The sequence below is a fragment of the Perissodus microlepis genome, chromosome 22, assembly GCF_051167445.1.
Source record: "Perissodus microlepis isolate ML-2025 ecotype Zambia chromosome 22, ASM5116744v1, whole genome shotgun sequence".
Classification (NCBI taxonomy): Eukaryota; Metazoa; Chordata; class Actinopteri; order Cichliformes; family Cichlidae; genus Perissodus; species Perissodus microlepis.
Window position 1 is genome coordinate 24,875,204 of NC_140481.1, and position 72,089 is coordinate 24,947,292.

Here is a 72,089-nt window from a genome sequence, read left to right on the forward strand (position 1 = left end):
TCTTTTGTGTTGCTTTGCATCTTAGTCATGTTTGTCTTTGTGTCTTCATGCAGTTGTTTTGCCTTTCATTTGCATGCAACTCACCAAGGCTGGTTTTGCTTTAAAGTTATTATGGATTTATCTCTTTTTCTGTTGTTTTTTCTTATTTTTTGGAAGCTACATTATTACTTTTGAAAGTGCAGCCTATATTTATAGTTTCTTGTTGCTTTCCCCCATCATTTTGTATTTCTTTTTAAACTGGGGACTGGAGACACTCCATTTAACCTGTTTTAAAGCATTATTTGGAACATGGTTATAATAAAAGTGTGTTCGTTACATTTCCAGTAAAACAAGGAATACGTGCAGAACATGCAAGGAATGCTTTGTGACAAGAAAAAGAAAAACATGTGTGAAACGTGAACTTATACAGGAGGTATAATTAACTGAGTGTCCAAATGATGCTTTACGTTTGCAACACATTTGTTTTGTTTTCTCATATTGTAGTTTATTTTATTGAGCTACATGCTATTCACCTTATTTAAGCTGTTGTGAATTATATATATATATATTTTTTTATATATTTTTTCTTAATTAAATAATCTTATTCAATTTATTTTATTTTTTATTCTTTTGACGATGTCTTAATATATAAACAGACATCTACTGCTTTCCATGCCAAATAGTAGCGTAATACTTTTATAAATATTTTATTAAATTGTGTCTTTAATCTTTCTTCATATATTTGTGCATTTTGTGCACTTATTTAATTTTTATATATTTCATGTATTCACTGTATATATAATTTTTAGATATAGTACATTTGAATTTATTTTTTTTATATATTTATATTTTATATTCTACAGGTTTCTCTGCGTTTATGCATCGTCACAAAAAGTCTCGCGCGATCTGGACTCAGCGTTAGCGTTAGATAGCGTGAGGTCGAGCGTTAACTACCCGTGAATGTCGACAAAGCGCACTATTTAGCACAATTAACAGAGAGAGAGAGATGTCCCCGAGTAAATATGTTATGCAGTGTGAGCGTGTAGTCCGAGCGCCTTGCCTCTCGTAAAGGTACGGTGCGCCTGTTTTGTTCGCTAAGTTGGTTTCGGTGCCGCTGCTAACAGGCTAGGTGGCTAACACTCGGTCAGCGCACTAAACCAGGAAGGAGGGACCCGACGACCAGGCAGCCTGGCCTCAGAGGTTGGTCTACTTCTGCAGACATTTATTCTTAAAAAACGCCTCTCGTCCATTCGTGTGGAAACGGGAAAAAGGTAAGCGAGTTTGATTTTGTGGTTGCGCTAATAGGTGTCGTTAAATGGTGAAAAATGAGTAACGTGTTCATTAACGTTGTTGCCTGCAGGGGAAGTATCGATAGCTGCAATCGGTTTTTACTGGACTCCACGGTTGGGGTTGCACATTAAAACAAACCAATCATTAACACATCGATGTTTAATGTCATTTTGTAAAGATTTTTCTTTCTTTTTTCCATCTCTGTGACACCTGCTCTCCTAACCTCAGGCAGTCTTCTTGCTTAAAAACGCATTCTTAAATGGTAACGGTTAACAAAACTAGTGAACCGATCAAACTCGAGGTTAAAGATGAGTGCTGGTATCCACGCTGACCTTTATATAAAGTGCGCTTGTTCAAATGAAATTTGGCTTTTTTATAGAGTAGTTACAGGGCTTATTAGTGCATATTGTATAATGCAAAGAGTGACACAAATCCAACACTATTTGAAGGTAACTGAGCATAGACTTATAAAATAAATGGCTATAGGCTACGCTCAAGGGTATTTTAGTGCAATCTTACCAACTTGCATTACTCCCACAAATCCAGCCGTGTTGTGAAACCCCATTAATTCTCGCCCCTGAACAGCTAACAAGGTGAGGAGTTGACCCACAGTAACATATATTCAGGACTTACCATGAAGTCCTGTAATTTGGCTCATTTTCATGAAAGATGCCTCCCTTTTTTCCTTTCTCTATCTAAAAGCAAAGTTGAGCCACACACTGTAGCTCCTGCAACCTCAATGGTATTAATAAGCTTGTCCTCCATTTCTTACCCCAGCTTGTAGGTTTACACTATACATAATGAAATAGATTTTTTTTTTTTTTTTTTACTGAAGTTCTAATATTTTAACCCACACTAAATGCGTATTCACCTCTATTGGAGTCAGCCGTCATGTGACACCAATACAAATGACTACCAAATTTGCCTCAGTTTACATTACTGCACATACATGCATTGCATGCAACTGCATTGTCTGATAGTCTTTCAGTTGCTGCCTTATTTCTCAAAAGGTTTGGTGCAGTGGATGGATCTACATTCTGGCGTAAAAACTTGTGATTTGACACAAGTTTTTATGCCAGATGTCCTCATTCATCAGGGCTTGGAAAAAACTCTAGGAGCACACTAGCTTATGACCCTCTTGAGATTAAGGTTGGGTTTTCTCCAAGGTGTCGAACCAGGTGTTTCATGTGTAAGTGTTAACTATTATAGGTTAAAAGACAAAAAAACCCCACAGAAAACCGAGAACAGTCAGTTCGACAAAGTTTAAAATAGGGCATGCAAATATTGTACGCGTCTTTAGGATATATGTGAAACCATTAATCACATTTTGCATGCCAAATATCCTTGCACAACATACTAACCCCATGTTGCTTTTCGATGCGTCCGCTGGGGTATGAATGTGTGTGAATGTTAGCTAGAAAGCAGTTGGTAGAAAAGGCATAGAAAAAAGTGCTTCTATGAAGAAGTGAATGAGGCTAACCCTAACCCTACTCAGGTAGAGTAGAAAAGCGCTGTATAAGAACCAGTCTATTTACCATTTACTTTGTATTTAAAATTGCACAAAGTCAGATAAGTTTACTGAGTGCAGTTAAGTGGTTTATTATCCAAGTTTCTGTGCAGATGGTGATTATACATCCCTTTGGTTGTGTGGTACCGTTGGATCACTCTGACAGAGCCAAACCTACTGATCGTTTTCTTTATCATAGTACAGCATAACAGTTGGCATGGCTGCTATCATTGCCAATGAGGGAGGGAGGGGCTTAACCTGTCTGGTGTTGCGTTTGGATTGTAATATATGTGAACCAAAAGGTAACTGCTGTTTGCGAATTAATAAAATTAGAATTAGTTATTTAACAAGACTAGTGTTTCTTGTGTTGACTAGTAACGCACACATCCCTAGTTTAAAGTAATTGTGAATAAAACATGAAGTTTATTTAGTTACTTTTTATTAGAGTCAGAAAATAGGATGGTATAAGAGTTTCTCGTTGGTAAATATCCTGTCAATTACAAGTTGTTAGCCAATAGTAATGTCGTGTCTTCAGTTATACAGTCAGAGCAACCCCATGCACGTCCAGTGGGGGCGTTCAACAGCGCCAGGCTTCCTTTGCTTTAGCTTGCTTGACCCCAGTTGGAGAGAACAGGTATCACAATGGTTGTTATCAGCTTTCTTTCTGCTTCAGGCTCTGTACTTGCTCACATAAAAAAGGGTGCTTTGCGGGTCATGTGACCCTTGTTCTGAGCAAAATGATCAATGTGAGTGTCACCGCCACCAGTCAGATATGTTATCAAACGATTATTACCAATGAAATTCAACTCTGTTGCAAATAAGACAAAATTAATGCTGCTGAAAATTGTTAATCTTGAAATTTATCATATAGAGTGGTAAAATAAAGCTTTTGATTTAAGTATTTTTGTCACTGACTGCTCTCTGTGCTGCTGCTGTTGATTTCTAAGTGGTGGCTGCAACTTAGATCCCTGAAACTTAAAAAGTTGTGTGTTTTCTATGTTTTTTAGGAGCAGTAGCTGCAGCAGTGTTAAAAAAAAGAAGAAAAAAGACGTAGCAGCTAGGGCTGCCACGATTAGTCGACTAGTCACGATTACGTCGACTATCAAAATCGTCGACGACTGATTTAATAGTCAACGCGTCGTTTGAAGCTTTGTAAGATCACAAAAGACGCAGGAATAAGTAGTAGGATTTAAGAGTGTAATAACGGACTGAAACAGAAGATGGCAGCACTGCATGTACAAGGATCCCAGCTGCCGTTAAACCCCGAAGAAGTAGCTCTCTCCCAGAATTCATAGCGCAGCCCAGCTCAGTTTCCAACAAAATAAACGTTAAACATATTTTCAGGCGAGAATGTAGCTGTATAAACCTCAAATATCTGCTCGGTTTATCAAGACACCACATATTTTCAAAAGCACTCCGACGTTTTCGGAGACGTCTGTTACCCACTAGCTCGATAGCTAGCCGGGGGCAAGGTCACTAGAGCCCGTGAGAACACCGGACTCCCGGCAAATCGTTTTCAAACCCACCGCCGTCTTTCGCTACTCAGGTTAAATATATATAAGTCACTTGATAACTTAAAAATGTTATGGTTTGGCTTTTTTTTTAGTATTTTATTTGTTCCTGAGTAAATCGGTTTGGCTGAGATTAAAGTTATAGTTTTTACACAGCTGAACAAACGTCAAGCAGACAGCTCATTATCAGAAATGTGAGATGCTCCAGAATATACTCCGGTGTCCTGTTATATTTTAGATAGCAAGGAGTTTATTAAACTTCAATGAAACAATCTGCAAATTTCATTAAAATTTAATAAACTATCATCTTGTCTTTATTTTTAGTTAGCACAGACCTTAAACACTTAAAGCTGTAAGCTAATGATAGTTATATAAGAGTATGCATACATATTTTACATATGTCCATATAGACATCCCCAGTCTGAATACCAATGAAGCAATGCTAAACTGTTTAATGTTTTCTAATATATGCAGACATTTCCTGTATAATAAAATACACCAGTATCTGAAGAAGCAGCTTTATACTGACGTAGCTCAGTACTGAAATACTTAAGAGTGAAGACGCCATTTTGAAATCACCTAAATTTAACATGATTTGTTATTCTTGTTCTTCCAGTTTTCACCCACGGATATTTTCCCCTCGCAGCTTCAGTTAGTTTCATTCTTCGCTCATTGTGCTTATAACCGTCAAGCAGCACTTTTTGCTTTTCAGAGTAACCCCAAACCACTTCTACATTATTTATTGCACATTATCTGATAGTTGAGTCGGGGCATGAGAAACACTTTGACATTCAGAGATGGTGTGTGGTGAAAGCGCTGAAGTTATTTGTGCTTGTTTTCACTTCCTTTTTTTGGTCTGGGCCAGTGTGAGTGACGCTTTGGTAGCATACAGTAGGTAATGTTGTGAGAGTCACCTTGCTTTAATTATCATTCAAAACATACATAAAGTCTGCAAAGGGGGCAGACTCAGGGCTGCTGCTTCTGTGAATATAAACTCTTTATAAACTCGCAGCTTTTATAAGCTTAGATTTGCATAAACAGTTTCTTAATGAGAGACTCACTGCTTACACAGGAACCCTTTCATACAAGGAGATTGTTTTCTTTCCTTGGTATTAGACTGATTTTTTTTTTTTTTTTTTTTTTCACTGAAGGAATTTTTTGGCTGACCTGAATATTTATCTTTGTTCGAACCGTGGGGACCTCCCCTGTGGGATTTCCTTCATAGGTTTATTCAGGGGACAAAGAAGTATCTGATAATAGGTAGATTCTTCTGAGCAGCCTTGAAAACAAAGCATGCACCAATATCTGATTTGGATCGGATATTGCTCAGATTAGGGCTGGGCGATATGACCCAAAATTCATATCTCGATATTTTTTAACTAGATGGTGATATACGGTATATATCTCGATTTTTTTTTTTTAAAGCCATAAAGTAAGAACAAAAAGAGAGTTCATAGTCAAAGCTGTGTCCCAGATGTCACACAGGCACTTTTATTAACATACAGCATAGATGTACATGAAAAAAAACTACTCAAAAATAAATTATGAACATTTATTAAATAATAATGCTCCATAAATAAAAGAAAACTGTTGTTTTTGTGTATAACAAAGAGCTCACAATTGTGCAGTCAAAATGTAAACTAAAAGACGCTGAGCATAATAACATAGACAGATTTCACAGCTGCTCTGTTCCCAACTTCTACTGCGTGACTGACAGCCTGGAGTTTGAAATCCGCTTTGTAACCATAACCATATAGTAACATAGACTATATCGATATAAAGGATATTGTCACATCTTATATCTCGTATAAAAATATCGATATTTTTAAAAAACTCGATATATCGCCCAGCCCTAACTCAGATCCTGACTTGGAAAAGTAGATCAGACATCACTGTCAATATGCTGATCTTTTAATTTCCGTTCTGTGTTTACTGGCCACCAGCAGCAGGACATTGGTTACTTGTAGGAGAGCTCACAGCAGCAGTTTGGAGGTACTTTCTGCCTGCTACACGGACAGCTTTTCACATTTTTCCTAAATATGCTCATCTTTCTCTCCTCCACACTGTTTTCCACCAACAAAAACACTCCATGGGGAACGTTGAGGCGAGCGAGATGAACAAGCATTTGTTCAAGTACAGTAAAATTAAAAGCTCTGAATTAAAAGTCAAAACCAGAAGTCAGTTTTCTCTCACTTGATGATGATGATGATGATGGGTCAATCTAACCACTCCCACACACATAAATAATTTTCAAAGCAAGCAGAGGTCCAGGCATGAACCAGTATTGGTTATATGTACTGGGTAGATTCAAATAGGAATTATGTTAATTTAACACGTTAAAGAGAGGAAATGACCACCTTGATTGATGAGCGATCTCCAGTCACTTTGATTATTTGGATCATCATACATCGCTGCAAGCTGTTGATTGACTAAACTGCCACAAGCAAAAACCCAGCAACCTCGTGGTAGCCAGGGGTGAAAAACAGGGCAAATGGAAGAGTTGAAAAATGAAAGTCAGAAATGACTCATTGACTCAGTAAAGGCTTTATGGGCTTATTGCCATAGTTTAGGCCCTGAGAAATTTAACATGAGAAAAACTAAAGAGAAGAAAAAACTATAGAGTGAATGAAGAGAGAAAACAAAGTAGTGAGTCAGAGAAATAATGCACCAATAAACTTGCCCAGTCCTCCTTACAACCCTGCAGGAAATTGCTGCTTTTAACTGAGAAGCAGGCTTTGTTTCATCTGCTGTCTGTCCCACAGACAGAAAAAAAAGACTGAGACAGGCAGCCTTCAACCTGGTCACTACTTTTTATGATGGCCTGTGTAGATAAACAGCCATCTAAATAATCTTTGTTTCACAGACAAATGGAAAAATGGAAACAAAACAAATTGCAATTTGAAGGAACCCTGAAAAGGAAAAAGGCATGGGTTCTTTTGAAGTAAAATCAGCCATTGAGCATTCACAAGTTTGGGGAAAAAAAACAAGTGAGGACCTTTTGTGCCCTAGATTTGCACAAATGGAAAAAACTCAAGTGGTCTGCAGTGGTGGTCTGAAAACTTGCATGAAAAACCATTGTTTAGCAGGTAGAAAGTGGCGTCTCTTCAAACCACAACATTCGGTTAAACCCCCCCACAGTTGTCATTTCATTGCTGTCTCAAAGTGAGATCTTAAAGGCTTCAGACTTTAGAGATGACAGTTTGACGTCATTATCACCCAGGATGCTGCCTCTTAAACATCCTCCTTAGTTCCTGTTGCTGTAAACGAGTTCTCCGCGCTTTACTGCACAAAAGCAGCTCCGCCCGCTCCATGCCTGCTGCTTTCTGAGAGTTTGAAAAACACTTGAAACACCCCTGCACCCAATTTAAAGTTAGTGGAGGGTAAAAATACTTGTTACCTTATCAAAAACCGGCTTGTAGATGAGTTAATTCACAAAGTGTGGGCTGAGAGAGGTTGCCTACAAAAAATGTTTTATGTTGGTGGTTAAATTTTTGATTAAATATTTACGTCTAAAAAAATACTAATGAAAAGTCATAAAACAAAAGCCAAGCTGTTGGTTTTTTTTTTTTTAATTTACCAATAATAATCCTGCTTATTGATAGGAAAAGGGAGAGGTGGCTACCAGCAAGCAAAAAGAGCCATAAACGGGGAAAAAAAACTGAAAGAAATTCATCATAACATCACAATAAAACTGTGGCTTGTGATTAAAGTAAATTGGGACACGGCGTACTTAAGTTTAGGAATCGTTGCTGTTGATAAAGAAAGTCTCATCGTCTTATCCTGCAGTGTTGGGATAAAACACCATCTGCATCCCCCAAAGGCTTCTTTAATCCCTCACCTCCTCTGAGGTTTCTGTCAGCGTTGATTAATTAGTTATTTTTGGAGTTGAGGTTACTTAACAGGAGACGGCGTCTGTTTACTTCACTGCTGCTCTTTAACTGTCGCACAAAACAATGTTTAGTAGAAGTGGTAAGATTAAAAAAGAAAGAAGTAATTCAGCGATGAATAGTGTTGGGCAAGCTGTCTTAAAGACAAAATCTACTTGTTGAATTCAGAAGCATTAAAAACCCTTGTTATTATTGCAGTAACTATGGCAACAACCTTTAGGGGTGCTTGATTAAACTACCAATCAGTTATTTTGGTGCAGTCTCGATTACTGAACATGATTTTTCATTAACTCAACAAAAGATTAATTTTCAAAGCGGATTTTCTTGAACTTCAGCTGTAACTCGAATAAAGAAGTACTGAAGTCACAGGTTCGCAATGCCACTCCCTCAAGAGCAACCGGTCCTCTCCTGGCCTGCAGCTGCTGCACGAAAATTTTAAGAGCAGGTGGTAATCATGAATTTCCCTCTGGCTTTCGTAACCCTTTGATAGTTCAATCGTGTTTGAGATTAAAATCACCTAGCCCTATCATCACTGTGTTTAACTGTCAGTTAAAACAAATCTTTAAAGGTATGTTAAACATCTAGAAATTTGATCCTTTATTAGAAAAAGGCGATGAAGAAAAAAAAGAGCTTAAAGTTTGGAAGATCTTAAAACATTTTAAATGTCACCTGTTATTTTTCAAAATTTGTAATTTGCAGTCTTAAATAGCAGCAATATTTATATTTGTAGCTAGTAATGATTAGCATGTTAGATTTTAAAAAGGACGAGAAACTTAAATAGTGATCAGTTGATGTTGATTTACTTTCTTTGTATAATTATTATTATATAGTTATAAAAAAATAATTTTGAGTAATTTTTTTAACCCATCCATATGTCCCTTTTCTGCTGCTTATGTGGATCCAGGTGACATGATATAAAAGGAGTACTTTGTTTTGCCCTTGTTGGTTTCCCATCATATTGAAGGTGAAAAGAGAATAAATTACCTTCACTCGGATTTTAAAAGCATCTAACAGGTGAAACCCAGCAAGAACTTTTTTTTTTTCTTTAAGCAAATTTTTTGTGAGATTTTAATTTTGCGAGCTACAAAAAAATTTCTACATCTGTTAAATCACGTAAGACAGAGTCATTACTTTATCTATACTTGGCTAGTCATGTTTATGTTCTTTGTCAATACTAAGTGGTCCAATCTGAAAATGATCACACATTTGACCAAAGATATTCATGTTTATGGTCTTAACTCTTAAAACACCCAGTAACTGCCCAAATATTAGGATTTCTCCATATATCTTAAGACACATCAAGCAAAGTTGTCACAGAAGCAAAGTTCACCACAGAGCTGATTCTGTATTTCTGACTGGATTTATTTGATAAATTAGTTTTTAAAGAAACAACAAGCCTCACACATTTGGACCATGTTGTTTGTATCTTGTTGCCATCTCGGTGGCTCGACTGTGGATGTTGAAGCATGTCTGATATTTAGCCAGCTTTCGCTCCTCTTCAGCAACAGCCTGAATATCTTTTGTGCACAGAAGCTCTTCTCCTCCTGTCTCATATTGCTGCCGGCTCTTGTGTATATGTTTACACCTTGATCCAGCTGTCTGCTGCGGTCTCTAAGCTGGCCCATTGGCCTTGGTTTGTTGCCACTGAGTTGGTTGTGATTTATTTTCATGACAGTTCAAGGTCATGGGGGGCCGCAGGGTCTTGGTGATGGGTAAGAAGGTGTTGCGCACATTATTCAGTGTCTATCTGTCAGCAGGTTTTGCAGTGTTTAGCTGCGTAGTCCTGATATATGTTTGTTTCATTTGATGTTTGCCCGACATAACAACCTTTGGTACTTGTTTCATTTGCTTAGTGACGCCTGGAAAGTACATTCTGTGTTCAAGCAGCTGTGTTCTGTTTTTTTTTTTTTTTTTTTTTCAGGAAAGCAATACTTTTACTGGCCTGAGATCAAAGATGTCAAAGCCTCCAAATTCTCCTGCTCGGTCCCGCTCCAGATCGAGGTCTAGGTCCAGATCCAGGTCCTACTCCAGATCCCACTCTAGAAGCCGCTCAAGATCCAGAAAACGTCGTTACAGGTAAACATTTGACTGAACTTTGGGGTCACAAATATCAGTTTTTACATACTTTGACCTCATAATTAAATAAATAATTGATGGATGGATGGATATCAAAAACAAGGAAAGCATATATTAGGTTGAATATAAATAAATATTTCAGTATGGCTCAGCAGGGTGGCGTTTTTCTGATATGTGCTGCTTGTGCTGGATACTGACACTTATATGACTCCAAATTGACACATTAGGAGGTGCATATGCTTGCTGCCAGCTGAGTCAACTAGTAAGAGTATAATATATAAAGAGCATACTGTAAATGTAGGCTTGCCAAGAGGTCACACACATAAATTACAGTATATATTTATTTATTTATTTTTTTAAGTTGAAGTGAGATGAAATTAAAACTTATAAGATAAAAATATTGAAAATAAGACCACTCTTTCCATTCCGGTTGCCAGATAAGACCACTTTTAGGTTATCAGAGGCTAAAGAAAATAAAAGAAGAGAGATCCAACAATGAAGAAGATAATATAATTATTAAGATGAACAAAAACAAAATGGAATAATTTTAACCCATGAGAATTTAACAATACCTGTCCACAGGAAATTCATATTTGTGTTTGTTAAAGGTGTCTGATTGTTACTAAGTAGCTTCTAAAGTCAGGCCAATATTTGTCAAAGAGGTGTGGTTTCGTTTTGATGTTAAACATAACTGACAAGCGTATAAGAGGAGATTTCTTTCATTAAAAAAAAAATTGGCCTGGTGGTGTGAACATTTTACAAGTACTCCTTAAATGGCCATGATTTGTTCAAAATTCAAGTGGTTTCAGAAAGAAGAGAAGATGAGCTTTAGGGGATATCATGGTAACACGACGCATTCACAAGATACATTGTCATACTCAGACACTTGGCGAATAAACTCTCAAACGATGTGTGAATACGATCACTCGAGTGATCACTTGAGTCTTAAGATAGCTGGTATTCTTAACTTACTGGTTGTAAGTTAAGAGCTGGTTTTGTTTAGCTGGCTCTTCTCTGCTGTCGAGTAAGTCAACCAGTAAGATTGCGTGTACAGTAATTATTGTCGACAATATCGGGAATAAATAAATGTATTGTGTTAGAGCTCTGACTTAAAAGAGGAGGAAGAGGAAGAAATGGAGTTGAGTAAGAAGAGAGCGCAATGAGGAAGAAGTGCATGATAAAATATACAAACGTTAAATGGTCGAATATAATTTAAAAGGGGTGATCTTTAAATTAAAAACAAACTCATAATTGACACTTTACAGCATTTTTTTAAAAGCTATATTTCGTGTAAAGTTCATCAGATCTCATTTATCCTTCATAATTCTCGGGTATCTGGACTATCCCATTAGAAATCCATTGTGGTGTAGAGGGTTAGATGATAGAAGGCTTAGAGGGGAGTGTCTGCCCATTTCTAAAGGAGGTCAAAGCATTCATTTCCAGTAATCTTGTCTAGTTTGACAAACTAGACCTTGTTTGTTTTGGAACATATGATGTTTGGCATATGATGCAAGTAATAGTTGCTGTCATAGATTTTGGCATTTACTATCTAAGGAAAATTCAGTCAAAAATGAGTGCAAGTGGAGTGTATTTGTGTACAAAGGTCTTTGTGGCTTTGGTGTTTACTGAGTACGAAGTAACAAGGAAATGCTCGGCTCGTGTTTCACTCACTATCTGATTCGGCTCATCTTTCAGTGAAGCACTCATGCAAAGGGCTGAGCGGTTTCAGTAAAGATCGTTTCTTCCTAAATTATCTCTCACAAATACAGATGTTTTGCAGCTGCATGTATTTGTGTAGTATGCAGTATTTGCTCAGGTTCACTCTGTGGGTCCTTCATCCTTGACTCAACACAGCTCATTCTAGGTTTGATTTTGATTTGCATGATTTGTTTTTAAGCAGTTTGCATCAGCGCACCTTCACTCTAAAAATCTACCGGCGTGCCTTTCTATTTCCAGTCTGCCTGTTTTTGAAGCCAATAAACACATTCAGAGACAGTTGTTAGATTGTTTTCTTTTTTCTTCTTGCCGTATTGAATATCAATGATTTTTCAAAGCAGGAAATAGAAGATAAGAGTCACCACTCTTGGCCTTGTTGTTATCTCCCTCCCTTTCTGATGCCTCCTCCCTCTGGATCTACTCGTTTTTCCGACACATTCATTAAGGCCCTCGTGTGCGAACAAGTGTTGTTTTTTTTCCCGTCTTGTATTTGATGCAGCCGAGTCCACAACAGCTCTGTTTCAATGAAAAGGTCCAAGGGGTAAGCAGAGAAGATTTGTTTTCTTTTTTCAGGAGAGATAATCTGTGTTGCATGAGTAAAAGTTTGACTTTGATTTTATCTGGAATGTGTAGGTGAAGTTCCTTAAGTAATTTTGTTGTTAATGTAACCATTTGCTGAAATGGAACTCTTTTAATCACGGAGATCTGTAATGTCTGTTTTAGTTTACATGTGAGCAACCTGCTGCTCCTTCCAATCAGGCCACAGTGCTCAGTAACTGAGCTCCTGTGTGCACCTACATTATGGTCTGTGGACCACTAGGGTCCGTTTTGTAGCCTCAGAGATCCACGAGTGAATAAAGGTTTTGTGTGACATCCGAGTCTCAAAGGTTACCAGAGCAAAAAGACCTGTTCTTGATTTGGGCTCCATCTGCTGGTCAGGCAGCTGAGGTGTTACTCCTGTATTATGAATCAGTATAAATTTAAGCATTTAACTTGGAGGGCTTCAACTTATTGCTTTCGATGTCTATTTTCTGAGTTGGTTGTTTTTGGCTTGTAAGATGATGATTGTTGCTTAATTTGTTCAGCAGCAGCCCAAACAAAATATAAAGTTTTAAAGCAGACCAGGAAATAATCACATTAAATAATAATTTGTGCACTGATAGATTATCTAATCCTACATTTTCTGTTTTTAAATTAACAAAGCTACATTTTGGGAACCTCTCAGCTTTTGCAAACATTTGATAGTCAAGTGGACATTTATTTGATTTTAAATCGGTTGATCTGAAATATTGTCTTCCCAACTGTGCAGGACATTAAGCTGGACTTGAATCAGAAAAGAGAGACATGAATAATTTAACCTGCACCGATTGGTGCAGATGAGTGGGCAGATATCAGTGGTAAACAGTGTTTGGTCAGAACATTTGCCTGGATTTTATTTTTAAAGCTCATTGTTTGTACTCTCTCTTTCAGACTGTTTCTATATGAGAACATAATGGTTAACTGTAACAGGGAGATAATTACATACGTGAGTTATTTTAACAGATTTAGCTTGTCTACTAAAATCTAGAAAAAAAAAATTCCTGATGCTTAGCCCAGACGAGGCAGAGTTTTCCAGAGTGATTTTATGTTTGAGTGGTTCAAGTTTTTGTCTAGTTTTAGTGACAGTAGTAGAATTCAACTCTTGTCTTCTCGACAGCACAAGCTTAAAACAAAAGGACCAACAGTGACAAAAGAAGCCCATCTCGTCACAGAACTTTGGCTCAATAACACAAGTTTTCTAAGACAGTTTTTCCTGTCTTAGAATGGGACTTTGGGAATGTCTATTTACTGTGTGTGTTGGGATGATTCAGTCCTCCTTTTTTATTCCCCATTTCTCAGACCTTTAGTTTTTATTAACTGGTGAAAGACCTAAACCTCTTTGGGGCATGCCTTTTTTTTTTTTTCCACATGTGCAGGAATCAGCACACAGCTACAGCATAGATGTTTGTTTTCAAAGCTTTTTGTAGCACCCACAGACTACTAATGCACTAAGATTATAAACCTTTAGGTTTTCAGAAGTTTTCATTCAAATCTTGTATCCCCATGTCGAGTAGACCCGGTTGAAATGTGTGATACTTTCCTTAGAAGACAACAGTTTGACAGTGATCTTTTTGTATTTGGGGTTGTGTGAATTACCTGTACTGACTTGTTCTTAATGTTATGAACAGCTTTTCACATGTATCTCCTCTTCTCTCTCCCCCCTCCTCTTTTATTCAGTTCTAGGTCTCGTTCCCGTTCTCGCTCGCACTCTCCGTCCTATAGAAACTATCCTTCTCGGGACTATCAGAACAACAGAGGTGGCTTCAGAGGTTACAACAGAGGCTACCGTAGGCCCTACCACTACCGAGGTAGAGGCCGAGGCTATTACCAACGCGGCCATTACCAAAACAGAGGTGGAGGAGGTTATGGCTATAAGGGTAATTGGCAGGGTGGTGGTGGTGGAGGAGGAGGAGGCGGCGGTGGTGGTGGTGGCGGCGGCGGCGGCTGGCATGATCGGCATCATGACCAGGACCACCATTCTCACAGCCCCAGGAGGGGCCGCTCACGCTCCCGTACACCCAGGAAGCGCTCGGGCAGCCGGAGCCGCTCCCGCTACTCTGATCGTTCGTCTTCTGGACGATCCCGCCATTCTAGGCGCTCCAGCTACTCCTCTCGGTCCCGCTCCTCATCCCCACGCCACCGCAGCAGCAAGGGAAAGCCCAGCAACAAGGATGCTAAAGACAAGCCAGTTGAAAGTCAGGTTGAGAAGTCTACTCCGGAACCAGATGGCAGCGTCATCGAGAAGGCTTCTGGAGGCAAATGGATTGACTACGACGCAAGCCCCAAACCAACCAGCCCAGAGACTAAGAAAGAGGACGCTCCTTCTGGTCCTGAGGTCAAAGCGCCCACCAGTGGTGGCACTATGTGGAAAACCATCAGCAGTGCATCACCTCCAGCAAAGAGCCCCACAAAGTCTGGACAAACGGCCTCGTTCAGCGGATTTGGATTCTTCTCAAAGGATGATGTCAAAACTACAGATAAGACTGTGATCTCTGCTGCCTTCAAAAAGTATGTCCAGTACTTTATTTTAGATATTGAAATGTAATTATATTATTTTCTCTTTTTATTTTTCCTAACAAATCATGAACGTTATTTGTCTTTCAAACATGTTTAGCTTTTTTCAAAGATCCTTGGAAGAATACAGTTTAAAAAGGAATGAAACATAAGACTCCTGATTTTAAGTGAATTGAAAATGTAGCCGGCTGTTTTCTGAGAGGAAGTTGTATGAAATCCCACTTACTTAAGACGATGGTGTTGACGTGAGTATATAACCATGGAAATGTGAGTCATGGTCTGTACTGTTTGCATTGGGGATGGGCTTTTTTTTTTTCCATAAGGTTGTTTAAGTCAAATGATGACAAGCATCCTGAAATTTGAATTGGCAGGTGGTCTCCAAATTTGGTTGTAGTGCTTGTGTTTGTCTGCCATCAGTCTCTTGAGCAAAGTGAAGGGTAGTTCAAGCTTTTATTTTAAAAAACACACTAACTGGGGAATTAAATTACTGGTCCTGGTTCTTAAAAGCAAATGTAGAAGTGCCTTAAACATGTTTTAAGGCACTATTTTTCTAAATGGCCAGCAAAGGGTGATGTTTAAGGTTGCAATAGACTTCTGGTTCTATAGAAATATGTGAGAAAACGGCCTCAGCCTCCGTTATTTTGTGGTGACTTTATGATCGAGCCTCAGGCCATACTGTTTAAAATATGAAGCCAATTTGTAAATTATAATAATTTTTGAGTTAGAAAGGACAATTGTCCAGGATTTGCATGTTGGCTCACGAGTAATTAGCCCCAGGTAATTAGCAAATGAGCATGCTGTCAGATCCACCCCTTCACAAACCAGTGGGAGATGCTGCTGTCTAAAACCCTTTAAGCCATTTTTCTTCAGAAAAAGCAAGGTCTGCTGATGGGTATTTGAATATGAAGTCATGAAATTCAGTAATTATAGAGCTCTGAAGGGGCTTAGTAAACAGCCTAACTGCTAAAGTGGATCTGAAATTAGCTGCTTTAGCTCCTGTCCCTTTAATCGAGGAATTACCTTTTCATATTCTGACCTCAATGACTTTAAACTTTGGTGATGTATATTTGAGCACTGACCATTGTAAAAATAAATGGAGACAAAAATAAGGTGCTTTTATATTGTAAGCTAAAGACCCTACAAAAACACTTTGGTCATGTAAATGGAGAGTCTTTTTTTTCACACATTAAGGTTAATTATGGACTTTGACCATTTATATTTACATTATATATTCTATAGATAGATAGATAGATAGATAGATAGATAGATAGATATAGAAGGCATACATTTTCATTGCTATGCAGATGACACCCAGCTTTATCTTTTCATGAACTCACACAACTTAGCTGAACTACAGGAATGTATTAAAAACATTAAGTTTCTGTATGACCTCCAATTTCCTGCTTAGAAGCAGTACAATAACCTCTGACAACTGAGGTTATTGTATGCGACTCTAAAAATCTCTAACCAGATAGTTACTCTGGATGGCATTAGCTTGGTCCCCAGTAACACTGGGAGGGATGTTGGAGTCGTTTATTAAACAACTAAACAAATGTGTAGGATTGTTATATCTTTGGGCAGTGTATCTAAAATTAGCAATATCCTGTCTTAAAGTGATACTGACAAACTAGCTCATACATTTATTACTTCTAGTCTATTTCTGCCTATAAATACACATTCAGATTCATGATTCTGTTTTATTAAGTGTCATTAAGTGATTTTTCTTTCAGAATAAAAGGTAGTTTCAAGATTATTTGTGATACACAAGTTTAACAGAAATGAAAATGAAAACATTAAGGAAGGACAGAAGGTTGGGTAACAGGAAAATGTCTAATGTTTCAGTAAATAATCTTTTTACAACCTGGTTTTAAGCATGCCCATCCCCAGTGTGTATTGTACCTTTCACTTTCAGCTTGTTAGAACATGTTGCACTTGTGTGGTCTTGTTTTCCCTCTTGCATTATTCATCCCAGTCTGAAATTATTAATTTAAATCGTATTATTGGTTCACTTGGAGGTGCGGGTGCTAAAGTTCACTTTGAATTTCTCTGTTTCAGGTTTATGGCTGAGAACAAAAACAAAAAGCAGGCAGCTGAAAAGGAGAACAGTCGTGAAAAGGAGCAGATCACTGTAGATAGAGAACAAGAGAAAAGTGGCAAAACTGGAGAGCTCTTCAACCTCTCGTCCTTTGGTGACATCAAGGAAGACAAGACTATGCCTTTCTTTGAGGCTGGAGAAGAAGAGTTCCTCAAATCACACGGGATGAAAGAGAGGGACCTTGAGGAGGATGCTGAGGTAAAACCTGCCCTTGTAGCTCGGGACATGTTCGGGAAATGGGGGGACGAGTCAAGCTATTCAACATCTTACCCGTCCATTAAGGAGAAAGTCCGTGTAGACCCCGAAGACATAGACCCCATTGATGATGTGGAGGAGGAGTTGTACCGAAGCCGCAAACATAAGAAAGAGGAGAAGTCCAAGAAGAAGGAGAAGAAAGAAAAGGAGAAGGCCAGAAGGAGTTTGTCCCCACCAACTACTTCAAGAGAGAAAGACCGGCCTCTGTTCCCTGGAGCTTTTCCTCCTCGTGAACAATCGCCCGCACCGCGTCTGTTTGCATCAAAAGAAGACTTTGAGCTCAGAATCGCTTCTTTAGATGAACTTCCCAGGTATGTGCAACATGACGTCAAAAAGCTGTCGGCTCTCTTTTTGCAGACTAAGGCTACGTTCACACTGCAGGTCTTAATGCTCAATTCCGATTTTTTTGTCTGCTTGTTCACACTACAAATAAACTACAAATAAAATGCGACAGCAAACACGCTCTAGTGTGAACCCTCAAAGCGGCCCGCATGCGCAAAGAAGACATCACACACAACGCACTCTGTTTAGACCCAGACCAAACAATATTGTTTGACTGGTGGCCCTTAATATAAAGACTTCGGACTTTACGTTTCCCAATTTTTGCTTTAAGTTATTTTGTTATTTACATAATAATGTAAATAACCTAATAATTATCCTTATTGCTGTTTTAGAGAGGAGCGGTGCTTCAAAGGATAGTTGCAGAGTTCTGTCAGAATCTGCAGATTATACAGTACAAATAAAATGTTCACGTTGTCTTCCCAACAGTTTCACTAACATCTACACTGGATGGCCAGGAAGCGTTCGCGATGTCTTCTTGGGCGCTTCTCCGGAGCTGATAATTGGCGTCTGTCTTGTGTCAGTGACGTAAAAGACGGATTTAATGCGACATGACCGTTCAAACAGCAGTCGCTTTCTAAAACATCGGATATGTATCGGATTCAGTACAACTTACGAAAGTGACCCAGATTGGATTTGAAAATATCGGATTTGTGTTGTTCACACTGTCATACCATGATCGGATATGGGTCGCATAGGGTCAAAAAAATCAGATTTGATGCGCTTTCGCCTGCAGTGTGAACGTAGCCTAATGCTCACGGGCAGTAAAGGTGGCACCAGTAATCTTAAAGCTTAGCTGGACACTTTTCTATTTTTAAGATTTCAAACTTAAAAACCAAACCAGCAAATCTCTCAATAAGGAAAGAAAGAGATGCTTTTTATTGGTGTGACGTTTGCATTTTAAACTTCACAGCTTCTTTAAAAACAAAAAATAGCGTCTGTATTTAACACTGATCTCAAAATTTGGTGATTTTAAAAACACAATATTCCAGTGCCATTTTTGTTTTCTTTCAGACACTTGAAACATGAACAGACTTCCCTAACACTTGTTAGATGTAGTTATTTATTTACACTGTTCAGGGAAGTAGTAGACTGTCATCTGGTGGACACGCTGTGCATTGTAATTACATGGTTGAAGGGTGTTTCTCTCTTTTTTACTCTTAAGTTTTCATTTGTCAGCCATTATAAATGCAGATACCAAATAGCAAATATTTCATCATATATTTGTTCAGCATGTTTGCATTAATCTTTGCTCCTTCCTTCCTGTTTGCTCTTAGCTCCTCCCTCTCTAAAGATCGCCACCTGCCCCGGGAGCTGCTGAATACCACTAAGAAGGATCCAGAATTTCGCTCCATTTTCCAGCACATTCAGTCCACACAGCTCCGTCGCAGCCCGTCTGAGCTGTTCGCTCAGCACATAGTCTCTATTGTGCATTACATCAAAGGTACAGTGTGTTTGCAGCGTCACGTCCGTGCAAAAGTTTGGGCAAACTGATGAGCGCCGACGATTCATTACTTGCATATTAGCGAGTTAGCAGCGTTAGTCTTGTGTGTATTTTGAATAATACCTTTCTGTGGTTTGTCTGCAGCTCAACACTTCCACTCCTCAGACATGACTCTAAGTGAGCGCTTTGCCATGTACCAAAGAAAAGCTGCAGAGGCAGAAATGATGAAGCCAAGGAAGAGCCCAGAAATCCACAGGTAGCCTCCAGAAACGACTATCTGATCATTTTTGATTAATTCATCCAAGAATCTCTGTTCTGAAAACTTCCTACAATCACTAATGAGGCTTTTCCCTCGTCTTTTAGGAGAATCGATGTTTCCCCCAGTGCTTTTAAGAGGCACTCTCACCTGTTTGAGGATTTGGAGGAGACAAGCTACAAGGTGACGAGCCCTTTTGAAATTTGACGTATGTGGAACAAGCAAATCTGAGACAATCCAGAGCAGCAGTGGTTCAGCTTTGTGCTTTTCTTTCAAAGGATGCGTATTTCTAAATCAAAAGAGCCCAATTGTGTTTTATAAGTGCCAAGCAAGCCCCCCAGCCTATGAGATATGGTTATTGATTGGGTATATACGAACCCAAGCAAAGGCTTAAAGGAAGTGAATTAAGATCCCGAGTCCAAGCCTCTCAAGGGACGATTATCAGTGCCTTTACCTTGTAAGTATTTTTCCTAAAAAGAAAAAAAATCAAGCCACAAAACTGTAAAATTCAGTTTATTTAAATAAGCTACATGCATGCTGCTGGTTTCCACAGATACTTCCACAAATAGCTGTAAGATATAAACATTTTGTTATCATAGTTTTTCTACATTTGTAACAGTTGCAGATTACAGTAACATGTTTCTTGACCACCTGAGGGAACGCAGTGTTTGTATATGTTGTATACAGTGTGGTGCTCTGTGCATTCATTCAAAAATTTCCCATCAGCCCTGTGAATGGCTACTTTAACTGTTTGCTAAAATCGAATCTCTGCAGGACCCAAGTAAAAAGTTCAAAGGCGACGTGATGGACCTTCGCCTGGATATTGAAAGACGTAAGAGGTTTGCTGGGAAGGAGCGCGACTTCAAGCGTGAAGGGGCCAGGAGCCCGGGAGGCTCCCAGGGACTGAGTAGAGAGAGGTCCTCTGAGAAATCTGGGAAGCACCACAAGAAATCCAAGTACGTCCGTTTAAGCATTGTCACTGGAGGTTGAGATGAAAAGATTTCTCTTTACTGTGTATGCTTCAGCTGACTGGAGTGATTCAGTTCAGTTGAATTTGTTTTTATTTATTTGACACAGATTCATAACAGCAGTATCAGTATATCCACTGATTCATAACTTAGTTTTAATGACGCACGTCCTTTATTTTTTGTCGCCTTCCTTACAGGAAGGGTAAGAAGAAGCGGGATCGCTCTCCTTCCTCTTCTTCCTCCTCATCCTCCCAGTCCCCTTATCCTCCGCCATTCAGAGGCAAAGAATACATGGGGGAAGGGATGGAGCACCCTGAGGAGGGCTTCAGCCACACACGCTATCCACCGCGGGACTACGCTGGCCCTGGGGACCGAGGCCCTCGAGATTATGAGGGCCATGGCATGGAGAGAGGCCGAGGCCGTGGATTTGTAAGTTCCCTTCATCTTTGAATGTCTCCTTGGCTGTTTCTGTTATTGACATGTATTGACATGTCATCTTCTTGCGATTTCCTATCCTAATGGCAGTAGACAGTAGACTGCGCTTGTCTGCTCTGTTCCTTCCTCCTAATGCTACGGATCATAATGTGGATGATGACAATAAATGATGATGATGACAGTCTATCATACATATTCCATGCACTACATGGTTTTTATAAAGGTAACGTAGCGCCAGTCAGTGGAAAGTCAGCTCATCACTAAACTCTAATGCCTGTAGTCCATCAGTTTGGCCGTGTGTGTGTGTGTGTGTGTGTGTGTGTGTGTGTGTGTGTGTGTGTGTGTGTGTGTTCTTGTCTCATTGTCACAGGACCTAGTTATAATCTTCTCCTCCATCTCGTTAGATATCAAAGAGTTTGTCTCAAGACTGCGAGTTTCAGTCCTGCCTGTTGTTTTTGCTTTCAGTTCCCCAGAGTCAGAGGAAGAGGTTGGAGCAGGGGAAATTATCCCGGCAACAACAGCAATGGAAACCCTGCCAACATAAATCCTCCAGTGCGGCCGCCTGACGAGGAGTGGGACCCTGAATACACCCCCAAGAGCAGGAAGTACTACCTGGTGAGTCTCTGCAGCTGCTAATTGATTTACTGGTGTATTTGAAATGGAGGACATGCAAAGCCGACAAAGTAGTCCAGTGAACAACAGCTGTTCAGTCAGTGCAAGGCATAATCCAAAATATATACTCACTGATTTATTAGGTACACCTTTCCAGTATTCAGCTGCACATTCTTTGGCCTTGAGAGCTGCTCTGCTGGATTTTGATTTGGTGACTGGGGTCATTTGAGTACTTCTGCCGCTGCAGCCCATCTATGTGCATTCAGCGATGCTCGTTTGCACGTCTTGGTTGTAACGAGTGATTGCTTGAGTTATTGTTTTCTTCCTGTCAACTTAACTCACCAAGACCATTCTACTCTGGCATCAACATGACATTTTCATCCAGAGAACTGCAGCTCGCTGGATGTTTTCTGTTTTTCAGACCGTTCTCTGTAAAGAAAATAGTCTGTAGAGACAGTTGTGTGCAGCTTCTTAAACCACCAATAACCATTTAAATTAAAGTCACCTAAATCACTTTTATTCCTTATTCTGATGCTCAGTTTGAACTTCAACAGGTCGTTTTGACTATGTCTAAATGCCTAAGTGCATCGAGTTGCTGCAATGTGATTGGCTGACTAGATAAGTCTTAAAAAGCAGTTGAGAAGGTGTGCCTAACAGAGTGAGTGCTATTCCTCCAAAGTTGATTCTGTTGATCTGAATGTCTAATGTTTTTTATTTGTATTTCTTTTTAAGTTTCTGTTTTCAGTTCAGTTTGAGTGAGTTTGCTCGATCCTGTTCAGCTTTTATTGTTTTCAGCGGTTCAGTTGGTTTATAAATATGATGTAGAAAGTATTTGCCAGAAATTCACTGGAGTTTGTCTGAAAATGTTTTAGCTCCTTCAGAAAAGATTTCAGGTGCTTTGGACTTCTTTGATATTTAAGCGTGTGTGAATGTTGTGGGATAAATAAATCACATCTTTACCCTTTCAGCACGATGATCGCGATGGAGAGAAAACCTGGGTTGATAACCGGGGCAGAGGCCGCGGCTCCTTCCCCACTCGCCGAGGCCGCTTCGTGTACCGAAAGGGAGGCAGCAGCCCGAAGTGGACCCACGACATGTATCAGGGAGGAGAGGAGGGGGAGCTGGCAGACGACAGCCTGGAAGTCGACCATAAAGAAGCCAAGGGCGCTGGGGATGCGCCGAGCCTGAAGCAGTAAAGCTCTCGCTCCATCACCTACATGTAGAAGTCCTATCAGAGCGGTTAGAGTGCTGATGAAGGGGTTAAATTTCTGTTTTCTCCATCTTGCTTCATCTCACGTTTTAACGGTTAACATGTTCAGTGAGTTCTCTGTGTAGAAGTGAAAAGAGGAGCATAACTGTTACTGTGATTGTTTTTTTGTTTTTGTTTTGTTTAGGTGTAAAATGGTGAGTTTTGATTTGTGTTTATCGCATCAGCAAAGATTCGAAAAGGTAAAAAATGTTTCCACGGACACGGCAAAAAAGAAAAGAGATTGTGCCTTAGGAAATAATACGGTCACGTGTCCGTCTGATATGTTTGAAGGTGTAGGAGAAATCTGATTAATCTGTTTTGGGGGTTTTTGTTTTGTGTTTTTTAAATGCATGAGACATTTGATTCATACATTGCTCAACGGGACCAATCGGAGGCAGCTGCCCGGCTCGCTGATTCGCAGACGTGGCGTTCTCCCCAGGCGTTCGTCACTTCTGCTTTCTGAGCTTTAACACGCAGCTCATCAGCAGCTGCTGCGTATTCTCGTTGGTTTGTGGATGTTTCCATAGTAACACGGATGTGTTTTAGACAGAAAACGCGTGAACATTTTTCCGGCGCCGTCATATCTGTTTAGATAAGAGGCCATGTTTGTCTAGATTTTTAATTAAAATAAAATCAGTAGTGTTACATGACATAATCCATGTATAGAATTAGATCTGAAGCTTTGTAATCCTGCAGTTTTACTTATGTAAAAAAAAAAAAAAAAAAACTAACTGAAGAGAAATGTGAAGATTTGTGGGGAAAAAAACCAAACATGACGTGATGATTTTTAATGGAATCGACCTGAACTAGCAGAACTAGTTTGGCCACATCTCGCCGCGCCCTTCTCGTCCACGTTCGACTGTACATACTGCATGAATCAAACAGGACTGATTTTGTTCGGTCTGATGCTGAAATCTTTTTTACTGTTCAAGAGCTTTGAACTTACCCGTCTTTTAATTTTCAATAAATTTTTCTTTGATTCGGGGCATTTTTGTGAGTGTTTTCTCTTTAGAAAAAGAAATAAATGCAGTTTCAGGGGTATATCTTATTACATGTGGGTTACAGATCACATTGAATATACAAAAACACAAAATCTTCACATAAAGTGTATTATCCTAGAGTTATTTATCTACATCTAAAAACATGTTAAGATTTTTGCATATTTTCATGCCTCTGTGCTAATAAATTCTTGTAATTGCTGTGCATTTAATTAAAAACTATAAGTATTATTCACTTGGACACTGACCGGCTCGGTTTGGTTTTGATACCCTTAAAATTATGCAGCTAACTCTAAAAGCAGTACAGTAATCAATCTAAAAGAGACATCAATTAAAAACTGCAAAAAGTCTCAAATGACTTTATAAAGCTTCTCATTTTTCATGAACACTTTTAACCCGTCCCACCCCCGTCGTTATCTACGGTTAACTAACAGCGCTTAAGACTAAACCTCATCTGATTTTTTTTTTTTTTTTTCGTAAATATGTTTATTATAATTTTAAAATTAGGATGCAAGACTGTATTTCTGAGCTCATTGAGTGCTGTTTATTTAGCGATTTGCCTTGAAATTAGCACCACAGTATAATTTGCAGAATAAATTGTTTTCAGCAACTAAATGAGAAGAATGAGGAGATGGCGCCATCTAGTGGTGAGAGTGGGTCAGCTCCTGAAGAGTGAGGGTGAAAATATGGAATGCACCAAATAGCAAATATATTTTTTTTGTGGTGACCCTTGTGACAAGGGAGCTCTGAGTTTTATTTAAATGAGACACCTGTTCAAGGATCTAGGACAGGACCAGAAGAAAAAGACCTGACAGTAGAAATCTTGTCTTAAAAATGTTTTTCAGTAAATGGAGACGAGGGCACAAAATACATCGATTTATAAGAGAGTTATGTGTACTAAAAAGAAAGTGACGTTTGTGGCTATGATTTGATACAAGTTTTGACAAAAAAAAATAGTGTTGTGTTGCAGCTTTAACAGGTACTTTAGTAGGCTGTTTTTATAATATCTAATGAAACGGTTCCACCTTCTCTCTGCGCATCAGCCTCAGAGCAAGAAAATGTCTTTAAACTGCCATTAACACAAACATCCACAAAAAATTGCTTACTGTGTATTAGGATAAAAACCTGAAATGGATGGGAAATGCTCATAAAATCAGTAAAATACAATACAATTACAATACAATACAATTTTATTTATATAGCACATTTAAAAACCCGAAGGCACACCAAAGTGCTTCACAGTAATATGGAGAGTCAACATAAGTCAATAACAGGGTACAAATCGGGCACAAGCACAGACAGGATAGAGGCACTAACAGACCAGGAGAGTTAGATAAATACAAAATATGATAAGACAAAAACAGCAGTAAAATTAATAAAAATAATAAATTTAATAAAATCGAATAAAAGTTTAAAATTTAAAAGATTTAAAAGGGTATTAACTGGTCGGGAAAGCCAAGTCAAATAGATATGCTTTTAATCTTGATTTAAAGGACTGGATAGAGTCCAAGGCTCGAATAGAAGCAGGGAGGCTATTCCAAAGGTTGGGTGCAGCTGAAGCAAAGGCACAATCGCCTCTGGTCTTCAGTCTAAACTTAGGTTGGGCCAGGAGTAATTGACCTGATGATCTTAATGCACGACAAGGAGTGTACAAATTGAGGAGGTCAGTGAGGTAGCTGGGCGCAATGTTATTCAGGATTTTAAAAGTGAGTAGCAAGATTTTAAACTCAATGCGATATTTGATTGGTAACCAGTGTAGATCAACAAGAGCCGGAGTAATAGGGTCAAATTTTCTAGTGCCAGTAAGAAGGCAAGCCGCAGCATTCTGAACGAGTTGCAGCCTTCGAAGAGAGAAGGCTTGGAGACCACAGTAGAGAGAATTACAATAATCTAACCTGGAGGTCACAAAAGCATGGATAGGTTTTTCCAGGTCCCTGTGTGGTATATAATGCTTAGCTTTAGAAATCTGGCGCAGTTGAAAAAAACCCGATTTAACTACAGATGATACTTGCTTATCGAGCTTAAAGGAGCTATCCAAATAGACACCCAGGTTACGCATAGAATCAGAGAGAGAGTTAGCAAGGGGCCCCAGCAGAGCAACAAGCTGGTCTCGAGGAATATGGCTGTCGAACAACATAACTTTAGTTTTTTTCTCATTTAAAACGAGAGAATTTTCTGACAGCCAATCTTTAACCTCTCTCAGGCAATCGTACAGGGAGTTCAGTGGTGCTGCCAAATCATCAGTCAGTTGACAATAAATTTGAATGTCATCAGCGTAAAAAGATGAAGAAAAGACCTAAATGAGTACCAGTTGCCAGCTTGTGGAAAGCAGTTTTCCCCCCATCCTAAAACAATCTCCAGTTCAGGCAGTGCCACTTAAAACATGACAGCTGACAGACACGGGACACAAACTCCCCTGCTGTAGCATAATCAACCTTTTCATGGCGCACGAGAGAAATTCAGCCAGCAAAAAACGAACGGATCTCCTGGGAGTTTACTGGGATCCACTCTGAGACAGTCTGCATTGGTAAAACCTACAGTATTTTTGAGCTAAATGGTTTTATTCATACCTCCAAACAGACACGTCTTTACCAGAGAGAAGGTGCTGTTGCTCAAACTGGGAGCCAGGGAAAATGGGCTCGAAAGGTTTCGAAAGTCTAAAGACGAGTTTAAGAAGATACGTTTTTAGAAGTGACTTTTGGCTGATTTTACTTATAGTTCATTCTCATTAGAATTAACCCAAAAGGATTATCTTCTGATTCATCTTATATATATATATATGTGCATCTTATCCTAAAACACCAGCTATCAGTTCCCTTTAATGCAGTCCCAGGCAGTTCAGCCCCCATTTCAACCTTGACTCATCTGATCTCAACAACTCACATGATGGTGACCCGTAACGACCCATATGATTACTAGTGGGTCAAAAACCCTTGGGACCGTCTCTAAGTCTCCAATAGTCTCAATCAGTTGCTTTACAAGTGAAGACGCGTCTTAGCCTAAACATAAAACATCTTCACAAACCAAGAAGTCCAGATACCTTTAGCTTAAGGATGTAGTCTAACATGACCTGGAATTACTAAGAGCCTGCATAGACTCATCCTATAGTCATGTAAGAATTCAGAAGGTACCACTAAATATATCTATATCTCTCTATATATATGTAGTTAATGGGTTCTCAAGACCAACCTGCAGTACCATCATTGCCCACTACAGGGGCCACAGCCTAGCATGAAGCAACCCCAGAGCTGAAAAATTACTGCCTGGTAGCCTCTGTGGATTTTCTCCTTTATAATAATCATGAATAGACTGGATTTAATTTTATTTTTCTTACAATCATCTGTCTAGATAACTGAGTTTAAATCAATAAACTCTTCAATGTGTGTGTGCTGTTGGAGTGCTTTCGAGCATTTTAACAGCTTACTGTATGTGACTAATAGTGTGGACGCTGTGGGGTACTGACGATCCCAAAACTCCATGCTAACATTGAAGCTTCATAATGTGTGGGAAAATCAGAGGCCTTCTTTTATACTGACTATGTTTTTTTTAATCTCCCTTATTTCACATCATTGTGATATGGAAGCTTTTTTCTACCACATAAAGAAATGTTTTTTGCCATCTGTAAGTCATCATTTTGGGTTTTTATATAAGCTTTGACTTATTAACTTGAAATGTACTTTTCAGTTGTGGAAAAAAAAAACATTTCAGTGGAGGAAGCCAGATGCCACATTACAGCTGTTGTGTCGGTCATGCTTAAATATGAAAATAAATTAAGACTGGCACCAGGCAGAGCAAGAACAGCATATTCTTAACAATTTTTCTTCATTTATTCTTTCTTTCTTTTTAAAAATTGTTTATTCTTCATTTTGGAAAACAGTGACTATAAGACCATTTGTTTATTAAAAAGTGGTTTAGCTTTAATTATTCACATTCCAAAGATGAATACACATGAAGCCAACCTTCCCCCAAAAACAAACACTTGTGCATAAAATCTGTGATAGTCCACATTTATGGAGGCCCAAAGTGTCCGATTTTCCATGATAATAAATTAAAATAATGAAATAAAAAAAATTATATGAGGAGATACGCAACATGCAACCCCAAACCTCTAAAATAATTTGGTATGCGTTTGTTTGTTTTTTTAGTTCACATTTGTAATTTTTCATAATGCCACTACATCTTGACTGAGAAACACTTCAAGCATGAAAAAAAAGCTGATTAAAAATAACTTTTATGAATTTTTAAATGGTCTTGCATACATATTTTCTCTCTTATTATTCATATTTCTTTTTGTAATACTGCAATTTATTTAGGGACTTTAAAAATACTAGTATTTTGTTGTGAGTAGAGTGGATTTTCTTCTAAATTTCATTTTACACGATAAAAGTTAAGTTATTGCAAACTCTAATCGGTAAACATAATATATATATTTTTTAATGTTGCGATTAGTTTGCGCCCATTTTTAATCTTGACATTTTTGTGCCTCCATACAAGGCACGTTTCTCTCCATTGGTTGTCCCTTACAGGTTTTTTAAAAGCTCAGTCCAAGTCTCTCTTAGTGGTAATGAACTCGTCCAATCGTCCCGGTCCCCGTAACCAGGATGTCCGGCTGCCCGTTCCTCCAGATCTCCCTGACGATTCGCTCCCTCTCCTCCAGCCGTCGAGCCTTCTCCAGCTCCTCGGCCGAGGTGAAAACGTTCAGGCTCCTCAGAGTGCTGTTAGACTGGCTGCTGCGGTCACTCAGAGGACCCACTGTCACTTTAGGGATCTCCGTATCCACCGCCCTCTCCTCTCCTACACTCTCCTCCTCTTCTTCCTCATCCTCCTCCTCTTCACTGGACTCCTTGAGCTGTCTCCTCGATGGAGACGGAGGTGGTTTTCTGTGGCGGCGAGCCCTGCAAGTGATGCCGGCCACCAGGAGGCACAGCGCCATGAAAAGCCCGAAGCAGACGCCCATCATGAAGTAGAGGGCAAAGCTCTCTGGATTGGCTGCACAAGAAGAGGGAAGAAAAACTAATTTACTGAAATAAAAGCATTAAAATGTGGATTTATTAAGCTTTTCTTTATTTTCTGTCATCTCTATACTGTTAGAGTGGTGGATGCTCATATCAAAGTCAGCGAAAGTTTCAAATACTCAGATCAGTGTATGTTAAAGTAACCCTTGTGAGCTAAAAACTCAGGTTTCAGACTCTAAACGCTTGATTTTCACCAGATTTTCTACTCTTGGCTCTTTGTGATGTCACTAAGAAGGGATATCCCTAATATGGCCACCTCAGGCAGAGCGTTATTAAAGTAAACTATTATGGCTCTAGGTGTGAGCACAAAGGCCCCACCCACTGTTGTTAAACCCTTCTGTTTGCACGAGGCAGCCAATCAGAGTGAAGTTTAAAGTATAAAGTTAAATAAAGATTTCTTTGAACTGTAACATGCAGAGTTACTCGTGTAGGAGCTTAGAAAGAAATATTCATGTACAACCTATGTAAAGTCATACAGTGTGGTGTAGCAAGCTGCCTGTGGTTTTATAGATTCATCTAATAACCCCTTGAGGTTGTCCCCAACTCCATGTTGGAAGCCACACTTAAAGCCCTGCTAAGATTTTACCTTTGATGTGAGCGTAGGTCGCCATGCTGTTACTCAGCAGCTCCATATCTCTCTTAATGGGTTCCATCTTGGTTCACTGTGGGTTCAGACACACACCATCTCCTTTTACGCGTTTACCTCCTGGATAACCCGAGGCAGATCCTGTCAGAAAAACAAAAAAAAAAAATGCTTTCAAAGTCATCTCAAAAGAAAAAAAAAGAGTTTTAAGCCTAAAAAATGCATTGCTCCAAAGCACCACCCGTCATTCTTCTGATCTAAATGGGTGTCAGAGGTCAGGAGACATTGTCTTCCTCTGACGACACTCAAGCCAGGCAGTGAGGACGGCAGCGAGACGTCGGCTGAGACCGATGGGGATGTTTATATTTATGAGAGGGGCGCCTTTCCGGCTCCGCAGTTTTTATTTTTTTCCCACAGAAGAAGTGGCATGTCAGGTTTCACATGTTCACTCCAAGAAACTCACACTCGTGATGGGAGACCGGCAGGAAATGAGAAGGTCGGGTTCACAGAAATGTAGCAGTGAGTTTCTAATTTCTGCCTCTTTCCCAAAACAATGGAGCTGAGAGGAGTTGTTTGTTTTGCACACAAGGTTTCACAGCAAGTTATTTCATTATTTAATTGGTATTTATATAAAGTAGGAGCATTTCTCTATTGTTAGCTTGTGATAATCTTTTGGCAGGTGTTAGATTTTAGTAAGTCATTAAACTGGATGTAATATTCTTTTGTTTATTATCTGTCATATACACTCACTGGCCACTTCTTTAAGTACACTTGTTCAATGCTCTATAACATAAATATCTATTATATATCTAAATGGTCAAGATGACCTGCTTAAGTTCAAACTGAGCATCAAAATGTGGAATAATGGTGATGTGAGTGACTTGGAATGTGTCATCATTGTTGGTGCCAGACTGATCTGAGTTTCTCAGAAAGTGAAAAAGAGAAAGTATGCAGTGAGCATCAGCTCTGTGGGCCAAGATGTCTTGTTGATGTCTGAGGTCAAAGGAGGCCAGATTTTTTTGAGCTGATAGGAAGGCAACAGTAACTCAAATGACCATTTGTTACACCAACGTATGCAGAAGAGCATCTCTGAATGTTAAAGCAGTTGGGCTACAACAACAGAAGACACAGATCCACCTTGGCTTGTATCATGGTGCAGTGGTGGGGTGGATGTTTCCTTGACACCTTCCCTTAGTGACCACAATGCACTCATCTTCTCATCGCTGCTTCCAGCAAGACAATGCACCATGTCACAAAACTCATGTCATTGCAAACATGACAGTGAGTTCCCTGTACTTGAATGACCTCCACAGTCAGCAGACTGTGATCCAACAAAGCACCTCTGGGATGTGGTGGAACAGGAGATTCTCATCGTGGATGTGCAACCAACAAATCTACAGCAGCTGCGTGATGCTGTCATGTCAGTATGGACCAAAATCTCTGAGAATGTTTCCAGCACCTTATTGAATCTGTGCCACAAAGAATTAATTAAAGTGTACCGTGAGAACACAGAGTACAAACGTGGCAAACACGCCGTTGTCCCTCTTTGCAATGCATTGAGGAAGTAAAGAAGCTGCTCACAGCTGCAAAAACTTAAAACTAATTGTTTTAATGGGGGTTAAACAACCTCAGGGATGCCTACAAAAACATTAAGAAAAATGGCACCTAAATCTCCGGGAGAGACATTCTGTTTTTTGTTAGAGATGTTTAACAAGTAATTCATTGTTAGCAAATTTAATTATCATTCAAGAGAGTAATCACGGTTAAAAAATATATATATATATTATCCTGAGGACAGCCACGGATGTCAGCACAAAACGACCTGACATTTCCCATACAAAAAAAAAGCTTCTCAGAGCGACTGCATTCTTCTGTTATTTGGGTGAATCGACCCTTTAAGAGAGCGAGGGGCTGCATTAGACCGCGGTAGATGGATTTGCTCCGGACCCGTCTCGCAGACGGTCCCACAGTTACAGTAAGGATTGACGTAAACATGATGACTGATACTTCCCACCCCCTCACATTCCCTGTCACTACAAAAACAATTTCCATGGGAGCCGAATGTTTTTCTTTCTCCTGCTCTTTCTCTGGGGAGGACCAAACCGTGCCCCATTCCAGTTGCTGCTGCTGGGGGTTTGGGTCGCTCTCCCACCCTGATCTTTATCCCAGCGACTTTTGGCAGCCCCAGTGTGCTCTCAAAGGCTTTCTTTAATTTGCTTTTGGGCAAATTAAAGTTGTAGTTGCTTTGTGGCTGGCTCAGGGTCCATTTACTCATGGGAACTGGTGGTTCCCAACCAACGCTGCCTTCTGTTTGGGATTTAATCAAAGAAGAAGCGTGACTACTTCTGCACCCTCAATTTGCTGCCCCCAGACCTTAACAACATAAGTGAGCAATTTAGTTTTCAGCTTAGCTCGATTCAACCGATTAAAGACTGACTTTACACCCTGTACTTTTACACAGTTTATCAAGACTGCAGCATTTATCACAGTGCACATATCACCTCATTCTTTCTAAGTTTTTTTTGTTTGCATCCTATAAGAAATAATCATAAAACATTAAAGTATAAAGTGTTCTCTCACAGAGCTGGATGAGAAGATCAACACTCACGTGTCTGTGGGCAAATATATGAAGCAAATCTTAGCTTAGGTTAACTTGAAGGCTCATTCCCTGGGTTAGTATAACTCCATCTGCACAGAGGTTTAACATTGAGGTTACATTTTATTTATTTTTGAGGTTAAATTTTAAATAAAAACGAGGAAACAGTTATAATGTGTTATGCAACAGCAGGGTGCAATTTGTCCAGGGATTGGGGGAGGATTTCCTTCAGTGTCTGCTTAGTTATTTTTATTTTTCCGGTGGGGATAAAAGTTCTTCCCATAATCTGATTTTTATCATTGCATCTTGAAACAGTCTACAGCACAAACAACAATCCCAAACTGACTTTCACTACCAGCGCTGGGAAAGTGAGATGACACTGTAGGAGGCCGGATGATCCAGATCCACGCTGTTCCAACTTTTCATGACGCTGCCAAGCACCGCTTAGAACAACATCTAGAATGAACTTATATTTTTAAAAATGATCCTTTATTTTTTATCTATTTAAATTATTATTATTATATTATTTTTTATTTTATTTACCTATTCTTTTAAACTACCATTAATGGAATAAAAACAGAGAAAATCAAAGACTCACAAAAGTAAAAAATTTATTAAAAAACATCCCCAGGCCTTCCTGCTCAGTTTATGTTTCTACTTTCAGGTCACACAGTATAAAATAGTTAATTTTGTAAATTTGGGGATTTGTAGGTTCTCAGTTGTCCAGGTTGTGTGAGTCTTGAGCACAGGGAGGAGCGTCCCCATGGGGGTGGTCCTGAGGGTTGTTGACCCACTATTGATCATGTGAGTAAATTTGTGACAAATGCTATGGGTCATTACGATCAGACATTTCAGCTCTTGAGACTAAATGTCTTCACAAACTTAAAAAAGTCCATCTGGTCATTCTAAGAGTCAGAGAGGAGGATTATCCAGGGTATGTACAACAGGCTGTCGATTACAGCTTGCATTCTATAAGCCAGTGAGCGCGAGGTTTCATAGTCAAATCCACAATATGTGGTCATTTCACCAGTCACTATGTTAACGACTGCAAAAACTTATAGGCTTTTTGTTAGGTCCATCTTTTGGAAGTAACCATGAGAAGACTAAAGGAAAGCTGCCAAAACTGACTTAATTATATATTGAATATGACCTGAAGTGAGTGATTGAGGCCATAAACTTAGTGTTTACAAAGGGCTGTTCTCTGATAGACTTCTAACCTGTAGAACTAGAAGTCTTTTTCCAACCACACATTTCCCCCCTGGTGGTCATGAAAAAGAATGCAGTTTTAAGGCACTTTAGTGTTAGCATCACCTTTTAAACCTTCATAGTTTCAACTGTCTGTTTGCTAATCAACACACGTCACATTTGTTCACTTGGCTAAAAAGACTAAAGAATTAGGGTTTTGCAATTTATGTATGAGGTTATTTTTAGGGCAGAGACCTTTTATCTCAGCTTCACTTTAATTACAAATTTTTCTTTTTTTCAGTGCAGCATTCAAACTTTGTAAATTTTCGAAAAAAGTCCCCTCCATGAACTTTCTCATTTGTTTTAAGAAGGCGACGTTTTTAATGCTTAATTATACAGAGAAATGACACAAAGAGGCGTCTCTTTTTCTGTTTTCTCGATTACAGAATGAAATCGTGTATAAATATTTTTTTCTTCACGGCTCCAGGACTGGCAGTTTGTGGTGAGCTCGAAGCACCACACAAATACCAGAGGGAGGGACACATTTTGTGCAGCCGCAGTCTCGGGCAGACAGATTTAACACCTAACATTTCCAGACGAGTCCAACAACCTCCACGCAAGCATAGCCCGGCAGCTGTTTATGTGAAACCCTGTAAAATGCACTCCTGCTCGGCGCTTCCTGCTTAGATAATCCTGTTTAAGTCCAATGAGGAAACTTGAAACTGCTGAAAAAATCACTTTTTAACAGTAGTCAAAAAAATGAGAAATGAGGTGGAGCTGCTGTCAAAAACATTTAAAGAGAGTGAGATTAAGACTGATGGAAAATACATGTGACAGACTGGGTGACAGCATACTCACTGTGCTATAATTTTGGGCATGTTGCAGCTCCTCAGCTTGTAAAAACCTTTAATTGTCTGTGGTGTTGTAAAAAAAAAACAGGAGGCCATGCTAATAAACTACTGAGTTGCATGACAGTAGAGCTTTATATTTGTTAAGGGGTGTAATAAAATTAAAAAAATCTTTTTTCCCAGCAAAGATAAAGTTAAATAAAAGTCACTCACCTCAGTCATGCACAGGTTGACAGATTTAAAACTTCCGAATGCGAAACAAAGAATTCAGATCCACGTTTGGAGCCGGTCACTTAGATAAGACTCCCATCTTCTCTCGGGCAGAAAAGCAGCAGCGAGAGGTCGTGTGTCACTCGGCGTACGTGACAGCTGAGCAGACGCTGCTGGACTGAAGAGCGAGCAGCCCTCCACTGTGATTCACTCCCTCTCATCCCTCAGAGGGAGGAGGACCAGCCAGCAGTGGTCCACACTTGTGTTTTGGAGGAGGTCTTTCCTTTTCCTGAGAGAAGTGAAAGCCATGCATGCTTCACTGCCATCTAACTCCAAAATAAAAATTCCAAACTGCGCTGAAGTCTTTTATTTTAGCTATTCTATCCTCTCCAGGTATGACCCACACACTCCTGACCAGAGGGAGGTGATCTCTGTCCTCCAACACTGAGGTCTGTTCACAGTTAAGCCAGGAGGGTGGAACAGGAAATAGCTAGGTGGCTGCTGTGGGCATGGGGCCACGCTGCTGTGGGGGCTCCTGGATTAATTGAGCTCTTTGTGTTTTAATCTGAGCCTGGAGGGGAGTGAAAAGAGCTCAGAGTGAGGTTTGTGGAGCAGGAGAGGAGACCAATGAATAGATTGATACTTTATGGGGAAATCTGACTTGGACTTTACAAAGCTGGAAATTTCCACACGACACCAGGAGATACAAATTTTAAAACCTATCAAACAACCGAAACAGGAGATGCTCATAGTTGATTTGAGCTACACTGCAGTGTCACACAGCCGACACATTGTTAATATAACTGATCAAAAGAGCAAAATAGTTCTTAAACCAGTCCAGTTTGCACCTTTGAACTCAGTCCAGAACACCCAATCAACATAAGTACATGCCAGGTTATCGTGTTTTAAGGAAACTATATGGTTACTAAGATTTTTGTAGGGCTGTACTTGAGTAACTGAATAACCATGGGACTGTGGTGGTCAATGTGTGTGTCAAAAATAATCTCCTCTGTCTTTTATTACATTTAAAAAATCAATTCACTTTCGCTGCTTGATCTTAGCAAAACCATACAGGCTTGGAGACCCTTGGAAACCACTGGTTGCCAGGGACAAATAAGGATTCCACAACTGGTTGGCAATTGATTGCCTACAGTTGTTAGGTCAAATGGAAATTCTCCTTGCGTCAGGTTGCTAGCAGTTTCATGGAAGACACCAACTCATCTGTAACCACTCACCAACTACTTGCAGAGCAGCAGTGAAACTTGAAAAGGTGCGATGCAAACCAGAAATGGAGAACGTTAACCTTCAAAGTAAAAGTAAAGCACTATTTTGCTCTGAAGGTCAAGTTTGTGTTGCACTTTTCCAAGTTTCATTACAACTCTGTGAATGTTTGCAGACAAGTTGGCATCTTCCATACAAACTACAGGCAACCACAGCAATCTACAAGCAACAAAACGCAATCACAGGCAGGTCTTTGGTTCAGCACCCTGTTGGCAACCATTTTCAAATCAACTAATACTCAACCACTGGTCAGGGGAATACACACATTTCTTCTTAGCGACTGGAGACTGCAAGGGGGTTGCCAACTGGTCTATAGGCCTGTGTGACTGAGAGCTTTGTCAAAAAGGTAAGTCTATATTTTTCCATTCAATTCAACTGAAGAAACTAAATTCATTTAAGTGAACTGAAGTGAACCTGACTCTGTGGCCTGCTGGGAGTGAATTTAGACCTCAGCGGAAGCCAAAATATGATTAATTGCACAGAACTGGATATGAGCGCATTCATCATTTTAACATTATGTGCGACAGAAAATAACAAAAACCAACACAGCCCCCCTTTAATTTCTAAAAGTATGAACATATAATTCTACAGACTGACTACAGCGATGAAAGCAGGGCTTTTTTTTCTTATTTATACTGGTGCTTTTTCCTGTAACACTAACCCAGACTCTTAAGTATTGCAAAAGACCTGTTTATGCGGTTGTAAAGTACTATTCTGAGTCTAGTGAGCGTTGATGTGGCACTCGCTGGTGTTTTTAGCACAGCAATAAGCGGTTATTATGTGGTTGCTGTCATTCAAACACTCAGGGTTGGTCAAGAGAAAAATATGTCCCTAAAATCACTCTGAGGCCAAAGCCCAAAACAATGATCCAACTGCTGAGGGACATTCCTGCGTGCATATTCCTCCTAATTTAATGCACTCAGTAACGGCTGGTGAACCTCCGCCCTTTTTGTCCACAGTGCGGGGTTTATCTGCTCCAGCTGCCTGTGTTATGTCAGGCCTGTCCTCTTCCTGATGCTGTGTAGGAATAACATAGCACTTTGCAAATTCCCCAGATTCCCGATCGCAACTGCGCACGGGTAGAACACCAAGCAAAACACTACCTTCCTTTCACCCGCCGCGCTTGTCTCCACTGGCTAAAAAACAAGAGTGGATGTCACTGTTGTGACTGAGAGCGACTTGCTCGCTGATGCAGAGATGTTTGTGGAGCTGTGGAAACAGGTCGGCTTGTTTTTCCCCACCAGTGACTAATGTTTTCCTGCATACAGGCAGTGATTAACTTAGGGCTGCTTTTTTTTTAAACACACAGAAAGATGGCTTTGTGATGCTCACCATTTACACTGACCCTCACACCACAACCGCATTCAGTGTCAGCTGCAATATGAGCAATTCAATTCTCATAAAACTGAGCTGTAGCAGAGAGATTAACTTTGGGAATAATTTGGTAAGAAAAGACAAGTCCCTCAAAGTATTTTTACAACTAAATTAAAATGATAACGTACTGAAAGACAGACAAAAGAGATCTTTAATAATGCAATAGCACAAAAGTTAGGACTGGATAGTTAATTAAGTTGCTGGCTGGAGGGCGTTATTAGAGAGCGCCACATCAAAAGGCCCAGAATGACAGTGAGGAGGTTAATAAGTTGAGTCATTTTGTTGTGGGGAGCAAACCACAACTGTGGGAAAAGTTAACTAATGCTTAAATCCTGCTAAAGGGAAACCTACTTAAAAAAAAAAGAAACATGGGCCAAAATAAACAAGCTGCAACCTCTGGCGGTGGAAAAATTGAGCCTGTAGTTGCTCCAAAAGCGAGTCAAATCTCATAAGACCCCCAAGTTTAAATTTCGTCCTTTATAACAACAGTGTGGAGGTGACTTTTGTTTTTAGCTGATCCGTCTGGTGAGTAAAAAGCATGGCTGCTTACATTGACAGGTGTGCCACAGGCAGCTGTACCTCACTGGTGTTATAATAGCAAAAAATGTAGGTGTCCAGATTCTGCAAATGAGGTGTAGAAAATACTATAAAAATTAGGAGAAATGTATGATAAATGTATTTTTGCTATTTAGTACAAATATGAGGAGGTGCACCTCAAAAGGCACAAAAAGTGACTGCTTTAGGGTATTCTCTATGTTTAAGAGATAAGACTCTTCACTGTTTCTAAGTCAGCAAAATATGAGAGAAGCTGTGGCGTCGTTTAAGTTAAACCCTTTGTGCAAAAGAGGATCTATCATTTAGTTGTTATAATTATATTGAAAAAGATTTCACTTTATTCTCAGATGGATTTTTTTTTTTTTAGCATTTTCATCATATCTCATTTAAAAATCCCCCTAAATAGTTTGTTGTCTTTTTTTTTATCTCAACCAAAGAGCTTCTTTGAGTTGATACAAGGAAGATGCATCAATTAATCCAAGAAATAATCCGCAATGTATTAAAAAGAATTGTTACAGTGTTTACATAGGGAAAAAAATCAGTCAGTGGAGTTTTATTTTTAAACATTTAAACAATTTACTGATATCAGCCTCCAAATACTCCAGCCTTTTGAGTTTGTGATCCTTACAAGAAATCAAACCCAGATTGTGGCCTTTCATCCCAGGTTCCAAGCTGTTCAGTTTTTATAGCACTAAAGACAGTTTCCAGTATTTTACAATGAAAAGGAGAACTGTAACTATATCTTACTGTACCTAAGATCTCTCTCCCTGTTCTTGACCCTGGAGTCACTTTGTGGGCCCTCAGGATGTAAACTACTGGTCTAGACTGGTGTTTGTCCTCTAATCTCTGAACCTTACACAAGCAGCGTCTTTTCCAAATGTAAAAAAAAAAAAAAAAAAAAAGTCATTTTGTTTTCTTGGCAAACTCTTTCCTGCCTCCGCCTTCACTGCCGAAGTTCCGGACGCGGTGAATCTTGGCCAGCTGGCTCTCTATGGTCTTCATTATGTCCATATGGTCGGGGATGTGGACATAGCGGATGTTCCTGCCAGTGATGAATAGGTCCTGCAGCTGTGTGAGCTGACCCTGCCGGTCCCGGTACAACACGTCCTCTAGCCGTACGTTCATGAAGGCATCTACGTTGACCACGCGTCCACGTGCTGTGCTCTCGTTCCTCAGGTCCACCGTGGTCACCTCTCCCTGAAGGCCCTGCAGGAGGATCACCATGCTGTTCTCTGTGATCGTTCGCTCCCGAATAGAGTTCACCACCTCAACCGGCCCCACGCCGGATGGCTGAGACTCAGCTCCCTTGGGCTCCATAGTAACCTGCAGAAGAGCAGAAGATTGATAACTCTGGATTAGAGTCTGTGATGCAGTGTTGGTACCTGAGACGTGTTTCTGTGGTTTACTGATTCTGACCTTGAAGCAATAAAGCAAAAATTAGCAAAACCTTGCACACTTTGCGGACAGAATATTAGAATCAGAAAATGAGAAAACACAGGAACATGTCAAATAGAAAATGTCCTGCACAGCTTAAATGCGATTTATCTCATCTGTCACAAACCAAACCTGCATTTAATAAACGTCAGATGACTAAGAGGCTGTGGTCAAATCGTTGAAAAAGATTTCCCTCCCTCCATCTTTTCTTAATCACTTTTCTGATTGAAAATAAGGTAAAGGAAGAAGAATTTCTGAGGACTTAGGAAAAGAGCACCATGCCCAGACAATGTGACTGCATCAACGTTAGATCCTCTTAGGCTGTTAATGGGGCTCTACTGAAACTGCAATGTAGGGACCACAAAAAGGCTGTCTTAGATACTTTCTTACTGCGTTTTTTTAATGGAGCTCACAAAAAACACACATAAAAAGAATGAAGTGAATTAAATGTTTCCAGTCTTATTTTCTTTATCTGCTGGAGAGATGATCCAATGTAACTCTGGAAACTGTTACAAGTTCTGAGGAAAAAACAAAATAATTTTATTCCACTGTCACTTATTAAAAATCAGGGGATCAATACCAGCTGACCTGATGTAAAGTCAATTAATGGTAATCCTAATTGCCAAAATAACTACTTCTTCTCCTCCTTTTTTCAGCAGCTCACTGAAGGTTGCTAATCCGCCTTCATCTCATCCTAACCCTAACGTCCTCTGTCACCACCAACCATCTGCATGTCCTCCTTCACTACATGAATCCTTTGAGGTCTTCCACTTTTCCTTCTGCCTGGCAGCTCCATATTCAGCATCCTTTCTGCACATATCCAAACCACGCCAGCCTCCTCCTGCCTCACTGTCACATCAGCTTCTCATTCAGACACACGTAGTCTGTTTTGCTTCTCGTGACTATCATACCCCGTTACCGCATTTTCTTTATTGGTCCAAAAAACACTTTCATATTTGGCTTTCAAAGTAACCCCCGTATATGCACATTACAGCCGAATATAAATGGTAATACAGAAGATATAGTGTCATACACTGCAGTGTAATCTTAGCTTTAACTAAAGCTACAGAAAACATAAAAACACGTTTAAAATGACACTCAAATTTGTATCTGAAAGCACAAAGTTAGTCTTCTCTGTTAGCTTTTCTTTTTTAGCGTTTCCTTAGCTTTAGCAGCGACTAAATAAAGCTCCAAAATGCGTAAAACATGAGTGTAAATCAAAGCTTCTCCCTCCGCTGATGTCTGTAACATTTACCTGAATTATTTAAACACAGGTTTCATGTAGAAACGAAACACCGGCCTGCTGAAACCTCTCAAAACATCTCAACACGTTGGTTTTCCCGCAGAAACCCGACGGAGGAGCAGCGACGTGATGACGTTTCACCGTCGTCTTTGCGTCAACCGTTTTTTAAAAAAAACTTTATTCACAACCAGCTTTAATACAATACAATCCAGGACATAAATGAAGAACCCGAGAACAGGACGTCATCACAGCAACATTATTTTTCACATATATGCTGGATTTCAAAGCTGCAAAGTATATATTAAGATTAACAAATTTGCTCGCTGGAGTGTAAAATTTTATTAATTAATTATTAATTATATAAATACCGACAGATTTAGAACATCATAAAATTCCCAATATAAAACCACACAAAAGAAATACATTAAAAAATGTTAAGATTGTATGTGTTTAAATTGGTGTTTTTGTTTGTTTTGTTTTTGGATAAATTCAAGTTATACATAAAATCTTCTAAACTACTTAAAGGAAATAAACCAGAAAAATCATCATATTCTAAACTGTTTTTCCCACCATTGCCATTGTATGCGTGTATGACTCTTTTATTTAATAGTACACCTTGTTGAAAGGATGATGCTAAATGATCTTATGCCTACATAAACGTTTATACTCACTGCTCTGTTCCCTTTTGCACCTTATTGGATTCATACAGTACTAGTTGTCATATTTAAAATATAAGTTTTAATAAATAAATAAATGAATAAAAAGCCGGATAAACAAAGAGCAAAGGCTCCGAATCAAAGAAACCTTCATGAGATTGTTCTTTTCTTACAAAGCCAAGACAACAGCACCCCCTACAGGTTGCTGCTGCAGAAACGAAATCGTCTCAATGAACATTTATTTTCATTATCCAAATATTAATTTATAGGTTATTTAAATCAGTACGTGTCCAATTACATGTCGTATTTAAAAATTTGATCAATCCTTTTCATTTAATTTCTTCCCTGCCTCACAGCAACATTTGCAACTCATTTTGTTTTACAGCATGTAAACACGAGCCAGCCTAATCATGTCAATATAAATAAATACTTTTATTTAACATTAAATTGTTAAAAAGAAAATGAAACCTCAAACACAGCAGGTGTTACAGTTTAACATCCAAGTCAGTTCAGCTGCAATTTAAACATAGAAAATAGTTTCTCTCTATTGTATCTGTGTTATAATGTTGAGTTCTTGCATCTGTTTCACTGAATACTGCATATTTCAGATTAAACTGAAGTTCACAGTGGAGATTAACCATCCGATCATCAAACAACCACAGACTGAATAAATGAGTCAGAGGTCGTCCATCATGGCCAGGAGCTCTTCTCCCTTGTTGTTGCTGGGTTTTTCGGGTTTCTCTTCTTCTTCTTCTTCTGCAAACTGTCCGGCGATGCGAGCCAACTCCGATGCCGCCTGCTCATCCTGAACCAAAAACTTGGATTAAGTTCATCACAGATGTTTTAAGAGAGACATGGCAGTCATAACAACAGTCCAGAGTGTAGCCAGACACTCACACTAACACACTTTTTTTGCCGGATTTTCCGTTTATATTGTTAGGTTTGTTCACGTGCTCAGCAGTTGCCTTTTTTTTTTTAAGTCAAACTAAACTGTTTTCTTGACTGTGGTTTAGTTTTAGTTCACTGAAATACCCCAGAAGAGTCTGCATGATCATACCTGCATTGCTTGAATATTTATCACTCCATACAAGGACTCCTCAGCACTAGCTGACGCTCCTCTGTGAAACAAGAGAAAAAGGCCTCGATGAGGAAATTTCTGTTAATGTAACAACAGGGAATGAAAATAGAAAAGAAGAACACCCACGCTTCCTCCTCCTCTTTGTCTGTGTTGAACAGGTTGATTCGAAAACCCGATTCGTCTTTGGGCTTGTTCTCCGTCTTCATGCTGCCCATCAGACGAGCCAGCAGGTTCAGCTCCTCCTTCGCCAGCGGGTTGGGAGAGCCGTCTGTCTGCAGCACGATGGAGGTGCAGAGGCAGGTTATAACAGAGCTGTGAAAATAGTATTTGCCCCTTTTCTGATCCTTTTTCTATTTATTATACTTATATGTTTCAGGTCATCAAACAAATTTTAATAATAGAGAAAGAGAACCAGACTAAATACAAGATGCAGTTTTTAAATTATATAATTTATTAATGGAAAAAAGTTCTCCAATGCTACCTGGCCCTCTGAAAACTCCCCCTAAACCCAATAACTGGTTGCACCGCTGTTGGCAGCAAGAACTACAATCAAGCGTTTTATTGAAAATGAGTCTTTCACATCCCTGTGGAGGAATTTTAGCCCAATCTTCCTTATATGTTTTTAATTTAGCCAAACTAAAGGGTTTTTAAGAAAGAACAGCCTGTTTAAGGTTCAGGGCAAGAAATGATAGCTGGAGATTCTCCTTCAGGTTTTTTTTTTTTAGTAGAAATCAGAATTCACGGTTCCACCAGTTTTGGCAAATCGTCCAGCAAAGCTGCTTCAGACCATCACGCTGCCACCACCATGTCTGACTGTTGGCATGATGTTCCTTTTAATAAAATGCTGTTAGTTTTACACCAGATGTAACGGCATGCAAAGCTTAAAAAAATTCCAGCTTCTTTCTCATTATCAAGATGTTTTTGGCAAATGTGAGATGAGCCTGCATATTCTTTTTGGTCAGTGGTGTTTTTCTCTCATGGATGCCAGTTTGGTCCACTCTGAAACAAGTGAGCCCTGCAGTTCTTTAGATGTTGTTGTCTTTTGCAACTAATGCGCTCCTGGGAAGGTTCACAACTGTTCCAAGTTTTCTCTATTTGTGGATAATGGTTCAGGAAAGGGAGGGGTGCAGTGGCAGCACAAGAGTTACTACAAGTTTTCAAACATTATTAATGTTAATATTGACTAATTAAACATTACACTGTCTAACCAGCCGTTTAATGTTGATATGGTGATAATATAAGCAGACACAAACATTCACAGTTACTGAGAAACACTATTATTATTATTTTTGACACTTCATTAATCTGATTACCATCTTCTCTTTGTACAGCAGTAGCACTGGGGTGTGGTTTTCTGGCTCAGCTGTAGAAGCCAGGAAACCACAGTAGTGTGGTTTGGGCACACCTGTCTTACACACCCAATTAAGCTCTTCTCTTATAGAAGGTGTGAGGCTGTAGAGAGACACACAATGATGAGCCTACAGCAGTGAAATGTTTTGAACAGCGGGGCAAGTGAGGTGAGTTTAAGTGTATATGCAAAAAGTGTGTCAATAAAGAGCTGCGTGTGCAAACCACAGGGAACGGGCCACTGCCATAACAGCATTTACCGGCTTTTACTATGCATCAATGTCCAGGCAAGCAGGAATTTCTGGGGCTGATATACGAAGCCAACGCAGAAGTACAAAACAAACTAAAGTTCCTTGAGTGGCCACTTGAGGCAAGCTGCAAAAATGAGTGAATCCCCACAGACCTCCATTAAAAAATATCCAAATTTACAGCATTTAAATGCATGTTCACAGCCTGGTATAAAAAGTGATTTGGAGGCACATGGACAGTTTCCCACTCTATAACAAATGTATGTTGGGTTCCTTTGGTGTAAGAAATATCTAAAAATATGTTAATATATCAAGCATATGTCTGTTTTTTTGGGTTTCTTGCTGCAGCTAGATAACCTTAGCTAACTCGGTGCCCTACCATCTGATTCAAAAATTGTCACTTCTGGCTCCAAACAAACTAGGAAGCATCAGGTTAGTGGAGTGTGTGTGAAAGTGGTGCAACCGCGTAGTGGATATTTTTCTCAGCACACTTTGAGCCCCTTGGTGCCACCTGAGCATCCTTTAAACACCACTATCAAAGGTAAATATCACCTTGTAGGAAAAAAGCTCCATATGATATGATTTGCTATTATTGCTTAAACATAATTTCATGGTTTCACAACAGCAAGAGCTCAGGTGTAGTTCAGGAAAATATTAAATTATATATATATATATATATATATATATATATATATATATATATATATATATATATCACCAACCATAACTGTAAAATGAAATCTGTGACCTCCCTGACATGTTATTACCTTTACAGAGGGAGCCCTGGACGTGTGTGTCTCCTCTGGATGATCCACAGTGTACCTTTAAGTCATGAAACGCAGCAGTGTCACCCACAGGTTCAGTGTGTGTGTTCACCATGTAGTGTCCAGCAGCATATTTACATACATGTTCATGCCCAGTCTGATCACTCTGTTTCCATGCAGCTCGAAAGACCCCTCTCTGATGGAGCTGGTGTAACTCCCTCCAGAGGGGAACTCCCTTCGTCTCACTTCTCTGCCGCGACAGTCAAATATCCTTTGAAAACAGGAAACAGATGGCGACACTCTGGATTGTGGACACATTTTTTTTAAAGAAAATTGAAAGTTGGGATAGGTCAGCCTTTTGGCGGTGACTTCAGAGTTGCATCAGACCACCAGGCCACCGAGTGGCCACATCTAGTGCCGTTAATGAAGTGGCAGATGTTAAACCAGGTTCAGTGTATAAACATTGACAGTAGAAATTAATTCTGCTTATAATGTCTAAACTTGAATTAGAAGCAAATATGTGATAAAGACACTGAGAATCTGACAAACAATGGCAGACTTATTAATGACAGACATTAATAAAGTACTCGCATGTGTATTAGTTTGCATGAATGATGCTTACAGCACATGCTTTTAATCAGCACTTATGTAAAAATATCACATTGTAGAAGTAAAGGGATACGTGGTACAGTGGCAGGAGGTGCTTTTCTGATTCAGCAAAGACAAACAAAGGTTAAATTTCGGTCTTTTCTGTGCTTGTTTTTCATTGTAAACAAAATAATCCAAAGAAATTAGTGAAAGACTGATGAAATGACTGCTTTGAAGTCTTTTGATATGGTCACTTTGGCACACTTAAGACACATATGGGCCAAAGCACAGATCTGATACCGTTGTGGATGTTGTGGATATATTTGAAACAGGCAGTATGTGCAAAAATCCCCCCAGAAATCTTACAACTGAAGAAGTTTTGCATGTATACAAAATGTATTTCTGCTTAAAGGGGGCACGTCTGAGCGCTTACTATCAGGGGAAGGATAAATGCGCTGGCGCTGCTGTATAGCTGACCTTTATTACTTTGCATAAAATGCTCTATTACATTGACAGTGACAGATGTGACCGAGGACATATATTTGATTTACATTTATGGATTCCTTGAAATTCATTTCAAAACTATATGTAAACCATCTGCACACACTGTAACCTACATACCTAATAAGCCCAGGAACATCAGTCCCATGAGGCACTGGGCCTGATGTCGTCAGGGCGAACCGTCCGTTGGGATTTTGGATCTGATCTTTTAGGAAAAGTGATACCTTAAAAAAAAGAGAGAGCATTAATTGAAATCACTAGCAGAAAAATGAAATGTTTAATTTGATATTAATATGTTTGAGGAGGATGGGATTTCAAGCAGGGGACTCACACGAACGTGCATGTCTTGGAAAAATGTGAGGAGAGTCTGTCTGAGAAGCTGGAGTTCACCCTCTGATAAAGACGAGTATGCCTACATCAAAGAGAGACGATGGGTGCAGAGGATGCTTGCACCTTATAAATGCAAGGTTTATATAACTTCAGTTATCTGAGTCATACCTCAATGATTTTCCTGTGTGTCTCATCAACTTGGTTCACGGCCATGGGAGTGTCTTTCACGAATTCCCTGATGGTGTCCATGTGATTGTATGAGATGAGCAGCAGGTCTTTTGGCCGCAGACAAAGGAAGACTTGATATTTGAAAGCCATGACCATTAGCTCATAAAGCTACAAGAAGAAAAACACAAATCTACACCTTAAAAAATTAACAGAGCTGTAAAATGTTTAAATTTTTTGTCATGTTATGTATTAATAAGTTACCAGAACAATCTGACAATCAATTATCAATCAATATCTGAGAGAAAGCGATTTGTGTAGGACTTTCCGTGAGGTTAATGCACTTCAATCTGCTTCACATGACTAATATGACAGAGAAAGATGCAATTAAAACAATAACATTAAAAGATAATAATAATAACAAAGAAATTATAAGACAAATCAAGAAAGTAAAAAATCATCTGACCCTCAATAAAAATTAAGAACTATCAGAAACAAATAAGATTATTAAATATATGTTGAGTTACAGTCCTGTGAGAAACTAACAATAACCCACGATTCATTTGCTCGTTGAACTACCTTTAGAAGTAATAAGTAGTAACTGCTTGACTTCATCAGTCTCTCACATCGTTGTGGAGAAGTTTCAGCCCACTCTACTTTACAGTGTTGCTTCAGCTCAGTAAGGATTGTGGGAATTTGCTTGTGCACAGCAGTTCAGTCACCTGAGATTTAGACTTTGACTGGACCACTGCAACATTTTGATTCTTTTCTTTTGCAGATTTGCTGCTGTTCTTGGAATCATCGTTCTGTTTTATGACCAAATTTCAGCCAAGCTTTAGCTAATGGACAGATAGCTTCACATTTTACTCTAGAATACTTTGGTATACACAGAAGTTTGTGGTTGACTCAATGACTGCAAGCTGTCCAGGTCAAGCCCAAACGATTACCCGTCCACCACCGTGCTTAACAGTTGATGTCAGGTGTTTTGCTGGTATGCTGCGTTTGGCTTTCCCCAAATGTGGTGCCGTGGATTTTACCGAAATGTCTCCACTTTGGCCTCATTTGTACACAGGACACTTTCCAAAAGCCTTGTGGTTTATTCAGATACAACTTTGCAAATCTGTGCTGTGCTGCCATGAATGATTTATAGAGAAGACGCTTTGTTTTGGCAACTCTTCTAAACAAACCACTTGTTCAGTCTTTTTCTAGTTCTGCTGTCATGAACTTTAAAATTTAACATGCCAATTGTTGCCTGTAAAGTCTGAGATGTAGCTCCTGGGTTTTCTGCACAGTCTGACTTCTGAGTGAATTTTCTAGGACATCTCATCCTGAGAAGATTGTGGCATTGTGTTAACACACACCTGAATGGTCCTGACCTGCAAAATGTTGTTTTCCAAATGCATTTTGTTAGACTTGACAAGTGGACATACTTGCTCACATTAAGTTTATGAAATGCATTTGATTAGCAGCACCTGGCTGCTACATACAGTATTCCCTATGGAAGCAGGAAGGTTTTACAGGACTGCTTTCTTTTTCACATGACTATAAGTCCCTAATGACTCGGGATGTGTATAAAATCATTGCTCCATTAAGTGAAGTAAATTTTCTGGGTGCAGGTTTGACAGTCCTGCATTATAGGGAGAGGTAATGAGTAAACTGTGGAAGCTTATTTCCGAACTTCAAGGACTGAGTCATAAGTTTTTCCTGGCATTTTTTTCCAGTAAAGAGAAAAACTTTCATTGTGAACAAGGGGAAGATTTTTACTTTAAAAAGTTTCTCAGTTCACTTGCTGTTTATAATCTAGTGCTCCTGTTCCTGGTATTTGGTATTTACCCTGTCCATGCTGGCCGGGTTCAGTCTCATGATGGAGGCGTGCGCTAACCGAGTTAGCACCGTTTTCATTGTCCTGTGAGAATACAGCTGCTGAGGTTTGAGAAGTTCATCCATGAAGGCTTTACTGAACATGGTCCCAACGATGTCATTCATGACTGTGAAATGGAAAAGCAGCCAAACAGAAAGGTGGAGAATTTTGCTTTTGAATTGAAGCTACTTCTTTCTTAGTGCGGTAGATAAACACAGAGGTCATGAAAAAGGAAATAATGTTTAATAATTGTTTTATGCATTTTTATTTATACAACTCCAAATATATATGGGAGACAGTCTAAATAAACTCACTGGCCAGTATTTTGTATAGCACTTTACTTAGTCCCTAAGGACCCCAAAGCACTTTACACTACATTCAGTCATTCACCCGTTCACACACTGGTGATGGCAAGCTACATTGTAGCCACAGCTGCCCTGGGGCGCACTGACACTGCCGGACACTGGTGCCACTGGGCCCTCTGACCACTAGGCAACGGGTGAAGTGTCTTGCCCAAGGACACAATGACCGAGACTGACTTAGCTGGGGCTCGAACCGGCAACCTTCCGATGACAAGACAAACTGCCAACTCTTGAGCCACGATCACCCCTTATGCGCATAGATCCATCCTTGTGTCTAAGGTTCAGGCTGCTGCTGGTGTAATGGCACAATTACATGGAGGATATGTTCTTTCCTTATGACCACAGTATACCCATCTCTTTTTATGGCTGCTTCCAGCTTTGTGCCATGTCTCAAAGCTAAAATCATGCCATACTTCACTTACTCAAATAGCCTCCACAGTCACCAGATCTCAATCAGATAGGGCACCTTTGGGATGTGGTGCAATGGCAGAGTCATATCGTGGATGCACAGCTGACAACTCTGCAGCTACTGTGTGATGCTATCATGTCAATATGGATGAGAATCTCTGAGGAATGTTTCCAGCACTTTGCTGAACCTGTGCCACAAAGAATTAACACAGTTCTGAAGACCAGAGTTCAAAAATGTACCAAATAAAGTGGCTGGTGCACTGTACAAATTTATGGTAGGTGTCTAGCTACTTGTCTGGCTTTGTGTGACAATTTCACATGTGTTTTCAAGAAAATTATATATTTTCTGACTTGTTAAGAGAGCTCAGAGATGCTGGAGGAGCTGACTAAAGAACATTACGCTCAAGTAATACCTCTTTTCCTGTCATTTTCTGACCACACTCCTGCAGCCATGTTGGGTTTCCAACAAAAGAAGAAAGAAAAAGAAGGAAAGCAGATTTGTAATTTGAGTAGTTATGCATCTGACATAAGAAAAGCACTTTTTTTTAGTTTATAAATTGGCATCAGACTGCTACAGCTTGACACAAACTGGGAAGACACATCTACAAAGATGTCAGTTGCCTCTACCTTTCTCTGAATTGTCCTCTGAGGTGTTGTGAGCTCGCAGGCGTTGGTCCAGTATGTAAAGCATCTCTCCACCCAGATTAATGAAAACCAGGGGGAGAGTTCTCATAGACATCTTGCAAAGTCAAAAGAAAAGGAGGATTAGCTCCTTAGCACAAAGCTGTCGCAGAGGTAGGCGTCAGAAGGAGAAAAATCCTTTGCAGCTGAAAAACACTCTTCTCATTTCCACCCAGTTAACTGATTGTTCCTCTTGTGGATTGCCACTGTTAAGTGAATTGTTCATGCTAGGTCTTATCTGATCATTCTTCTGCTCACTAAGATGTAACAGGTGGCCAACAAGAGGATAAGGAGTGTACAGACAGAAGCTTATTGGACAGGATAAGGATGACGTTACAGCACATTACAACCAAACACAGAAGGTAAATGGGTATGCCATGTGCAAGATTAAACAAACTAACTAACTAACCCTTTATAAGCAGGTTACATTTAAAGGGTTATTCAGTGAACCAAAGTCCAAAAGTGCTAAAAGAACATATGTGTACGTGTAATTGTTAAATTTTATTCTGCACTCTTCTGTGGAGACTTTCCACCAGATCTTTTAACCTGCCAGCTTGGATTTGCTCCCATTTAAGTTAGAGTATTAGTATGGTTGGTAACTAATGTTGAGAGATAAGGCCTCTCGCAAAGATCTCAAAGCCTCATGTAGACAAGTCTCCACCCACAGCAAACATGGAAGCAACACCTGTTTGTAAACAGTAATGCTAAATTTACACCAGTCTTTAGCTGCATCTTTTTATCTCATCATTTAGGTGTGTGGCTTAGTAAGCTTAGCATGATAACTAGCCTCAGTTAGCTTAGCTTACAAAAAATCTAGCACAAACATCTAGATTCACCTCTCATATCTTTATATTTTACTTTAAATGAGCCACGGTTTCTTGTAATTATTTTAAAGTCTTAAGCAATAGTTCTCCTGACTTTCTGAAGCTTTTCTTTTGGACACTGGCTACTTTTTCACTTTTTTGATGCATCCATGTGTATCTGCATTGACAACAAGCTGAAGTGGAAGATCAACACAGTGGTTGTGTACAAAAAAGGAGATGAGCAGACTCTATTTCCACGATATTCTAAGTTTTATTCACATTCTGAAGCAGACGATTCCTCCACAAAAACATTGTGCTCTATACTCCTTCTCCTGCTCATCACTCATACACTCAAAAAAGTAACACAAGCATTTCTCTCCTTCCCTCTCCAGACTATTCTAAATCAATGATAAGAGAGTAGAGACATGCAAATTTTCATGTTCACTTTTGCAGCAGCTCACTTAAACGCAGACCATTGTCTATTGTTACAGCCATGTCTGCAGCTTACAGCCTTTTGAGTTTTTGTGAATAATTTCCCTGCTGAAACAGAAATTTAAACACCTTTCTGAACGCAATTTGAAACTCAACAGACCAGCCTACAAACTTATTATGGAGATCTATCATTTCCTCTGGTTTTTCTCTATGTAAGTAAAAAATAAAATATTAATTGTACTGCGTTTTAACAGTTTCCACTAGTCTTAATTTTAAGGTTGACTTGTTGTGATTTGAAAATAGCGAATTTTATTAATCTGCTTTAGTTTGTTGAAGGATCGATGACATAGAATTGGAAAAATAAAAAATGTCTTCTTCTCATCAGAATAACCTCCTGCTCAGGTTCATCACCAGGTTTCAATGAAAACTCAGACCTAGCTTCAATATCTTATAACCTGGACTGGATGAATTCTATACCTGAAGAGACCCCTCTATCTGCTATTTCCATCCCTGGAACAAATGAAAGCTTAACATTAAATGGAGGACCACTTGTTAAATGTCAAGTTTGGAATTTGAAGAAGCAACTTTATGTGGGAGTACGATATTTTGAATTGCATTCTAGAAATTTGTTGTCTGGACGTATTGGGGATAGTCACTGGGTGTTTGGGAAAAAAATGGACTTGGATGAAATCCTCAGAGATATTCTTGATTTTTTAGGACACCATAGGAATGAGACTGTTCTGTTGAAAGTGACATTACATGGCTTTAACAAGAAAAAAGTTGTGGATTTGATTATCCAAATAATTAACAAGTTTGCAAATAAAATATGGACAAAGCCACTGGCACCAAAGATGAAGGATGCAAGGGGCAAGATTGTTTTGCTTAAGGGTAAATGGTTTAATATTGGAACAGAAAACCATGACTCACATTTCTTTGAAAACAAGAAGCTAACAAATGTGGAAGGAAAAATAAAGGAAATTAAGTCAAACCTCTGTAAAAATCAGTTTGTGACAACTGGGGTGCCAGCATCAACTTTGGAGAAACCAAAAGATTTGGCTCAAAAAGTTAATGAACAGCTTTACAACTTTGTGGAGCAACATAAAAAAATCTCTAAAAACCATGGTTGCTTAGGTGTCATAAGTATGAACTTCCCCAGTGCTCAGCTTATTAAAAAAATCACTGAACTCAAACCTTGTGAATGTGGACAAGGAGAAGGAACAGGACAAAGTGAAAAGGAGGGACCAGCACATGTACCAACAACTAAATCTACAACTTCACCTGAACCAACAACTTCACCTGAACAAAAAACTGCCATAACAACTGAACCCACAACTTCACACGAACCAACAACTAGAATAATAATCATACGCAGAACTTCACCTATGACAACTTCACCTGAACCAGCAACTTCACCTGAACAAACTGCAATAATAACTGAACCCACAACATCACATGAACCAACAACCAGAATAATAATCATACGCAGAACTTCACCTATGACAACTTCACCTGAACCAGCAACTACAATAACAGCCGAACTCGAGACTTCACATGAACCAACAACTTCACCTGAACCAGCAACTACAATAACAGCCGAACCCGAGACTTCACATGAACCAACAATTTCACCTGAACCAGCAACTACAATAACAGCCGAACCAGAGACTTCACATGAACCAACAACTTCACCTGAACCAACAACCGCAATAACAATTGAACCCACATCTTCACCTGAACCAGCAACTACAATAACAGCTGAACCAGAGACTTCACATGAACCAACAACTTCACCTGAACCAGCAACTACAATAACAGCCGAACCCGAGACTTCACATGAACCAACAGCTTCACCTGAACCAACAACTGCAATAACAACTGAACCCGAGACTTCGCATGAACCAACAACTTCACCTGAACCAGCAACCGCAATAACAATTGAACCCACATCTTCACCTGAACCAACAACCGCAATAACAACTGAACCCGAGACTTCGCATGAACCAACAACTTCACCTGAACAAAAAACTGCCATAACAACTGAACCCACAACTTCACACGAACCAACAACTAGAATAATAATCATACGCAGAACTTCACCTATGACAACTTCACCTGAACCAGCAACTTCACCTGAACAAACTGCAATAATAACTGAACCCACAACATCACATGAACCAACAACCAGAATAATAATCATACGCAGAACTTCACCTATGACAACTTCACCTGAACCAACAACTACAATAACAGACGAACCTGAGACTTCACATGAACCAACAACTTCACCTGAACCAGCAACTACAATAACAGCTGAACCCGAGACTTCACATGAACCAACAACTTCACCTGAACCAGCAACTACAATAACAGCCGAACCCGAGACTTCACATGAACCAACAATTTCACCTGAACCAGCAACTACAATAACAGCCGAACCAGAGACTTCACATGAACCAACAACTTCACCTGAACCAGCAACTACAATAACAGCCGAACCCGAGACTTCACATGAACCAACAACTTCACCTGAACCAGCAACTACAATAACAGCCGAACCCGAGACTTCACATGAACCAACAGCTTCACCTGAACCAACAACTGCAATAACAACTGAACCCGAGACTTCGCATGAACCAACAACTTCACCTGAACCAACAACCGCAATAACAATTGAACCCACATCTTCACCTGAACCAACAACCGCAATAACAACTGAACCCGAGACTTCGCATGAACCAACAACTTCACCTGAACCAACAACTACAATAACAGCCGAACCCGAGACTTTACATGAACCAACAACTTCACCTGAACCAGAAACTACAATAACAGCCGAACCCGAGACTTCACGTGAACCAACAGCTTCACCTGAACCAACAACTGCAATAACAACTGAACCCGAGACTTCGCATGAACCAACAACTTCACCTGAACCAACAACTGCAATAACAACTGAACCCGAGACTTCGCATGAACCAACAACTTCACCTGAACCAACAACCGCAATAACAACTGAACTCGAGACTTCGCATGAACCAACAACTTCACCTGAACCAACAACCGCAATAACAATTGAACCCACATCTTCACCTGAACTAACAACCGCAATAACAACTGAACCCGAGACTTCGCATGAACCAACAACTTCACCTGAACTAACAACCGCAATAACAACTGAACCCGAGACTTCGCATGAACCAACAACTTCACCTGAACCAACAACCGCAATAACAATTGAACCCACATCTTCACCTGAACCAACAACCGCAATAACAACTGAACCCGAGACTTCGCATGAACCAACAACTTCACCTGAACCAACAACTACAATAACAGCCGAACCCGAGACTTCACATGAACCAACAACTTCACCTGAACCAGCAACTACAATAACAGCCGAACCCGAGACTTCACGTGAACCAACAGCTTCACCTGAACCAACAACTGCAATAACAACTGAACCCGAGACTTCGCATGAACCAAAAACTTCACCTGAACCAACAACCGCAATAACAACTGAACTCGAGACTTCGCATGAACCAACAACTTCACCTGAACCAACAACCGCAATAACAATTGAACCCACATCTTCACCTGAACCAACAACCGCAATAACAACTGAACCCGAGACTTCGCATGAACCAACAACTTCACCTGAACCAAGAACTGCAGTAACAACTGAACCCAAAATTTCACATGAACCAACAACTTCACCTGAACCAACAGCTGCAATAACGACTGAGTCCACAATTTCACATGAACCTACAGCTTCACCTCAACCAACAACTGCAATAACAACCAAACCCACAATTTCAGATGAACCAACAACTTCACCTGAACCAACAACCGCAATAACAGCCGAACCAACACCTTCTCCTGAACCAACAACTACAATAATAACCGAACCCACAACTTCACCTGAACCAACAGCTTCACATGAACCAACAACCTCACATGAACCAACAACTTCAGCTGAATCAAAAAAAATGGGACCAACACATTATTCTGTGCTTCCTGAACCAGTAATTGATTCACATCCTGTTGTTCCCCCCGTCACACAGCCTAAGAAAGAACACAAATTAGATATACACTGGAGAAGGCGCAAGTGCTATAGAGGATAAGTGGAATAATAAACGTAATACTTTATTTTTTTCTTTTATGATTTTAGCTGTATAGGCACACACGAGTGCCTGAAAATTTCAATATTTTATAATTAATTGGACGTGTGGTTATATAATCACAACCCTATTTTAGTTTAAAGGTAATTAAGTTGCTTTCAGAGTTCATTAATGGTACATAATTTTTCCACAGTTGTTATTAACAAGAGGTTCAAAAGTGAAGTTTAACAGTGTAAAATATAAGGACAGCAATCAGTCATACTTGCCCTTTCCCAGCAAGCCTAACAAGTGAGGGAGTAGGTTTAGGATGTTTGGATTTCTAAATAGTCTAAATGAATAATATCAATCCAAGAAAATGTCTCTAATGTTAAACAGTCAGGACCAGGCACTGTGGTGGTTTGAAGGTATAATGGATATACTAGACAAAGGACACTGAATATGGAGCTGCCAGGCAGGAGGAGACAAGTAAGACCACACAGAAAATTCATGGTTTTATTGATAGAGAACATGCAGAAGGCTGGCGTGACAGAGGAGGGTGCTAGGGACAGGATGAGATGAAGGCAGATGACCCTTAAAGGGAGGAGCCAAAAGAAGAAGGTATTGCCCTCTCGTGGTCATTAAACAGAATGAAGGTTTAAAGTACAGGGTGGGCCATTTATATGGATACACCGTAATAACATGGGAATGGTTGGTGATATTAAAGTCCTGTTTGTGGCACATTAGTATATGTGAGGGGGCAAACTCCTCAAGATGGGTGGTGACCATGGTGGCCATTTAGAAGTCGGCCATCTTGGATACAACTTTTGTTTTTTCAATAGGAAGAGGGCCATGTGACACATCAAACTTATTGGTAATGTCACAAGAAAAACAGTGGTGTGCTTGGTTTCAACGTAACTTTATTCTTTCATGAGTTATTTACAAGTTTCTGACCACTTATAAAATGTGTTCAATGTGCTGCGTTGGCATTGGATTGTCAATGCAACCCTCTTCTCCCACTCTTCACACACTGATAGCAACACCGCAGGAGAAATGCCAGCACAGGCATCCAGTATCCGTAGTTTCAGGTGCTGCACATCTCGTATCTTCACACCATAGACAACTGCCTTCAGATGACCCCAAAGACAAAAGTCTAAAGGGGTCAGATCGGGAGACCTTGGGGGCCATTCAACTGGCCCACGACGACCAATCCACTTTCCAGGAAACTGTTCATCTAGGAATGCTCGGACCTGGCACCCATAATGTGGTGGTGCACCATCTTGCTGGAAAAACTCAGGGAACGTGCCAGCTTCAGTGCATAAAGAGGGAAACAAATCATCATGTAGCAATTTCAAATATCCAGTGGCCTTGAGGTTACCATTGATGAAGAATGGACCCACTATCATTGTACCCCATATACCACACCAAACCATCACTTTTGTTGTTCCAACAGTCTTGGATCCATCCAATTCAATTCAATTCAATTCAATTTTATTTATATAGCGCCAAATCACAACAAAAGTCGCCTCAAGGCGCTTCATAGATACAGAGAAAAACCCAACAATCATATGACCCCCTATGAGCAAGCACTTTGGCGACAGTGGGAAGGAAAAACTCCCTTTTAACAGGAAGAAACCTCCGGCAGAACCAGGCTCAGGGAGGGGCGGCCATCTGCTGCAACCGGTTGGGGTGAGAGAAGGAAGACAGGATAAAAGACATGCTGTGGAAGAGAGACAGAGGTTAATAACAGATATGATTCAATGCAGAGAGGTCTATTAATACATAGTGAGTGAGAAAGGTGACTGGAAAGGAAAAACTCAATGCATCTTGGGAATCCCCCGGCAGCCTACGTCTATTGCAGCATAACTAAGGGAGGATTCAGGGTCACCTGGTCCAGCCCTAACTATATGCTTTAGCAAAAAGGAAAGTTTTAAGCCTAATCTTAAAAGTAGAGATAGTTTCTGTCTCCCGAATCCAAACTGGAAGCTGGTTCCACAGAAGAGGGGCCTGAAAACTGAAGGCTCTGCCTCCCATTCTACTTTTAAATACTCTAGGAACAACAAGTAGGTCTGCAGAGCGAGAGCGAAGTGCTCTAATAGGGTGATATGGTACTACAAGGTCATTACGATAAGATGGGGCCTGATTATTTAAGACCTTGTATGTGAGGAGCAGGATTTTGAATTCAATTCTGGATTTAACAGGAAGCCAATGAAGGGAAGCCAAAACAGGAGAAATATGCTCTCTCCTTCTAGTCCCTGTCAGTACTCTTGCTGCAGCATTTTGGATTAGCTGAAGGCTTTTCAGTGAGTTTTTTGGACATCCTAATAATAATGAATTACAGTAGTCCAGCCTGGAAGTAATAAATGCATGAACTAGTTTTTCAGCGTCACTCTGAGACAGGATATTTCTAATTTTAGAGATGTTGCGCAAATGGAAGAAAGCAGTCTTACATATTTGTTTAATATGTGCGTTGAAGGACATGTCCTGGTCAAAAATGACTCCAAGGTTCCTCACAGCGTTACTGGAGGCCAAGGTAATGCCATCCAGAGTATGAATCTGGTTAGATACCATATTTCTAAGATTTTCAGGGCCGAGTACAATAACCTCAGTTTTATCTGAATTAAGAAGCAGAAAGTTAGCGGCCATCCAGGTCTTTATGTCTTTAAGACATTCCTGCAGTTTAACTAATTGGTGTGTGTTATCTGGCTTCATGGACAGATAGAGCTGGGTGTCATCTGCATAGCAGTGAAAATGTATGCTATGTCTTCTAATGATGCTGCCTAAGGGAAGCATGTATAATGTAAACAGAATTGGTCCTAGCACTGAACCCTGTGGAACTCCATAATTAACCTCAGTGTGTGAAGAGGACTCTCCATTTACATGCACAAATTGGAGTCTATTAGATAGATATGATACAAACCACTGCAGTGCAGTACCTGTAATACCTACAGCATGTTCTAATCGCTCTAATAGGATATTATGGTCGACAGTATCGAACGCTGCACTGAGGTCTAGCAGGACAAGCACAGAGATGAGTCCACTGTCAGAGGCCATAAGAAGATCATTTGTAACCTTCACTAAAGCTGTTTCTGTGCTGTGATGAGCTCTGAAACCTGACTGAAACTCTTCAAATAAACCATTCCTCCAATGTGGGTTAGTGTCAGACCAATAACAGTGGTTTTGTTTGTTAACTTCACCATTCACATAAAAGTTTGCCTCATCACTGAACAAAATCTTCTGCGTGAACTGAGGGTCCTGTTCCAATTTTAGCAGTTTGCTAACTGTAGCATGGGAGATGGGTGGTCTCGTAGGGTGTCTTGCATTGAAATCTGCTGCAATGACCTGGTTACTGCAGCAAAAGTGATGGTTTGGTGTGGTATATGGGGTACAATGTACCACACCAAACCATGGGGTACCTGGTATATGGGTGCCAGGGTGCTAGATGAACAGTTTCCTGGAAAGTGGATTGGTCGTCGTGGGCCAGTTGAATGGCCAGTTGAATGGCCCCCAAGGTCTCCCGATCTGACCCCTTTAGACTTTTGTCTTTGGGGTCATCTGAAGGCAATTATCTATGGTGTGAAGATACGAGATGTGCAGCACCTGAAACTACGGATACTGGATGCCTGTGCTGGCATTTCTCCTGCGGTGTTGCTATCAGTGTGTGAAGAGTGGGAGAAGAGGGTTGCACTGACAATCCAATGCCAACGCAGCACATTGAACACATTTTATAAGTGGTCAGAAACTTGTAAATAACTCATGAAAGAATAAAGTTACGTTGAAACCAAGCACACCACTGTTTTTCTTGTGACATTACCAATAAGTTTGATGTGTCACATGGCCCTCTTCCTATTGAAAAAACAAAAGTTGTATCCAAGATGGCCGACTTCTAAATGGCCACCATGGTCGCCACCCATCTTGAGGAGTTTGCCCCCTCACATATACTAATGTGCCACAAACAGGACTTTAATATCACCAACCATTCCCATGTTATTACGGTGTATCCATATAAATGGCCCACCCTGTAGATGCTGGCTTCACTGTTCAGACTGCGAAACTATGTCCGTCTTTTAAACTGTCTAAAGCTAACACTAAGAGAACTTAAGCTAAGCGACTCACACTTCTTATGTAATTGTATTCTGTATTTGATCTCCCTATTGAGTGTGGTGGGAATGATGAAGCAATCCTTAAAGATTTCCTTATGTAACTCACAGGCTGAATCTAAAACTATTAAGGTGCTTCAGCTAAAGAACTAGATTATGTCAGCTAAAGAGTCTGGACACTCTTATTTTTAAATGTAGTGTAAGTAAAATATGTAAAGGATAGAAAATTGAGCTGACTCATCACCTCCCTAACTATCTTTAAAGTCATATTTTACTAAAACTGCTACAACATGGCCTTCACATGTCTTTTACCATTTCTTTCTCTCTCAATTTGTCTCAGTGTCTCTCTTTCTCTCTCCTACACCACTAAAAATAAAAGATTAGAGAGCAGAAACATGCAAATCACCGTTTATCTTTATGTTCACTGTTACAGCAGCTCACTTTACCGGACACCATTGTCTATTGTTACAGCTATATCTGCATTAAATGTACAAGTGTTTTGAAGTTTTAGGAATTCTTTTACAAATTAGCCGGTGGGAAAAAAATGTAAACGCATTTTGGAAAGAAATTTGGACAAATCCTGACTGTCCGAGCTCAACAGACCAGCCTATAAACGGATTATGGAGATCTATCACTTCCTCTGCTTTTTCTCTATGTAAGTAAAACAAAACATTATGGTAACACTTTAGAATAATTCACACTATAAACCATTAGTAAGGTATTAGCAAATGCTTAATTCAGTGATTATGTATTAATAGTCATTTTTATGTTTATTCTTGATTAATGAGCTCATATATAACGCGTTCATGGTATCATTAGAATGATTGTGTTGCACATTTATATATATAATCCTTAAGATATGAGCTCATTGTTTGTAAGTGTGTTAATAGAGGTTTTATACATACTTATTTAATGCTGTAATCCATGGCTAATTTAGACAGTTTATAGTTATTAGGTCAGTATTTTGTGTGACCTCATCTAAAGTGAGAACTGTTATTGCCTTATAAAACATTTATAAATGAAAAGAAAAGTATGTCAAGACTCAAACAAGTATTAGCTATCTTCACAATAGAAAAATTACAGACAAACTATAAAGAGATACAGAATATATTTATATACTGATAGCCAGATGCAAAAAACAACCTCTGAGAGCTGAAGAATACTGAAATGAGTTCATAAGAGAGGTTTAATTGACATAAATACTCTGAGCAGTCTTCCATTAAAATAAAAATTGAATAAGGTTATCACAAAACTGTGTGTCCATCATATTAAATTGATAATACAGGAAAAAGTCTTTGGCATTTTTAAGAGTTCAGAATACCTTTGGTTCATTCCTGAGTTTCAGCTTTCCTCTGGTTTGTAGTCTGTTAGCTAGATTTAGTCAGATAAGTCAGCGTCGAGTAGCTTCACTTCCAAAGTGCTCCTGAATTAAATGAAATAGTGTTATCACAGAGGTGAACTCAGCTGGAAAGAAACATGTACTGGATGATCTCCTTCTTCTTCTCATTTATATAAAACAGGGATGGCACTGCATTAATATCAGTAAATACCAGTATTTAATGGCCATAATGACAATAAAATCTGAATTCTCAAAATACTGCACCAACCTTTTTTTTTTTTGGTACGGCAATGCTTGTGCAGTATTCTGCCTTTTTATATCCATCTTCTTTTTATTCTCTTTTTAGTAGCAGTGAATCTAACCATGATAAATATTAGTATTATTAGCACTAATGGTGAACGAAAGGCAGCCCCTGCAGATGTACACGGTGTAACAATAACACAGGAATGAAGTAAGCTAGCATCAAAAACAAAGGCAGAAATGTGTAAAACAACCATAACAGCAGTAACAGAGACTGTGTAAACAGAGACTGTGGTGCTAATGGGTCAAAAACATGGCTAAGGGGCTAGTTAGCCATGTTAGCTTAACTCAGCTATACTCACAGAGAAACAGTTCCAGGACAGTTACAGTGGGATGCAAAAGTTTGGGCAACCTTGTTAATAGTCATTATTTTCCTGTTTAAATCGTCTGTTGTTACAATAAAAAATGTCAGTTAAATATATCATATAGGAGACACACACACAGTGATATTTGAGAAGTGAAATGAAGTTTATTGGATTTACAGAAAGTGTGCAATAATAAAAAACAAAATCAGGCAGGTGCATAAATTTGGGCACCACAAAAAAAGAAATGAAATCAATATTTAGTAGATCTGCCTTTTGCAGAAATTACAGCCTCTAAACGCTTCCTGTAGGTTCCAATGAGAGTCTGGATTGTGGTTTAAGGTATTTTGGACCATTCCTCTTTACAAAACATCTCTAGTTCATTCAGGTTTGATGGTTTCCGAGCATGGACAGCTCTCTCTAACTCACACCACAAATTTTCAATAATATTCAGGTTTGGGGACTGAGATGGCCATTCCAGAACGTTGTACTTGTTCCTCTGCATGAATGCCTTAGTGGGTTTTGAGCAGTGTTTCGGGTCGTTGTCTTGTTGAAAGATCCAGCCCCGGCGCAGCTTCAGCTTTGTCACTGATTCCTGGACATTTGTCTCCAGAATCTGCTGATACTGAGTGGAATCCATGTGTCCCTCAACTTTGACAAGATTCCCAGTCCCTGCACTGGCCACACAGCCCCACAGCATGATGGAACCACCACCATATTTCACTGTATGTAGCAGGTGTTTTTCTTGGAATGCTGTGTTCTTTTTCCTCCATGCATAACACCCCTTGTTATGCCCAAATAACTCAATTTTAGTTTCATCAGTCCCCAGCACCTTATTCCAGAATGAAGCTGGCTTGTCCAAATGTGCTTTAGCATACCTCAAGCGGCTCTGTTTGTGCTGTGGGCGGAGAAAAGGCTTCCTCTGCATCACTCTCACGTACAGCATCTCCTTGTGTAAAGTGCGCCGAATGGTTGAACGATGCACAGTGACTCCATCTGTTGCAAGATGATGTTGTAGGTCTTTGGTGCTGGTCTGTGGGTTGACTCTGACTGTTCTCACCATTCGTCGCTTCTGTCTATCTGAGATTTTTCTATGTAGGTCAGGGGTTACTGAGCTTACCAAGCAAATTTGAGTTCCAATAATTAGTTCTAAAGGTTTTGGAATCAATAAAATGCTAACAGTGCCCAAATTTATGCACCTGCCTGATTTTGTTTTTTATTATTGCATACTTTCTGTAAATCCAATAAACTTCATTTCACTTCTCAAATATGTATGTGTGTGTCTCCTATATGATATATTTAACTGACATTTTTTATTGTAACAACCAACAATTTATACAGGAAAATAATGACTATTAACAAGGTTGCCCAAACTTTTGCATCCCACTGTACTTCTGATGTGCACGTTTCTGAATCTCCTCTTTCAATCTACACGGCTGTTGTTCTAGACTAGTTATCCCCAAGTAACACAACTTGTTTTACTCAATGAGTCTCTAATCTACTCTAATCTGATTTCTCTTCCTCACGCTAACTTCTCCGAATGTTTTGAATGAGGAGGCCATTAAGTATTTTTTTCATTCCAGCCGAGTTTGCCTGTGTGAAAGCACAGGGCTGGATATTCTGACTAATTAGTTTATTTCAGGGGCACTTTAGAACTGAACCTGACTGGCCAATGACTTATTTGACTAAAGTTAGCTAATAGAGGATTTGGATCAGTGTTGCCAACTCTTCAGTAAGGAGAATCACTATTGGCTGTCCTAAAAGACGCTAGAAGTCACTAAAACAGATGTCATCGCCTAATTTGCATAATTGGTCATTCTTATAATTATAATTGTAACCGACTCTGTAGGACAGAGAAATAACATCATGGAAGAGACATAAAATGAGTAAAAAAAACACCCTAAAAGCATTTAGAATATATTTAGAACTACACATTAAATTTCTTTTAGCAATTATTGTTTTTTTAATGTCACAGTTCCAACTTTCCTTCTTTATCTGGGCTTGGGACTGGCAAAAGTGACCCGAAATAGACAATCTGGGACACTTTTTTCGTGTGTGTTTTTAAGTAGTTTTAAATCTTGTTACCCACAAAAAGTAAGAGTAAAAGAAGAATTGACTGCGTTACAGCCAGGGTGTGATTCATTTGCAGTTTGGAAGCTTATGGGTGAACATCTTCTGCTCTGACAGCAGCTGGGGGCAACTGCTGCGTGAGGACCGTGCCCCGCCTGTGAGCGCTTTGGCACTGGCGAGCAGCCCACAGCAGCACCCGCTGCTTGTTGAGAGTAAGAGCGATATGTGCTTTCACATCAAAAAGTCATCATAAGTCTCCAATAACACCAGCAAAAGTCGCCAGATTTGTCGCTAGTCACTTTTTAGGAAAAAAAGTCACTAAGGGGGGTCTGAAAACTCGCTAAATATAGTGACAAAGTTGCTAAGTTGGCAACACTGATTTGGATTTTCTCTATTTCTTTGTGCTTTGCCTGTGTTCTTTTCACGTGAGCTTATACTTTATATGTTGAGGTACTTTTATTTTAATTTTTAAATCTTTATAAGGCAAAAATAGTCCTGGTTACACAAAATACTTAACAACTAGTAACTGTATGAATTAGCCATGGATTACAGCTTGAAATAAGTATGTATAAAACCTCTATTAACACACTCACAAACAATAAACTAATATCTAAAATCTTAATGATTATATATATAAATTCTTATCTAAATACTTTGTTGATCACTTATTTAGACTTTCTAAATTAAAAAATGAACATGCTGTATATGAGATCTTAAATCAAAAATAAACATTATATCTAGATTTATAAATTCTATAAGTTACATACTAAGGAAAAGTAATGCTTCATAAATGATGCATTAAGCACTTACTAATGCTTGATAGTGTGACATTATTCTAAAGTGTTATCAGTTGTGAGCTTTATATTTGTTCTACTTACAAGTAAGACTTGTTGTGATTTGAAAACATATTCAGCAAACATTTCTGTCCTTCTTTTGTTTGGTATAGAAATAAACAATTCAAACTTTTTTTCTGACTTTGAAAGAACGATGAAAGAATTAAAAATAGAAGTAAAAATGTCTTCCTCTCACCAGAATAACCTCCTGCTCAGGTTCATGGTTAGGTTTCAATGAAAATCCAGACCTGGATCCAAGATCTTATAACCTTGACTGGATGCAGTCTATACCTGAAGAGACCCCACTATCTGCTATCTCCATTCCTGGAACACACGAAAGCTTAACATTATACGGAGGACCACTTGCTATATGTCAAGTTTGGAATTTGAAGCAGCAACTTAATGTGGGAGTACGATATTTTGACTTGCATGCTGGGATTTGGTTGCCTACACAAAAAAATGTTTATATTCGGGATAGTCACTGGATGTTTTGGCAGCATACGGAATTAGATAATGTCCTCAGGGACATTCTTGATTTCTTAAGAGATCACAAAAGTGAGACAGTGATTTTGAAAGTGACATCACATGGTCTTTACAAGAAACAAGTTGTGCAGTTGACAAAGGAATTAATTGACAACTTCAGAAATAAAATATGGACACAGACGGTGACACCAAACATGAAGGACGCAAGGGGCAATATTGTTTTTCTCCAGACTGATGTATTTCATGCTGGAACAGAAAACCATGACTCACGTTTCTTTGAACGTAATAGGCTCAAAAATGTAGAAGAGAGACTAAAGCAAATCAAGTCACACATCTGTGAACATCACATTGTGGTGACTGAGACATCAACGTCACTTTTTAACAGTCCAAAAATGTTTGCTCAAAATGTTAACAAGTGGCTTTACAACTTTGTGGACCGGCATAAAAAAATCTCTAAAAACTATGGTTGCTTAGGTGTCATAAGTATGAACTTCCCAAGTGCTCAGCTTATTAACAACATCATTCAGCTCAAACCATGTGAATGTGGCCAAAGACCAGGAAGAGGAAAAAGTGGGAAGGAGCAACAAAAACCATTTGGGCCAAAGATTAATACAGAATCACCATCATCTGAGCAGCATACCACCAGTTCACCTGAATCACCACAACAACCTGAACCAGCAGCTGAACCAACTAAAGCACCAGCACCAAAAGGTGCACCTGAACCAACAGCTGCACCTGAACCAGTACCGGAACCACCCACAACATCTGAACCAACAGTTACACCTGAACCAGTACCTGAACCATCCACTGCACCTGAACCAGTACCTGAACCATCCACTGCACCAGAACCAGTAGCTGAACCACCCACAAGACCTGAACCAGCAGCTGCACCTGAACCAACAGTTACACCTGAACCAGTAGCTGAACCATCCACTGCACCTGAACCAACAGCTGCACCTAAACCAGTACCTGAACCAACAGCTGCACCCGAACTAGTACCTGAAACAACAGTTGCACCTGAACCAGTACCTGAACCAACAGCTGCACCTGAACCAGTACCTGAACCACCCACAACACCTGAACCAGCAGCTGCACCTGAACCAACAGTTACACCTGAACCAGTACCGGAACCATCCACTGCACCTGAACCAACAGCTGTATCTAAACCAGTACCTGAACCATCCACTGCACCTGAACCAACAGCTGTATCTAAACCAGTACCGGAACCATCCACTGCACCTGAACCAACAGCTGCACCTGAACCAGTACCTGAACCAACAGCTGCACCTGAACCAGTACCTGAACCATCCACTGCACCAGAACCAGTAGCTGAACCACCCACAAGACCCGAACCAGCAGCTGCACCTGAACCAACAGTTACACCTGAACCAGTAGCTGAACCATCCACTGCACCTGAACCAACAGCTGCACCTAAACCAGTACCTGAACCAACAGCTGCACCCGAACCAGTACCTGAACCAACAGTTGCACCTGAACCAGTACCTGAACCAACAGCTGCACCTGAACCAGTACCTGAACCACCCACAACACCTGAACCAGTAGCTGCACCTGAACCAACAGTTACACCTGAACCAGTACCGGAACCATCCACTGCACCTGAACCAACAGCTGTATCTAAACCAGTACCTGAACCATCCACTGCACCTGAACCAACAGCTGTATCTAAACCAGTAGCTGAACCATCCACTGCACCTGAACCAACAGCTGTATCTAAACCAGTAGCTGAACCATCCACTGCACCTGAACCAACAGCTGTATCTAAACCAGTAGCTGAACCATCCACTGCACCTGAACCAACAGCTGTATCTAAACCAGTACCTGAACTATCCACTGCACCTGAACCAGTCACTGAACCAACAGCTACACCTGAACCAATACCCGAATCAACAGTTGCACCTGAACCATCCACTGCACCTGAGCCAACAGCTGCACATGAACCAGTAACTGAACCAATAGCTACACCTGAACCAACAGCTGCACCTGAACCAGGATCTGAACCATTCACTGCACCTGAGCCAACAGGTGCACCTGAACCAACAGTTACACCCGAAGCAGTACCTGAACCATCAACAACACCTGAACCAACAGATGCATCTGAACCAGTACCTGAACCAACAGCTGCACCTGAACCCACAACTGCACCTGAACCAATACCTGAACCATCCACTGCACCTGAACCAACAGCTGCATCTGAACCAACAGTTGCACCTGAATCAACAGCTGCATCTGAACCGATGACTGCACCTGAACCAACAGCTGCATCTGAACCCACGGCTGCACCTGAATCAACAGCTGCATCTGAACCCACGGCTGCACCTGAACCAACAACTGCATCTGAACCCACGGCTGCACCTGAGCCAACAGCTGCACCTGAACCAACAGCTGCATCTGAACCCACGGCTGGACCTGAACCAATACCTGAACCATCCACTACACCCAAACAACCAGATGCAACTGAAGGAACTGCTGCACCTGAACCACTATCTTAAGTCTGGATAAATCTGGAGTTTTTGGGATCCTCCTGAAAAGCCAGAGCGAAAAGAAAATCACAAGCATTATGGGTTTTACTTACTCAATTATAATTGAAAATATTGTGTTGTCAAGTCACAAAAAACCCCCCCAAAAAAACAAAAAACAAAAAAACAACCATAGATCTTCTCCTGCATAAGAAAGTGGTTCTAAGCCCCCAAACTCAATCTGAGACAATAAAAACCTTCATGGTAAAACATAAGACTAATATGTTAACTTAGAATGTGTTAAAAAATGTGATTAAATTGTAACCCATAAAATACAGAAAAAATATACCGTCTGTATTTAATTTGAGTAGATTAAAGCCCAACTGCTTCATATTAACACACAGCAAATGAAAACTTTACCACAAAACAAATGTGTGAGAAATTTAACGAGGACCCAAGTTTTTTCTCTGTTAAGCCAACTTTTGAGCGAGAAACAGACCTATTAGCAATGGAGAAGAATTTCACTTTTATTTATTGAATTGTAGCAGTGATTGCCAGTTATTTTTCTCTTCTGTTTACTTATGTGATATTAAAGTTAGTAAACTGAAGTTTTCCCAGCAGGAATGCCAAACATTGCCTGGTTTCAACTTTTAAAACTGAATGTTTTGATGCATGCTCAATCATCCAGGTAGATAAATCCCAAAAGATTGATTCTGTTCATCTGGACATATGGTTCGTGACTTGGATGAGTGACAAGACGTTTCTCCCGCTGGAAACGCTACATCCAGATGAACAGAATCAACCTTTTGGGGTTTTAAAACTGAAGAATTTTCTCCATCTTGTTTGATTATTAATTTAAAAATTGGGATTCAGCTATGATTATCAAACCATTTTTTACCATAATTTTAGTCATTCATTGAAAGGAAAACAAAAAATACCAAAATAATTAGCTGTGACTGTGAATATAAATAATAATGAGTAGCAGAACATAAAAAATGATAAAGAAATATGATTTATGACATGAATATGATAGCTTTTCTCAATTTATATAATTTACAAGGCCAATAATTAGTTTACTGATCCACATTAGATCATAAAACACTTGAAAAATTTCCAAAATCTACTAGTTAGATAATCATAAATATTAGGAATAGAAGCTTTACTCTGTTTTATGTCATTTTAACTAATATGTGATACTCAGGTAATTGTTGTACCCAGTATCATGTGCATGAAAACTAAGTTTTCATGGAAAGATTCACTGGCTAAGGGTTCTAAATATGAGAAAGATATGCTTTTCTATGTTTCTACATTTATGAAAAAACAGCATTAAAATAGTCTAAATAAATAATATCAATATGAGAAAATGCCTCAAATGTTAAATGGTCACCACATTCCACATTAGACTTTAAAACTTTGCTTAAAAGAATGAAGCTAAACTGTTGGATTAGATTAGATTAGATTAGATTAGATTAGATTAGATTAGATTAAATACTTATCGTGTCTTTATGGTGAAGTAAAGGTTTATTGAAAATTGACTCTGCTGTATGTATCTCTAATCCAATTGCTGATGCTGATATATGTCTCTGCAGCTGATTTGAGTAGTCATGCTCCCCTGAACTTCCTGAACACCTGTAGTAATCTTCATTTAAATCAGGGCTGAAAACTTTTAGCCCTGATTTAAGCCCTTTTATTCTGAGTGCCCTACCAATTAAATAATTTATGTGACAAAGTTGTTTGTTAAGTTTTAATAAAGAAAATCATTGTCTTAAATTCATATTGATGACTCTTACCACAATTCTTCTAGAAACACTTCCAGGTACTCAGCAGCCACACTAAATCCCATCTAGGCATTTTTTGTATTTTTTTTGAAGCACTACCTAAGTTAACTTTAATTTCAGTGGTTAAGGTTAATAAAAAACAGAATATACAGAACATTCAGTCAAATAAAATTTGATGAGTTGACAGATTAAATCAGGCAGGAGTCTCTGTGGTCTGTAATGTTTGCAGACAACATTGTGATCTATATTGATAGTGGAGAGCAGGTGGACGAGAGCCTGGTGTGAAAGAGGAGGGATAGGGTGAGATGGAGGCAGATGACCCCTAAAGGAAGGAGCAAAAAGAAAAGGCATTGTCCTTTTGATGTCATTAAACAGAATAAAGGTTTAAAGCAGAGGCTGAATTCAACATTCTAAAACTATGTTCATCAAGTGACCTGGCTGATGTTTAGAGCTCCAATTTACAGTTAAGACAACTGTATCCCACTTTTCATGTAATTGTATTCTTATATTGATCTCCCCATTAGCACAGTGTTGTGGCTTTGATGAGTGTGGGTGAAATGATGAACCAATCATTGAAGATTTCCTTATATAACTCACAGGCTGAATCCAAAACTATTAGGGTGTTCCAGCTAAAGAACGTAGGGGATGCCTAAAAACAGATATTCGGTGAAGGAATACTCTTACATGTAGTGCATGTAGATATGTAGTCTATGTTAAATATGTAAAGGATAGCCATTTGAGCTGACTCATCACCTCCCTGACTGTCTTCAAAGTCATATTTTACTAAATAAACTGCTACAACATGGCCTGCGCACCTCTTTCACAACGTCTCGCTCTCCATTTGTCTCAGTGTCTCTCTTTCTCTCTCCTACACTACTCTAAATATAAGATTAGAGAACAGAAACATGCAAATCAAAGGTTATCTTTATGTTCACTGTTACAGCAGCTCACTTTACCAGAGACCATTGTCTATTGTCACAGCCATGTCCGGAGCTAAATGTAAAAGTGTTTTGGAGTTTTGTAAATTCTTTTACAAATTGGCTGGTGAGAAAAAAATGTAAACGCATTGGAAAGAAATTTGGACAAATCCTAAATTCCTGAGCTTGATGGAACAACCAGATTATGGGGATCTATAATTTTCTCTCCTTTTTCTCTATGTAAGTAAGACAATATTATTGATTTTATAATAATAGTTTATAATTGCTTTACTTTTAAGACTGACTTATTGTGATGGGAAAGAGTATTCGGGAAATATTTCTGTTTTCCTTTTTCTTGTTGTAGAAATAAACAATTAGAACTGCTTTTTTGACTTTGAAAGAACGATGAAAGAATTAAAAATAGAAGTAAAAATGTCTTCCTCTCACCAGAATAATCTCCTGCTCAGGTTCATGGTTAGGTTTCAATGAAAACCCAGACCTGGATCCAAGATCTTATAACCTTGACTGGATGAAGTCTATACCTGAAGAGACCCCACTATCTGCTATCTCCATTCCTGGAACACACGAAAGCTTAACATTATACGGAGGACCACTTGCTATATGTCAAGTTTGGAATTTGAAGCAGCAACTTAATGTGGGAGTACGATATTTTGACTTGCATGCTGGGATTTGGTTGCCTACACAAAAAAATGTTTATATTCGGGATAGTCACTGGATGTTTTGGCAGCATACGGAATTAGATAATGTCCTCAGAGACATTCTTGATTTCTTAAGAGATCACAAAAGTGAGACAGTGATTTTGAAAGTGACATTACATGGTCTTTACAAGAAACAAGTTGCTCAGTTGACAAAGGAATTAATTGACAACTTCAGAAATAAAATATGGACACAGACGATGACACCAAACTTGAAGGTCGCAAGGGGCAATATTGTTTTTCTCCAGACTGATGTGTTTCATGCTGGAACAGAAAACCATGACTCACATTTCTTTGAACGTAATAGGCTCAAAAATGTAGAAGAGAGACTAAAGCAAATCAAGTCACACATCTGTGAACATCACATTGTGGTGACTGAGACATCAACGTCACTTTTCAACAATCCAAAAATATTGGCTCGAAATGTCAATGAGCAACTTTACGACTTTGTGGACCGGCATAAAAAAATCTCTAAAAACTATGGTTGCTTAGGTGTCATAAGTATGAACTTCCCAAGTGCTCAGCTTATTAAAAACATCATTCAGCTCAAACCATGTGAATGTGGCCAAGGTCCGGAAGGAGGAGGAAGTGGAAAGGAGCAACAAAAAACATTTGGGCCAAAGATTAATACAGTAGTACCGTCATCTGAGCAAAGGACCACGAGTTCACCTGAACCACCCACAACACCTGAACCAGCGGGTGAACCAACTAATGTAACTGGACCAAAAGGTGCACCAAAAAGCACAGCGACACTTGAACGAGTCACTGAACCGTCCACTGAACCTGAATCAATAGATACTTCTGAACCAGTCATTGAACCAAGAACCGCATCTGAAACACCACTTGAAACTGAACCAGCCACTGAACCATCCACTCCATCTGAATCAATGGTTACCTCGGAACCAGTCACTGAACAAACAACCCCATCTGAAACACCAGCTGAAACTGAACCAGTCACTGAACAATCCACTCCACCTGAATCAGTGGTTACTACTGAAGTTGTCACTGAACAATCCAGTCCATCTGAATCAATGGTTTCTTCTGACGCAGTCACTGAACCATCCACTCCAACTGAATCAGTTCTTTCTTCTGAACCAGTCACTGAACCATCTACTCCATCTCATACACTAGTTGAAACTGAACCAGTCACTGAACATTACACTCCATCTGAATCAGTGGTTACGTCTGAACCAGTCACTGAACCACCCATTCCATCTGAATCAATGGTTACTTCAGAACCAGAAACTGAACCATCCACTCCATCTGAATTAGTGGTTACTTTAGAACCAGTCACTGAGCCATCCACTCCATCTGAAACAGTGGTTACTACTGAAGCAGTCACTGAACCAACAACCACATCTGAAAGACCAGTTGGAACTGAACCAGCCACTGAACCATCCACTCCATCTGAATCAATGTTTACTTCAGAAACAGTCACTGAACCAACAACTCAATCTGAAACACCAGTTGAAACTGAATCAGCCACTGAGCCATCCATTCCATCTGAATCAATGGTTACCTCGGAACCAGTCACTGAACGAACAACCCCATCTGAAACACCAGCTGAAACTGAACCAGTCACTGAACCATCCACTGCACCTGAATCAGTGATTACTACTGAAGTTGTCACTGAACAATCCAGTCCATCTGAATCAATGGTTTCTTCTGACGCAGTCACTGAACCATCCATTCCAACTGAATCAGTTCTTTCTTCTGAACCAGTCACTGAACCATCTACTCCATCTCATACACTAGTTGAAACTGAACCAGTCACTGAACATTACACTCCATCTGAATCAGTGGTTACGTCTGAACCAGTCACTGAACCACCCATTCCATCTGAATCAATGGTTACTTCAGAACCAGAAACTGAACCATCCACTCCATCTGAATTAGTGGTTACTTTAGAACCAGTCACTGAGCCATCCACTCCATCTGAAACAGTGGTTACTACTGAAGCAGTCACTGAACCAACAACCACATCTGAAAGACCAGTTGGAACTGAACCAGCCACTGAACCATCCACTCCATCTGAATCAATGTTTACTTCAGAAACAGTCACTGAACCAACAACTCAATCTGAAACACCAGTTGAAACTGAATCAGCCACTGAGCCATCCATTCCATCTGAATCAGTGGTTACGTCTGAAGCTGTCACTGAACCATCCACTCCATCTCAATCAGTGGTTTCTTCTGAACCAGTGACTGAACCATCCACGCCATCTGAATCAGTGGTTACTTCTGAAGCTGTCACTGAACCATCCACTCCATCTGAATCAATGGTTACTTCTGAAGCTGTCACTGAACCATCCACTCCACCTGAATCAGTGGTTACTTCTGAAGCAGTCACTGAACCAAGAACCGTATCTGAAACACCACTTGAAACTGAACCAGTGACTGAACCATCCACTCCATCTGAATC

The 72,089-nt window shown here is 39.7% G+C and overlaps 4 protein-coding genes across 5 annotated transcripts; 1 reads left to right on the forward strand and 3 right to left on the reverse strand.

Annotated features, from left to right (window-relative positions):
• The first annotated feature begins 876 nt into the window (after positions 1-876).
• Positions 877-23,700, forward strand: thrap3b (thyroid hormone receptor associated protein 3b). Its single transcript, XM_084918885.1, has 11 exons — positions 877-1,250; positions 10,096-10,250; positions 14,223-15,053; positions 17,115-17,720; positions 19,026-19,192; positions 19,337-19,448; positions 19,556-19,631; positions 20,223-20,404; positions 20,614-20,845; positions 21,317-21,466; positions 22,432-23,700. Exons 2-11 carry the CDS (start codon positions 10,129-10,131, stop codon positions 22,657-22,659), a joined length of 2,706 nt encoding a protein of 901 aa, XP_084775011.1. The 5' UTR covers positions 877-1,250; positions 10,096-10,128; the 3' UTR covers positions 22,660-23,700.
• Positions 23,701-24,279: 579 nt separating this feature from the next.
• Positions 24,280-36,844, reverse strand: eva1bb (eva-1 homolog Bb (C. elegans)). Of its 2 annotated transcripts, XM_084918888.1 has the most exons (4): positions 34,151-36,844; positions 33,948-34,003; positions 29,312-29,452; positions 24,280-28,699 (listed from the first exon to the last, which is right to left on the reverse strand). In XM_084918888.1, exons 3-4 carry the CDS (start codon positions 29,376-29,378, stop codon positions 28,266-28,268), a joined length of 501 nt encoding a protein of 166 aa, XP_084775014.1. In that variant the 5' UTR covers positions 29,379-29,452; positions 33,948-34,003; positions 34,151-36,844; the 3' UTR covers positions 24,280-28,265. The 2 variants fall into 2 exon arrangements, with proteins under 2 accessions (XP_084775014.1, XP_084775012.1); XM_084918886.1 differs by lacking the exon at positions 33,948-34,003 and having other exon boundaries at positions 34,151-35,502.
• Positions 36,845-37,877: 1,033 nt separating this feature from the next.
• Positions 37,878-40,179, reverse strand: lsm10 (LSM10, U7 small nuclear RNA associated). The gene is made up of 2 exons (XM_084918889.1): positions 40,047-40,179; positions 37,878-38,680 (listed from the first exon to the last, which is right to left on the reverse strand). Exon 2 carries the CDS (start codon positions 38,672-38,674, stop codon positions 38,261-38,263), a length of 414 nt encoding a protein of 137 aa, XP_084775015.1. The 5' UTR covers positions 38,675-38,680; positions 40,047-40,179; the 3' UTR covers positions 37,878-38,260.
• A 985-nt stretch (positions 40,180-41,164) lies between these two features.
• Positions 41,165-49,286, reverse strand: oscp1a (organic solute carrier partner 1a). Its single transcript, XM_084920319.1, has 11 exons — positions 48,970-49,286; positions 48,756-48,785; positions 47,545-47,699; positions 45,715-45,882; positions 45,548-45,628; positions 45,337-45,440; positions 44,270-44,398; positions 44,131-44,185; positions 41,895-42,040; positions 41,748-41,808; positions 41,165-41,495 (listed from the first exon to the last, which is right to left on the reverse strand). The coding sequence occupies exons 1-11, from the start codon at positions 49,079-49,081 to the stop codon at positions 41,367-41,369; spliced, it is 1,170 nt and encodes a 389-aa protein (XP_084776445.1). The 5' UTR covers positions 49,082-49,286; the 3' UTR covers positions 41,165-41,366.
• Positions 49,287-72,089: the final 22,803 nt, after the last annotated feature.

Coding starts and splice junctions, on each gene's coding strand:
- oscp1a (XM_084920319.1), bottom strand. CDS start 49,081: ATGTCTATGAGAACTCTCCCCCTGGTTTTCATTAATCTGGGTGGAGAG. Junction 45,883..47,544: donor ACCCGGCCAGCATGGACAGG/GTAAATACCAAA, acceptor TTCTTCTTGTAG/CTTTATGAGCTAATGGTCAT. Junction 45,629..45,714: donor CACACAGGAAAATCATTGAG/GTATGACTCAGA, acceptor TCTTTGATGTAG/GCATACTCGTCTTTATCAGA.
- lsm10 (XM_084918889.1), bottom strand. CDS start 38,674: ATGGAGCCCAAGGGAGCTGAGTCTCAGCCATCCGGCGTGGGGCCGGTT.
- thrap3b (XM_084918885.1), top strand. CDS start 10,129: ATGTCAAAGCCTCCAAATTCTCCTGCTCGGTCCCGCTCCAGATCGAGG. Junction 10,251..14,222: donor TCCAGAAAACGTCGTTACAG/GTAAACATTTGA, acceptor TCTTTTATTCAG/TTCTAGGTCTCGTTCCCGTT. Junction 21,467..22,431: donor AGAGCAGGAAGTACTACCTG/GTGAGTCTCTGC, acceptor TTACCCTTTCAG/CACGATGATCGCGATGGAGA.
- eva1bb (XM_084918888.1), bottom strand. CDS start 29,378: ATGGAACCCATTAAGAGAGATATGGAGCTGCTGAGTAACAGCATGGCG. Junction 28,700..29,311: donor GACCTACGCTCACATCAAAG/GTAAAATCTTAG, acceptor CTTCTTGTGCAG/CCAATCCAGAGAGCTTTGCC.